The 72089-nt window shown below is 37.8% G+C and overlaps 4 protein-coding genes across 7 annotated transcripts; 1 reads left to right on the top strand and 3 right to left on the bottom strand.

Annotated features, from left to right (window-relative positions):
- Positions 1–26720: 26720 nt before the first annotated feature.
- On the bottom strand, positions 26721–32231 carry LOC148407077 (breast cancer metastasis-suppressor 1-like protein-A). The gene is made up of 10 exons (XM_088404138.1): positions 31968–32231; positions 31721–31811; positions 31457–31584; positions 30590–30669; positions 30368–30464; positions 29984–30073; positions 29842–29906; positions 29724–29763; positions 29513–29633; positions 26721–28934 (listed from the first exon to the last, which is right to left on the bottom strand). The coding sequence occupies exons 1-10, from the start codon at positions 32101–32103 to the stop codon at positions 28817–28819; spliced, it is 966 nt and encodes a 321-aa protein (XP_088260264.1). The 5' UTR covers positions 32104–32231; the 3' UTR covers positions 26721–28816.
- A 4808-nt stretch (positions 32232–37039) lies between these two features.
- Positions 37040–39160, top strand: LOC148407076 (NF-kappa-B inhibitor alpha-like). The gene is made up of 6 exons (XM_088403154.1): positions 37040–37347; positions 37743–37848; positions 37928–38135; positions 38225–38313; positions 38387–38647; positions 38731–39160. Exons 1-6 carry the CDS (start codon positions 37115–37117, stop codon positions 38758–38760), a joined length of 927 nt encoding a protein of 308 aa, XP_088259280.1. The 5' UTR covers positions 37040–37114; the 3' UTR covers positions 38761–39160.
- A 1751-nt stretch (positions 39161–40911) lies between these two features.
- LOC148407075 (proteasome subunit alpha type-6) lies at positions 40912–46421 on the bottom strand. Its single transcript, XM_088403155.1, has 7 exons — positions 46256–46421; positions 45513–45607; positions 45250–45331; positions 44164–44319; positions 43023–43201; positions 42840–42934; positions 40912–42254 (listed from the first exon to the last, which is right to left on the bottom strand). Exons 1-7 carry the CDS (start codon positions 46329–46331, stop codon positions 42197–42199), a joined length of 741 nt encoding a protein of 246 aa, XP_088259281.1. The 5' UTR covers positions 46332–46421; the 3' UTR covers positions 40912–42196.
- Positions 46422–59198: 12777 nt separating this feature from the next.
- LOC148407074 (protein FAM177A1-like) lies at positions 59199–61727 on the bottom strand. Of its 4 annotated transcripts, none has more exons than XM_088403492.1 (6): positions 61494–61727; positions 61178–61372; positions 60740–60806; positions 60097–60194; positions 59887–60019; positions 59199–59815 (listed from the first exon to the last, which is right to left on the bottom strand). In XM_088403492.1, exons 1-6 carry the CDS (start codon positions 61542–61544, stop codon positions 59604–59606), a joined length of 756 nt encoding a protein of 251 aa, XP_088259618.1. In that variant the 5' UTR covers positions 61545–61727; the 3' UTR covers positions 59199–59603. The 4 variants fall into 4 exon arrangements, with proteins under 4 accessions (XP_088259618.1, XP_088259620.1, XP_088259619.1 ...); XM_088403494.1 differs by having other exon boundaries at positions 61178–61366; XM_088403493.1 differs by having other exon boundaries at positions 61184–61372; positions 61494–61723.
- Between the last annotated feature and the right edge of the window lie 10362 nt (positions 61728–72089).

Here is a 72089-nt window from a genome sequence, read left to right as displayed (position 1 = left end):
TTTATAGCGCAACTTTGTACCCCTGCCAATATGGTGAAGTTTCATTTTCAGCCTTTTCTGAGGCTGTGGGGCTAACAGGAAGTAAAAGATCAAAAGAAATACCTGAAGCTGTTCCTAAAGTTAGAAGCGTCAAATGTAATTCCACATAAGGGTGTGTCTCGACCCTACAGCCTGAATTTCAATGCGCTCGTTATCTTGGCGGATACGTTTTAATCAAGTTGCAGGGAATGCCAAAGGTCAACAAGGAAACTCAAGTCCCACTTCATCACTGTTACGTTTCGCTGTCAAACGCCAGGAAAGCAGCGAAACAATCCCACTAGAGGAGGGGGTGTGGCTGAAAGCATGGCGGAAGGGAAGAGACACCTGAGCACCCTGACGGTTAAATTAAGAACATAAATATTTTAAGTGTAAATGAAGCAACGCACTGCGGAGGCCGTAATGTGAGAACTGCTCGAGTCCAGATATCGTGTGTCACGCTCGACCACGCCCACCTTGAAAACGAACCACGCTGACAAACATGGCGAAAAAGCAGGTTTATTTGATATATATATATATATATATATATATATATATATATATATATATATGTGCTGTGTATAAATATAATTCACACACACAGGTGTGTGTACTTTTATATATTACGTGTTAATGTACTGTACGATAAGTACCGTATACATATTGTGTGTGTATATATATATATATATATATATATATATATATATATATGTATATATATATATATGTGTGTGTGCATACTATATGTCCTGCACTTATGTGTCACTGTGTATGTAGTGTACATATGTATGTACAAGTACATTTTATGTATGTATACATACACATTATATGTACCTTTTATATGCTATACATATATATATATATATATATATATATATATATATATATATATATATATATATATATATATATATATATATATATATATATATGTGTGTGTGTGTGTGTGTGTGTGTGTATATACTATATGTACTTATGTACTGCACTTATGTGTCACTGTGTATGTAGTGTACATATGTATGTATAAGTACATTATATGTATGTATACATACACATATGTACCTTTTATATGCTATATATATATATATATATATATATATATATATATATATATATATATATATGTAAGCATACAGAATGTGTGCACATATATACTGTATGTGTGTATATATGTATTGCATACATGAGAGTATGATTCAGCATTTCCATGCATCTTCTGAGGTAATGTATATTTTTAGCAAGGCTACACATATGCTTTGAAAAGTTGTCATTTCCTTCTGCGTTCCCATGTGCTGAGATACCTCTGGGTAATTAGCTTGCGCCGATTCAGACATAATGTTCTTGCGGCATCGCTGCCTGTCGCGGTCCTCGGAGGGTGGCTTTCCCGGTCTTTTAATGCAAGGCCTTCAATCATAACACACAGCAGCCACCCTCATCCAAACAAAAGGAGCAGAGCTCTAAATCCGCCTTCTTGTCGTTTTTGACGTCAATCCTCCAACTTTTGGGGCCGCTTTTGTTTTTGTATTTGCTCTCCGTGGACTGCGTCGGCGCAGGTTTGATTTCGACGGACAACAATCACTCCGAGCATCTACGTCAGGCTTCCTTCTATTTACCGCGAAGAATAGACTCATCCATGTTTGATTGTAAAATATTACCAAGGTGTAACGACAACTGAGCCTCCCCTAACCTCATGCAATATTCAGCGGCAATGATATAAGATTACAGCTAATGAAAAAAGAAAACAGCGTGCTATACAAGCCGCTCTTTAATAACGAGCGGCGCCCCGGTCGGCTTCGGAAGAGCAGCCAGCTGGCGGTAACTAGAGGCCATGCGGAGAGCATGCACGTCAACGCCGCGCCCGTACCCTTAGCGGGTGCGAAAGCCGCGGCAGGCGGTCGGTCGCCAAGCTAAATGGATTGGCAATCAACTTCCAATACAGGAGCTAAAGAACACTATAATGAAATACATGGAATAATGCTAGCTAGCATTAGCTTGATTTATGTTTTATCTTCCTTCGTAACTATTTATTTCCTTCCATCCTTTCTTCATTTGTTTTTTTTTCATTCATTTCCTACTGACCTTCCATCTTTCTTTCTTACACAATCCTCTTTTTTCTATCCTTTTTGTCTTCCTTCCGGCCTCCCTCTTGTCATCCATTTTTTATTTTATTTTTATTCATTTTTATTTTTGTTTATTTTTTATCTATCTATCTATCTATCTATCTATCTATCTATCTATCTATCTATCTATCTATCTATCTATCTATCTATCTATCTATCTATCTATCTATCTATCTATCTATCTATCTATCTATCTTTTTTTCTTTCTTTCTTTCTTTGAATGGATAAAAGTTGTCAAATTATTTGAGCTTCTGTGCATTGCACCACTGCAATTTCCAGTATTTGTCATATATGTGCTTGTTTGTATTGCTAGCATTTTTTCCACCGGCTAACTTTCTAAACGCATGTCAGCAAGACTGCCGCATTTTCCAACTGTGATCACACGTGCACAAACGAGCGGGGACAGGGCCAAAAGGCGCATGTGAGGGTTGAGTGTGTGACAATGACTTGCATCAGCATCTTCTCTAACGGGGTAATCCCCTCCACTCCCACCCCACCCCTTAGTAGAAAAAAAGTGAGCGAGAGGGGGATCAATGCAGATGGGGTGATGCAAAGAGACAGGAAAGCGCTAGAGTGGGCAAAAAAAAAGAAGTGGGGGGGGGGGTGAAGGCAGCACAAAACTGGGGTTCTCCTGCAAGGAATTTCCTCTCTGTGATGCGTTTTTTTTTTTCAAACAATCCTTCCAAGTTCTAATGCACGTCCATTATCAATGATTACACACCCGTACTTTGGACTGAAGGTGACACTTGAGAGTCGAAAAAAGGAAATGTATGAGAGGAAATATAGGTGTGGGGTGGGTAGTCTTGCAGATGCAAATGCAACATAATGCAGTGGTAGCCGACTGAGGCATTGCAGATGTGACAAGGCAAAAGCTCCATACCCCCCTTACACACACACACACACACACACACACACACACCTCCCTCCCCGAGCATGACGGATGAGGTTTGCAATGCGTCGCTAACCTTGATGGACATACTGTAAACTAGGAATTGCACATCAGCCAGATTATGCTCCATGTGATTGAAATGCACAGCAATAACTAAGGGCGGGAATACCAAAAGGCCAAAAAAAAAAAGGTTTGAATCAAATCTACCATTATTACATGCATCTGTCATAATCTAGCCTCCTTCAATTCTTTGCTTGTATTTCTATTTTAATCATATTTTTGTCATTTGCAGAAAATTATTTGAAGGGAATATAAACACATTTCATCAATTTTCTCTTGACCCATGAGCAATATTTGGTCCAGTTCTTTCATCTTTACATCAAATGCATTTTACAAAAAACACACAAGGGAGCTGAAATTTCACCCAGATGCTGACATTATATTAAAGTTTGGTATGATAATACTTCCAGCAAAATACCATCTCCTGGATAAAATACTGAGAGTTGAATGTGGAGGAATCTGTCCAAAAAATTGAGACAAACCTCTCACAGGCAAAAGTCCATTTAAATCCAGTCCAGGATTTCTTTGTGACCAAAGAGTTATGGCAACAGAACATGGCTGTGACTTCATTCTCTTTCACTACCGCTATTAATAGTATATCCGTGTTTTACTTGAAACTTTAATCAGGAAATCTTTTCCCTACCACTATGCATGTATGAGCAAGACTTGTATTATTTGAAACTTGATTGAGGAAATGAATTACTCAGAAAGTACAAACAAATTAGCCTGGTAAGACAACCACTTTAATATTGTATCAAAATTTGGCTAAAATAACACTCCAACAATGAGGTCTTTAAGCCCCTCCCACCCCCTCCATATAACCTAATGATGCCCCTGCGAGACCATGTAGCTCACACAAGTCATCTTGTTTCATCCTTTAATGTTAATGCCCCCTTTTCCACATTTAATAATTCAATAAAGCCAAACTTAAAGTAGGTTTTGTACTCTAAGGGCCTGCCAGGAACAATGCAATTAAACAAAGATTGTCTTGGCGCGTCGTTATCTCTTATTTATGACCCCTTACAAGTGCAACGGAGCACAAGTTAAACATTTAAATTTGGCGCCGATTCTAAAAATATCAGGCGCAAATTTGTGCTGCCAACACGCGGACAAAAAAATATGAATCACTTGGTAATTGTCTTGATTTTGATTAATTGGATTTTTCTTTTTTTTTCATACTAAAATATACGGCTCCTGATAATGAATTTTTAATTAATTAATTTTCAGTTGATTTTTTTTTCACTATAGATTTTTTTCCTTTATTTAAAACTAAAACATTTTGAGTGACAGTACAGGAAATAATAATAAATAATTTATTTTTATTAAACACAATCAATCAAAGACTAAATATTTTGAGATTTACTGTCAAAAGGCTGAAATTCTGAACATTTTTTTTTTGCAATTTCAGGACTAAACAATTAAGAAAAATGATAAATGTGATTATTGGTTAATGGACAAAATGCCACTTGAAGTCCACTAAAAATGACATCACAGTAACTAGCTAAGCCAACAATGTTTTGGTTTGGTCATGTGACATTCTCATACTGAGCCGTGATTGGTTGTTACCTGAGAACCTGTGATGTCAATTTTCTTTCTTTCTCGCTTTATTCCTTTCTTTCTGTCTTTCTTTTTTCTTTCTTTCCTCACTTTTTTTTCCCACTTTTTCCCGCTAGCTAGCTAGTCCACAACTAGCCGACTCAGACTGTTTGCGTCTCGCTGCGGCAAGCCACATTTAGTGCTGCAGGGGGTAGAAAAAAAATAATAAAGAGACAATGAGGCGGTGGGGTGGTTAGACTGCAGAATTATATAATATTCAATGTGAAAGGTAGTGACAGGAAGGACAAGCCGTTTGTTCCCGGCGTCAGCGTATGCTAATCCACACGTGGTGACTGACGGGAGGTCCAACTGTCAGCAGAAGTGTTGAAAAACAAAAAAACAAACAATGCATGTGCTGCATGTCGCAATCCCGAAACTTAAAGGAGGATTTGTAAAAAAATAAAATAGAAAGCGTAGAATTCAATATTAACTTTCATGGATTGTTCAAAATTGTTCCAATGCTCATGATGTTGCGCGACTCATCCGGCTTATATTTCGACACATTGGTATTCAAGATATGGTGGAATATTTCATATCCCGGAGGTCAGTAAAATGCTCTCCCGTTTTTGCTCAAATTGCTTTCGGATAAGACGTGCTTGTCCGAGACTTGTGTCATTTAAGAAAACAGAGGGTCAGTATGCTCAGGGGAGCAATTTTTTGCAGCCTTGCCGCAGTGTCTTGACCTCAAAACTCTTTTTTTTTTTTTACTGTGAGAAAGAAAATGGATGAATGACCTTATTTAGGCCGATATGCGCTCGGTCAACTGAACACAAGGGGACATCAATCAACTAGTACAAACAGCTATAAAAATGATCAAAAGAAGTCGAAATTAGAGATGTTCTTCTGTTTGTTTGTCCGTGCGTTCTTCTATTAACGTTAAAATAATGTTTTGCCTTTGTCAATTTGAGGTGTAGTGTCAATAAGGATTCCCTGAAGGTCCTAAAACAATCCCCGCCATCGAAATTATTTAACCGAAGTTTTACGAGGTTAAGAATCTGAATGTCTTTTATTGTCTTTGTAATAGGTACAATAAGCATGAGACAAGGCTATAAAAGCGCCCCGGCCTCTCCGACGAATGCGCCCACACATCGGGCTCGTCACCGGGTGGGCGCTCGGCAGCAACGCGCCCATTGGCCGGTCCGGGCTGCCGTCGACCGGAAACAGCAAGAGGGATGCGCCTCTCCCGATCCAAAGAGTTTGATGACTTGCGTGTCGTCATCCTCTGCCCTCAAAGCAAACCTTGCTTCCGTTATGAGCGCAGGCTGAATCACAGCAGAGAATCACTTCAGCTGAAATAGTCGGCGTCCGCGTTCCAATCCACTTTGCTGTGGTCTGAAATTGACAGGTGGGGTTTTGGACAAAAGGAGGCCTGACCACGGGTACCTCAAAAGCATGGAAGCACCTCAGGTTATCATAAAGTGAAGACTTTTTATTTGCAAAGAAGAGAGTCTTACTACGAAAAAAAAAAAAAAGCCTTATTATACCTGGTTGTTATTTTCAGCAAAAAAAGCCTTATTATGGGCAATTACAGTCTTACTATACAAAACTATACAATACATGGTCTTTTTTTGCAAACAAATCCTTACTGTACATGGTCATTTTTGCGGAAAAAAGCCTCACTATTCATGTTTGTTTAAAAAAAAAAAAAAAAGATCATTATGGTCGTTTTTTGCAGAAAAAAAGCCTATGCAAGGTAGGTTTTTTTTCGGAAAAAAGTGTGGATGGATATGTATGGTCTTTTTTCTTTTTTTGGGGACTAAAGACTGTCATTTAAAAAATAAAAATAAAAAAAAAATAAAAAAGCTTTACTATAGACTATTTTTTTTTAGAGAAAAAAAGCCTTACTATAGACTGTCGTTTTTTGCGAAAAAAGTCTTACTATAGACTGTTGTTTTTTTGCGAAATAAAGCCTTACTATAGACTGTCATTTTTTGCGAAAAAAAGTCTGTCATTTTTTTGTGAAAAAAAGCCTTATTATAGACTGTCATTTTTTGCGAAAAAAAAGTGTAATTTTTTTGTGAAAAAAAGCCTTACTATAGACTGTCTTTTTTTTGCTAAAAAAAGCCTTACTATAGACTGTCATTTTTTGCGAAAAAAAGCCTTGGTATACACTGTCGTTTTTTTGCTAAAAAAAAAAAAAGCCTCACTATAGACTGTCTTCTTTTTTGTGCGGAAAAAAAAGCCTTACTATGGATGACGGATGGTCTATAGTATAGACTGTCGTTTTTTTGCGAAAAAAAAAGCCTTACTATAGACTGTCGTTTTTTGCGAAAAAAGTCTTACTATAGACTGTTGTTTTTTTGCGAAAAAAAGCCTTATTATAGACTGTCATTTTTTGCGAAAAAAAGCCTTGGTATACACTGTCGTTTTTTTGCTAAAAAAAAAAAAGCCTCACTATAGACTGTCTTCTTTTTTGTGCGGAAAAAAAAAGCCTTACTATGGATGACGGATGGTCTATAGTATAGACTGTCGTTTTTTTGCGAAAAAAAAGCCTTACTATAGACTGTCGTTTTTTGCGAAAAAAGTCTTACTATAGACTGTTGTTTTTTTGAGAAATAAAGCCTTACTATAGACTGTCATTTTTTGCGAAAAAAAAAGTCTGACTGTCAATTTTTTTGTGAAAAAAAGCCTTACTATAGACTGTCATTTTTTGCCAAAAAAAAAGTCTGACTGTCAATTTTTTTGGGAAAAAAAGCCTTACCATAGATTGTCATTTTTTGCGAAAAAAAAGTCTGACTGTCATTTTTTTTTAAAAAAAAAGCCTTACTATAGACTGTCTTTTTTGCGAAAAAAAGCCTTAGTATACACTGTTGTTTTTTTTGCTAAAAAAAAAAAAGCCTCACTATAGACTGTCTTCTTTTTTGTGCGAAAAAAAAAGCCTTACTATGGATGACGGATAGACTGTCGTTTTTTTGCGAAAAAAAAGCCTTACTATAGAGTGTGTTTTTTTGAGGAAAAAAAAGCCTTACTATAGACTGTCGTTTTTTGCCAAAAAAAAGTCTGACTGTCATTTTTTTTGTGAAAAAAAGCCTTACTATAGACTGTCATTTTTTGCGAAAAAAAAAGTCTGACTGTCATTTTTTTTGTGAAAAAAAGCCTTACTATAGACTGTCATTTTTTGCCAAAAAAAAGTCTGACTGTCATTTTTTTTTTGAAAAAAAGCCTTACTATAGACTGTCTTTTTTTTGCGAAAAAAAGCCTTGGTATACACTGTCGTTTTTTTGCTAAAAAAAAAAAAAGCCTTACTACGGATGACGGATGGTCTATAGTATAGACTGTCGTTTTTTTGCGAAAAAAAAGCCTTACTATAGAGTGTGTTTTTTTCTTGAAAAAAAACACTTTACTATAGACTGTTGTTTTTTTGTGAAAAAAAAAGCCTTACTATAGAGTGTGTTTTTTTCTTGAAAAAAAACGCTTTACTATAGACTGTTGTTTTTTTGTGAAAAAAAAAAGCGTTAATATGCATGGTCTTTTTTTCATTTTTTTGGGACTAAAGACTGTCATTTTAAAAAAAGAGAAAAAAGCTTTACTATAGACTAAGTTTTTTTTGGAAAAAAAAGCCTTATTTTAGACTCTCGTTTTTTGCGAAAAAAAGCCTGTCATTTTTTTTGTGAAAAAAAGCCTTACTATAGACTGTCGTTTTTTTGCTAAAAAAAAAAGCCTCACTATAGACTGTCTTCTTTTTTGCGCGGAAAAAAAAGCCTTACTATAGACTGTCGTTTTTTTGCGAAAAAAAAGCCTTACTATAGAGTGTGTTTTTTTTCTTGAAAAAAAACGCTTTACTGTAGACTGTTGTTTCTTGTGAAAAAAAAAAGCGTTAATATGCATGGTCTTTTTTCATTTTTTGGGACTAAAGACTGTCATTTTAAAAAAAGAGAAAAAAGCTTTACTATAGACTAGTTTTTTTGGGGAAAAAAAGCCTTACTATAGACTGATGTTTTTTTGCGAAAAAAAAGCCTGACTGTCATTTTTTTGGGGAAAAAAAGCCTTACTATAGACTGTCTTTTTTTGCGAAAAAAAGCCTTAGTATACACTGTCGTTTTTTTGCTAAAAAAAAAAAAGCCTCACTATAGACTGTCTTCTTTTTTGTGCGGAAAAAAAGCCTTGCTATAGTTTTTTTCTTGAAAAAAAAAACGCTTTACTATAGACTGTTGTTTTTTGTGAAAAAAAAGTCTTACTATAGAGTGTAATTTTTTTGCGAAAAAAAAAGCCTTACTATAGTTGGTGAAAAAAAAGCCCTATTATAGCTGTTTTTTATGAGATGATCATTTAACACAAAAAATCTCTGGCACAATTAACAGAATGTAATCTTTATTTTGTTGTAAAAAAAAAAAAAAGAAAACTTTTTGTAAACAACAAAGCCATCCATTCATTTCGGATTGAGTTTATCGCCTCATTTATTGGTATGTTGGACATCTTACGCAAGCGCCAACTACATTTGACATCGAGTCTTGGTCTATTCTTCAAAGGCACAGATCGCAAGAAAGGTCTTCAAACATGCTGAAACGCTTCGGGCGTACCAAGGCGCTAATGGGACAAATGGGCACAGATTGTTCAGCTCAAAATAACCTTTTGTGTTCCGTTACTTTGGGATATGGACAGTTAGCTCATTCATTCCCAAAGACGTATTTTTTTTGTTTAATTAAGACTTCAGTACCTTAATTATTTTAGTATATAAGTATATATTACTTTAGAAACTAACTGTAGAACTTAGTACCTACTGAAATGTCTGTGAAAAAAAAACAAAACGTAAAAACACGTCTTTGGGATTGAATGAGTTAAAGTGGAAGTAGCTTGTGTACATCCCAGGACCGTTGGTTTGACGGCGCCTCGTCGAGCACCTCGGTTTTGTTTCGGCACTTCCTCTGTGGTCGCCACGGCGACCTGAGGAACTTGAAAGATCAACAACCCGAGACAACGCCGGCAGGCCCGCTGAAATCCGCCACCGCCGCGGCGTCTTCGGTTTCCGTCGGCACACCTGAACTTAGTCTAAAAAAAAAACAAACTGAACGGGCCAATCACAATCGCGGCCGGTGATTGACGGGCAGCGGATGACGGATGGGCTGTAGGACGGCGGCAGGTGGCGACCCGCTCAAGCCGCAAAATGAGGATGCTGAATGGGCTTCTAATGAGACATTGGATCCTAAATGATAACGCCGTGTTTATGGGAGGTCACCTGAGATGCCTGGTGAATAATAGACAGGTTGGGGCCTGGGGCCTTACTGTACATGGGCTTTTTTTTCAAGAAAAAAAACCCTTACATGGTTGTCGTTTATTTTTAAATACGTGGTCGTTTTTTTCCGCAAAAAACAAGATGGTTGTTTTTTGCAAAAAATAAAAACACACCCACAAAAAATTCTAGCTCCGCCCCCGTCAACAGGTATTAATGTTGACAAATTTGGTCATCACTTGAACAGTAAAGTGTTCCATTATTTAAACGAGGGTGACATTCTGAAAAATATGAATAGCAGGTAACCATTTTTTGTTTACAATGAAGGTCCTTGAAAAATGTGCTTTCTAAAAGGGGTCCCTGAAAAGGTTGAGAGCCCCTGCTCTAAGCAGCAAGCTCACCAGGCCACAACCTGTCTATTATTCAGCAGCCATCTCAGGTGAATAATTTAACCCCTGGGTGCCCGGGGAATTTTCACTAGCCTGGCCTTATTATTACGCAAGTTGGACTGACGTTGAAAAGGTCAAAACATCGTCAAATCTATATATTTTACTTTCAGGGGGTTTGGCCTAATGTATGAACAAAATTTGAAATAGTATTGAAATAGTAGTATTTATTGTGTCAAAATTAGAGTATTTTAACATTTGAAGACTTTCGCATTAGGGAGTCTAGGCTAAGCCAATCATTCAAGTCATTGCAAATGTCATAAGGTGGCCGATAGCGCCACCCGGTGGTTTTGGGGTGTCAATACAAAAATTTCCACTGCGCCCCGTTAGCGAGTTGCAATTGAAAGGATTGTTGCAAAAATCGGGGAGAATGCATGATAAAATATGTTTAATATGTCCAAAATGTATATTTCGAATTTTGAATGGCAGTAAATGAGCCCGACATGGGCTAAATTTGACCACCTATAGTGTGCACCTCTCGACTTCCCGTTTGCATGCATTTAGAAGGGACGGCAACAAGGCATATTGAAAGTCGCCATGTTTTGAAAATCTACGCAATATTTGAGCCTTCCTGTGTTTTTTGTATGCTTTTCCTTTGATATCACACATCAAAAAGTTGGGTCAAAATTCTTCCCAAGGGTTAAATACAGTACCTGGAACCGAATGTCTGGACCCTTGGTAAAACGTAAATATACGTCTTTGGTATTGAATGAGTCAGACAGCCTGTGAAAAATAAGTAATTTTGTTAGACCGGGACGCAACGTGAGCTTTTTGACCCTCCGGAATTTGCTCCGAATCCTCCATACTGTCATCTCATCATTTTGTGGCGATTATAATAATCTGCGGTTGTCACCTCACTGCACATTCCCGCTCACACCTATTAGCCAACCCCGGCGCGCAGAAAGCGGACACCGAAAGGAAACATGCAAATTCTATGAAAGCAAGCGGCGGCGAGCCGGCGCCGATTGCAGGTATTTACCAGCTCCGCCGTTCTAGTGGCACTTATCTATAAAACATTAATGAGGGCCGATGTACTCTTAATAACCCCGTCGGAAAATCCAGCACTCAACCTTTGACGGAAGTGCGCGCTCCTATTATTATCAAGGCGGCGTTACATCAGACCGTACGCTCGTAATCGGCTGAATTGGTTGCCGCCAAAAGCCTCTTGGAACGATTTGGACTCGAAAATGATTGGATGACGTTACGTTCCATTAGCGCCACCTTTTCCTCACTCTCCGGGAGCCGTTAAAAGGATGCGCGCGTTTGACGATAAAAGAAAGGCCTTTTTGGTCGGCCGCGTTAGTTCACCGACAGATAAAGGGAAGGGGTGGAGCCTATTCATTTAAACATGCATGGGGACGGATGGGTCAGGTGCTGCGGTTTTTGCTCTGAGGGTTCACTCTTGTCTTTATGTATGTTCCGCCGCGCGGTTCGCAGGCTTCAACGCGCACCCCTGGGCATGAGTGAGGCTCAATGAAGCCGGCGTATAAAGACAGCCTGCTCCTCCGCTCGCCCTGCTTCTTACCGTTACGTAAGCGCGAAGAGATGCAGGCGTGCAGAAGCCCGAGGTGCGAGTCGGCCTGTTAAAGCCGAGGGGGTAATAGGTGTCGGGTTTGAAGACCGGGACGGTAGCGGAAATGGAAGCGATGGGCTCGGGTGGCGGCTTTTCCTCCATTTGATGGTTTGTTTGAATTTACGTGTCGGAAATTGGAGGAAAAAACGTTGTGTGGGTCAACGAAGCTTCGTGAAGCTCCTTTTCTCCTCTAGATTGTGCTTTTTATTGGATCTGGATTTGGTACACTCAGCATTCACTTCAACCTGTGTAGACTGGAAGGGGGCTCCTCCCACCTGTGGTCCCTTCTGAAGGTTTCTGATTTTCCCCAAATTGGGGTTTTTGATTTTTTTCCTTACCCTTCTGAGAGCTTTGAGCAGGGGATGCTGTTGTGTGTCATAACGAAAAGAACATGACCTCTTTTTACCTGTGAAGCCCTTTGAGACTTGGGTGATTCAGGACTATACAAATAAAATTGGATTCGAATTTGAGGAGACATTAGCCTTAGCATGTCAAGCTAATCACCAAACTAATTGCTAATATTGTACAACCTTTATTTGGACATTTGGAAAGGTCATCATGGTTTAGCATGTTAGCAGCAGCATGTAGCAGGATGGCTATGCTAATAGCTAGGTTACCATAGCGCTTTGCACTTTTGAACATGCTATAAAAATAAAATCTGATTTGATTTTGATTTGAGGACCCTTAGCCTTAGCATGTCAAGCTAATCACCAAGCTAATCGCTAATATTGTACAACCTTTCACTTGGACATTTGGAAAGGTCATCAGGGTTTAGCATGTTAGCAGCAGCATGTAGCATGATGGCTATGCTAATAGCTAGGTTACCATAGCGCTAACATCTGCCAAAAAAAAGCCTTGCACATCTGTATATTAGCACAACCATATTAAGCTAAGAGCAAGTTTAGCTAACATAAGAAAAATCAACTTTTGAAATAAAGTTTTGCACTTTTGAACATGCTACAAACATAAAGCGTCGAAACTGGATCCCACCTGTGATATTCCTGCAGTTTTGTTCATTGAACTAGTGGAACTTCTGTCTCATTTCATTCCCTGATTTGTCACTTCCTTCCTCCCTGAGTGTTCTATTTCCTGTCATTTCAAAATAAGAGCTTCCGCATGCACAACAGGTCACATCAAAATGTACGATAAAGTGTGAATATGCGGAAACATAAATACATGTGTTTTTGTTATCGGAGGAGAGAAAGCAAAAAAAAAAAATAAATAGCCCTATGTGGAAGGCAGGACTGAAGCAAACGGCGCGTCTTCTGGACAGGAAATTCTAATGACTTATTCATAACCAGAAAGCGCTCCAGGCCTTATTTTGCATGTGCGAGCACATTTTCAATGTAAAGCAGCGATAATGACACACCAACGCCAGAGAAATCACATCAACGCGTTCGGGTACATAAACAACAATGGGGACACGCATTAAAGCGCTGTCGCTGTGACACTGATGACGAAAGGTGCAATGAAACATTGATTTGCCCCCCCCCCCCCCCCCCCCCCCCCCCTTGGAACAACACGAGGCTTTTACCAAAGACAAGAGGACCTCGTGAATATTCATGTCACCACCTCTGCAAGAGACGGGGTGCAGAATTCGCTGAGATCAGCGGCGAGAAATCCCCTTTGTGCCAAAACACACAAGTACACTCGCGCTCCACTTTTTCATGCGCGCCGGTGCGCTCTCTCACTTTTCGTCTCCTTCCTCTGACATCCCATTCGCCCACGCACACCCAAATGTTGAACGCGCGCAGATCTCCAAACCTCCTACACACTTTCTCACGTTTTCACGTGGTCTGCTCGACGAACGCTTGTGATCTTCCTCTTCCCTTCGATAATCTGGATCCCCAGAACAAGTTTGCATCCACAATTGCGGCAAAAATGGATTAAAAATGAAAAATAAATGCGTTAAAACAAATCCAGTTGGTTAAGTTGATATTTGTTACAAATATTTTCATTTAAGGGTCGTATATATGCAAATGGGGAATACAAGATACAAGAGTTTTATTGTCATATGCAGTCACACTACACCAGTGATTCTCAATTATATTTTGCAAAGCCCCCCCCCAAAAAAAAGAGAAAACTTATTGCACCACCCCCTCGACACACTGACTATAAATAAGACTATATCCATAAAAATTGTATAGCTATAGCTCAACATGTATTCTTTTTAACATTAACAAAAGAAAAAAAGGCAATATAAAGCGACAAATATTATCTATAAAAATTGTACCCCTAAAATCTGTATCCTTTTTAATATTAACAAAAGAAAAAAAACCAATCTAAATCAACTTTCAACAACTGTTACTTTTTTTTTTAATATACAGGTTGGGGATGAGTCTAAAACAGCAAAAAAACACAGCGTTTATACAGGTTGCAGCTTAGTCTAAAACAGAAAAAACTAACCAGGTGCATCAAAGTGCCTGAAGCTAAAAAATTGAAAATTTTTTTTTATTTTATTACAATCACACCATATGAAAAAAACACACCCAAACAAAACAAATTCTTATTCTCTTCAATTCCCCGAGCAGACTTACATTCCAATAATAAAGAATAATAAATTCTGAACATAGTACAGATTAGATGGAGTGGAAGAAACCAAATATATATATATATATATATATATATATATATATATTACGCAACCCTGTGAAAATGATGCGTCTAGGACGCAGGGATGCAGGCAAACAAGAGCACTGATCAATATAGAAAACTATTCTAGATTGGCTGTATCAACCAAAAGATGAGTTTGAAATAACTGCTAAATAGATCGGTCAAATGAAAGCAATTTTTCGGCGAATCCGCTTTCAGGGTAAACCCCTCGATGGCAACGACCTCCGAACAACCCCATATAAAAAATCCTGTGGAAAGGCCGGGCAGCGTTTTGACAAGTTCACGCAGTGTTCCCTCTCGTGTTGATGAGTCAGTGCTTCCCGGCACGTCCTCAGATGGCTCGGAAGCACGTGCTCAGCACCTGCGCTTTCGGCTCCCCGCGCCCGGGTTGCCACAGTAACTTTGAGTCCGCGGAGACGGGCGCTCCATGGTAAACGGCCGCGACAGTCCATCCCGTGCTAGCATGACAGAGTGGCGCCGGGGATAGGCCAGCCATTTTATTCCAAATATTTCCTCAGCGGTCTAAACAACCCATATTTATTTTTATTTTTGAAGAGTCAAGGCATATAAGGGGTGTCTAAAATTTGCTGATATTAAAACAAATACTAATTACTTTAGGCAATGGTAGCATGGTAAATAGCTAAAAAACCCAGGTAAAAACATCAAATTTGGATATACAATTTGTAACAAAATAGTAAGTGCTAATTATACGAAATACACATGTATACAATTAAATAACCTAAATAAAAAATATATAAAGGATTTGTTTACATTTGAATGACGTGACAAGCTAGTAATGATCATATTCCCTATTGAGTGAGTTTTAACCATTTTGCTGTATTTTTTCCAATCCTTTGGCATTTAACATCAAAGGAAAGCATTGAGAGAAGACATTAGGGAGCTGAAATTTCACCCAACATAGCAAGAATTCGTTATCAAACTACCAGGAGTGTTCTAACCCTACAGTAATCTAAGTAATTGATTGCTTTCGTAGTTATTTCATTCAAGCCTGAGGCATAAATGTCACATGACCAAAGTCAAAAAAACAAATGGGCCAACCGTGATTGGTCGCTACCTGAGGCCTGAGCTGCGACATTGGCGTCATTTTCAGTGGACGGTAAGTGACAAAGTGGCCGCCACTTAACGTGAAAAAAAACCCGGCTGCATATAGCTAATTATTTCATTTTCTACAAACACATATTGTATTTTTATGTGTTTATGTGTGTGTGTGTGTGTGTGTGTGGTGGTGCTGCATAGGACATAATATTCTCAATAAATTTCTTGTTTTAACATCCCCTTCAAGACCAGTAATTAAAAACTTGGAAAATTATTTTTATTGTTATTATTACTACTGGAGTGGGCGAGTATCGATATCAAGTATCGGTATCGAGCCGATCGTTGGCCTTTTTCAAGCTATCGGTACTCGCAATAATTTCCTTCCAATCATGGAGTAGAAAGTACAAACGATAGGAAATGAGAATTGCCAATAAAAGAATGCTGGCATTTTTCTTAACTGCGTGGGAGGTAAATAATTATTCATCAAACTGGTTATTGTCTTGTGAGTACATAAAAGATGTCTCATTTTCCTTTAAGGATATTTGCTGAATAGACAAAAAGAGTGTTGAAGACTCATGGGGAGCGCCTATATTTAGTGGAGCTTAAGTGCCTTTATATGACTTTAAATGTGTGTTGAGGAGGTGCGATCCCCGCGAGGCCAGTCTGGATGGTGGACGGGTATCCTTCCTTCAGACTTTACACAATTCACCTGGGCTCTCTGATCTTAATCTCCAAAACGTCTGCTCTGATTTTATATTTATCAGTTTAATCCTCTGATCATGCTCATCATTTCAAATATGGGTTTTTCCCTGTTGAAATATATTAAAATAAAGCCCTGCATTAAGCTTATGTAATGTTAGTTTTTCTTTGCAGATGATAAAGAATAAAGCATATGCGTATATTATTATATTGTCGATCTACATGTGTTTCTCCAGCTTTTGTGTTCCATTATCAAGTGATTAAATCAGGGGTGTCCAAACTTGGTATTCTGCATGTTTTCCACCTGATTAATTTTTTCAGCATCGTTATCAAGTGTCTGCTGAGCTTTCTGATGAGTTGATCATTTGAATCAGGTGCGTTGAAGGACAGAAATACCAAAAAAACATGCAGGATACCGGCCCTCAAGGATGGAGTTTGGAGACCCCTTCCGTGTGAGAACAACTGCTGGAGGCCAGTGCATGTTTTCCAGGTTTCTTTCTCCAACACGTCTGATTCAAATTTTTAGCATCATTGTCAGGCTTCTTCTAAGCTTGCTGATGAGCTGATCATTTGAATCAGGTGTGTTGGAGGACAGAAATATAAAAAACATGTGGGATACCGGCCCTCAAGGACCAAGTTTGGACATGCCTGGATTAAATTGAATGATTCATTTGATTGTTTTTTTGTTTTTTAGCATTACGCTAGCAGACAATGTTAAAGCAAATTTGTGTGTTTGTTTCAAACACACAAGATAAAATTCTCCATTTGGATGTGTAAATAAAAGAGAAAAAACGTCTGAAAGAACCCGTTATTTCTATCTGGACACTTCTGTCTCGAAAACCTGACTGCGGTATGGCACCTGTCCATTATAAACCGCACAAAATTGCAGCGTGTCACAGCATGTTTCTAAAAGCACAACGGCGGAATTGTCAATCCAAAGCAAAAGTCATTATCTTTGAAAAGGCACCGTTTTTGATACGGCTTTTTTTTTTCATGTTAGATTTCATTGGATTGTGTTGCTTTGTGTACATAATTCGACATCATGATGTTCCTGCCATTCTTCGGTTCCGGGAAAACATCCGAGCTTGACCACGCAATCGTCAACAAGTCATTTATCGTCTCAAAAAGCTTTTACCTCGATGGGCCGCACCGCAATCAATGACTTGTCTACAGCAGTGTTTCCCAATCGTCGTTTTTGAGTGAAGGCATCAATTTTATACGGGAAAAAAAGAATCATGGCGCGCCTCCAAATAAAAATACAAAAATAATGTCAAAATCGGTCATTGGGTTCGACTAAACATGATTCTCGTGTATTTGCAAACAGTAACTTTGTTGTATGAGCGGCGAAAGGTTCGTTGCTAATGAACTAACCTGCCGGGAAACTGCGCATCCAGATAAAATTTAACAAAATAAAAGCATGCATTTTGCAAAGGAATCATAATGACAAAAGATGTTGCGTGTTCCAATTAATTTGCTCTTAATTTGAGAAGAAAACTGCTGTTTCTGTCACTGCATTAAAAAATATCCAACTGGACCAAGAAAAAACCTTTTGAAATCTCACATTTCAATCCCAAAGTCATATTTTTTTTAGTTTTTTTAGCTCAGAAATTTAATACAAGGCACTTTTTTACATTTCTTCCAAGTTTTATTTTCATGTGTTTAGCTAAAAGAGGTGCCAAAAATAGTTGGTACTAAATTAATTGCGTATTAATCAATTACTACAGTTTATTAAGTACTCAAGTAATCCAAAAATTAAAAATTATTGAGGTTATTAAGTACTCATGTAGCACTTTTAGGTACTAATATTAATTTATAATCGTTTCTTTTTTAGAACATTTTGTTGATTTTTTTTTTTGGGGGGGGCAAATCTTTATTCATAATTATTCATAATTAAGTCAATGATTTATTTTTGTAAACAGATCTCTACAGTAATCCCAAAAGAGGGCGCTTTATTTTTTTCCATGAAAAAATATTATATTTATAATTATTTCTTTTTTAGAACAGGTCTGACAATTTATGTTGATTATTTTTGTGAACATTTATTAATAATTATTTATTTATTTTAGCGAACAGATTCCCTCTATAACCCCAAATAGGATGCTTTATGTTGAATATTTTTCTGTGGACAAATATATATTTATAATCATTTCTTTTTTAGAACAGGTCTGACACTTTATATTGATTATTCTTTATGGAAAAATATTTATTAATAACTACGTTATTTCTTTTTGATAACAGATTTCTTCTATGATCCAAAAGATATTTTAGGTTGATTATTTTTTTTTGCGGACCAATACAAAAGAAGTATAGCGGACCCTAAGCAAAATGTTTACATGATATGACATAACGTTGACATCGTGTCTCGAAAGTAAGCAAAAAAAAAAAAAAGTCACTTAAAGGCACGCACGGTTGTTTTCACGTGTTTGCGAACGAATCGGGGACGAGAGAGAGAGAAGTGCATCAAAGTCGTATTGCGGTGACCCATCAAAGCCAAGTGTCAAGTAAAAGCACCCTGGGGGAGGATTCTTCTCCATCTTTAGACATGCCTCATTTCCAATATTGCATGCATCCCTTCCCCCACCTCTGCCGCCCGCCCAGCAAAACGAAATGCGCGAGAATGTGACTCAAAAGGCATCGGAATTTCCACTCGCATTTAAACGCATTACGTAAGATTAGCGAAGAATTTAACGACAGGTTTACGATTTCATGGCAAGCACAGCAGCTTGGAGAAATTAAAGGCAACTTTTTGCTTTTGAACCCATTTTTTTTCGCTTTTTAGATCATATGATAGGAAAAAGAAATGGAAGGATAACAAAGGTTTCTGACTCATTATTTTTGGTAATAAGCTCCATTTGGTATGAAAATCCCCGGTGAAATATACCTTCAATAAAAATAATTGACTACATCTCAACACTGTAAAAAGTGTCATCTCTGCTCATTTACATTCTTGTTATGAGACATGAATTTTGTACATTGGTATTCATTTGTGTGGATATTGTACTGTACCCCCCTGTTATTTTGTGGGTCAAACTGACCCATTTGAAAGTTGGTGTAAATGTTGAATGTAGTTTTTTGGTACAAGACTTCCTCTGGTCTTAACGTTGCAATTTTAAAATATTTTTGTGAGAGCATTTTTGAAACAATGCTTTTTTTTTTGCAAGTTTTTTTTTTTTTTTTGTTAATTGAACAATTCACGGGTCAAAATGACCCGGGAATATTATAGTTATTATTGAATATTTTATAAAAGGTTTCTGGAAGTTTTGGATGATTACCCATGACCCGGGTCAAAATGACCCGGAGTCATTATTGCTGTTCCTGAGAAAGGAACATAAAAGACTGGTTAAAATAAAATCCCGGATTTGGATTAGAAGCATTTTGAACATGTTTAGGTAAATATTTTGCCCCTAGTCAAAGTGACCCAGGGACATTATTTACTGTTCCTCGCAAACAAACATTTCAGGAGGGTTAACGAGACATGCGCTAAAGATATAGGAAAAAAAAAGGCAAAATATCAAAAAATGAGCTATATGTACAAGCCTGGATTCAATCACGGATCCGTGAGCCGACATCCTCACCGCTGTGCCGCTGTGACCATATAAAAGCCAATGCATCTCAAGCAGAAATAATGTGTTCTATTTATGTTGAATGCCAGTGGTGAGCTGTATCATTCAAAGAAGATACATTTGAATTTTTTTCGGACTACAAGACTGAACTTTTTTCTCATGATTTGAGCCCTGCATTTTATAGTCTGGTGCGGTTTATATACTGGTGTGGTTTATAGTCTGGCAAAAACTGGATTAATATTGGACTACATTGAGTCATTTTGTCAAAACACATTAGCACTTAAAGACAGTTCATGGATATATTAATGATGTACTTTTCTATATTCCATTACACTTGGGGCCCAACAAGACAATAAATAAATCTTGCGCTGTGCAGGGACGACGAATCTCATGGCATTCTAATTCCGCAAGATTTTGTCGGGGATCTCGTCGCCTCGCTAATAATTATCATTTGCCATAAACACAATACCTGCATGGGATGTATTTTCTCAGGAGGCCAGATTTTTTTATTCTGTCCCTATAGAAACACAAAAGACAAAACAAACACTATAGTGTCACTGATATATCTTTTTAAATGTATGCTGTGTGCACACAGGCACAAAAATCTCATTAAGAGCAGCTTATAAAGTCCAGCATCCCCGTTCGCTCTTTTGTATCACAACTTTAGAAAACAACAAGCTTTGTGACTTGTCAAAGGGCAAAAAAAAAAGATATGAGGGAATTCCTCTGAGGATAAATTATATTATAAAAAAAAAAAAGATAAAAACAAGAGCTTTGGAATACCTGTGTGTGCGTGTGTGATGTGCTCTGTCAGCATCTTGTCAACACCAGCCAGCTAATTAGGACTGTAACCAAATGGCTGGGTGAGCTTTTCGTTCACACTCCACTGATTGTCTGCAGTAAACAAGGCAGACAAAAAAAAATTGGAAGTGTACAGTACATACATTCGAGTGAAATAAAATGTATTTCACAATGTGGAACAACAACTAACCAGTGGAGTCAAATTTGGTTATTTGACTAAGTTGTAGATTTGTACTTTTTTTTTAATGAATAAGCAACCCGGGTCAAAATGACCCAGGAATAATATTGCTTTTTCTGAGGGGGGGGAGGGACATAATTACAAGATTTGTTAGTATGATTACTCACAAAAACATTTCTGAAACCTTTGGATAATTACACATGTTCCCGGGTCACATTGACCCAGGATGTTATAAAATATTCCAGATAAACAAACAGATGTACACAGGTATAAATTAAGTGAATTGCCTATGTCAGTTTGTGAATGGATTTGCCAAATTTCTTAAACTTTTGGATAAATACACACATATCCGGGTCATATTGACCCGAGATATTGTTTCCGTTTTTGAGAAATGAACATGAATCACTGGTTAAAACAAAATATTGTATTTTGTTTTTACACATTTCTAACAAATTTAGGTGAGTAAATACGCCCAGGGTCAAAACGACCCAGGAACATTAATGCTGTTCCTTGAAAATATACGTAAAAGAAAGTAAAGAAACTAAAAAATTATTTAGAACTGAAGACCACTCTCCCCAAAAAATATGCGAGTATGGAACAGAATTATATGAAGCCCCTGAAAGGACATGGAGGATTTTTATTTTTTTTTTTTTGCAAGAGCTTGCAATACTTTTGCAATATCTCACAATATTTTTTTCAAAATCTCGCAAAAAGTATTTTTGTCATGTGAAGCGTAATTGCAATAAAATAAAAATATCCTTTTTTTTCCATTTCAGGCACTTTGATGCACGAGTTATTTTTTTCAGTTTTAGACTGAGCTGTAACTTGTACAAAGGATACAGGTTTAGGTAGGGTTATACAATTTTAACAGATAATAATCTTATTTACAGTCAACATTTTGAGCGGGGGGTCTTTTTCCTAGGGGGTGCTTGGCAACTTTACTTTCTTCTCGGAATCCTCATTTAAAATTTTACTACTTTAGTACCTGAAGTAATTAACATTCTTTAGGTCCTAATACATGGAATGAGTTAACGGAGTGTGTCCATCTTATTGCTGAGGATCTCACTGAATGTTGAATTCTGTGAGAAAAAAAAAAAAAAAAAATCCAAGACCCAAATATTTAGAGAGCACATTCCACGGAATTGGTGCCGTTGTATTACAAAAACACGGAGAAAACAAGGAGAAACTCTTTGCACGGGTGACTCGGGAGACTTGCCAGGAATAAATTGCGATGTAAAAAGAACAAGCATAAACGCGCTGATCTTTCGAATTATGCAAAATGGGCGCATGAGTCATCACTCACGATGCTTTCGAGAAGTGGGTGAGTGCATGAGTAACATCAAGAGAAGATTGACTAGCGCTACTTTGAAGTAGGCTCTTGGTTCACACTCTGGACCAAAGAAGAGAAAGATTTGCGCTCACGCTTGTATCGTTGAGATTAATCATAAGGATTTGCTGTTTTGCATAGTCGCAACCTGATTGGACAGCCTTTGTTAATGGCGCATACGAAACCTGTCGGGGAGTGTGGGACATGAAACTACTGATGTTTGATATCATTTTTTTCAGACCGATACCAGTACCAGGATTCAATTCTCGCTGATACGATAGCTAGAACCGATACCACATTTCATTATTGTAAAAAGACAGATTGTCCCCTATCCTAGAATAGTTGGACCCAAATTGTCATGTGCCTCCTCTCGTTACCTGTCGACAACTCGACAACTTTTTGTTTTGTGTTTTTAACCCAAAAATGCTTTGTACTGGTTAAGGGGTACTTGGACACGAATAAATAGAGTACACAAATGAATACTGGGTCTCATTAGGATATCGGTATCGGTTGCCATGGTGATTATCAATACCTTCTAATAAGGCAGGGTATCGCGTTCTTGCCCATCCCTAATTAAAAGAGTCTTCTACTTATGTTATTGTCTGATCTTTATTTTTATTTTAGAATGCTTTTTTTAATCTTCTCTGGAAAAACAATCATGTGGACATACCTGTGTGTATATCACAAAAAAAAGTAATGCGCAGCCAATGATGAAACATAAAATTAACATCATCATAAAGCATATTTACAGAACAAAGTCAAGAGTGGCCTTTTAGTACAGTATTAAAAGCTTTATATAATCTATCCGCAAGCGTCTTTGTTTTGACTAATGAACTAAAATCTTCAGACAGGATAAATGTCATTCGTCTGAGTGGACTATTATTGCTCCACTGTGGTGTATATAAAAAAAAAAAATGCTTTAACGGGTATGAGTCATTTTATTGGACTCAGGTTCACCCAACTGGGCTTGCGTTCCACACAGTATGATTCACCTAAGTTTTGGTAGAAGTAAAATGTGCTGTTTTGGGAGAACGGCAACCTTTTCTCAATTGTTTTCTCCCTCTGCAAAATTGTCACTCAAATGCCACCAAAGCAGCACAAAGCATGAAGTAAAGTCATTTATTATAATCCGTATTATTTATTCTAGCAATAACTTGTTACATGTTCTGATTAACTCATTTAATCCCTATGAGATTTTTACGCATTTTTAGGAGTCCAGATAATCAATCCTGAACGCTTATTTGTAAAGTGCGGTGAAAAAGTATCAAAGTGTCACAAAAAGAACATGGTCCTCAAAACATTTTGGGGAAACATTTTGTGGACTGATGAGTGAAAAATGGAACTTTTAGGAAGATAAAGATAAAAAGAAGATAATGCAAACAGTAAAGCATGGTGGAGGGTGTATAATGGTCTGGGGCTGTTTTGCTTCCTCAGGACCAGGACAACTTTTGTGATGGAAAAATTAATCTTGCTGTTTAACAGAAGATCCTGAAGGTCATGCGGCAGGACAACAATAAAAACATACCAGCATGTCCACCCCACAATGGCTCGAAAAGAATAAAAATAAAGTTTTGGAGTGGCCAAAGTCCAGATTTAAATTCAATTGAAATGCTTTGGTGTGACCATAACTCTTTCATTGAGCACTGTTGTGATAACTGTGACCATTGGATGGCAGTGTTTCCACACGTACAACACAGATATTACCTACATGCGATTCAAACTAAGGAATGGAAGTCAAGCTTTCATGTGATACCACCCATATTTACAAAGACATCGCACACAATATTCTGTTGACCTTGAAAGATGAGTGAAAAAAGTTAATGTGAGATTTCACTTATTGTTTGGTCCAAGAAACAATTATTTTGTTCACATAGCATCAGATAGGTTTGTATTTTTCACCCTTTGTAAATGAGATAGTGATTTAGGATCTTTATATATAACCTTGTGCTGTAGACAAGCGATATTGATTGGCTGAAAAGAAACACAAAATCATAAAGAGGACAAATTCACAGTTCTGTATAGTATATACGTTTTGACAAAAAATGTCTAAAATCGTCTGGAACAAAATGAATCGAATCAGTGAAATTTGATCATTTCCCGCGAACCCAGTGATGATCATTCACTGGGATTTTCTACGCTCTCGTTTCGTCTTTCTTTTCTCGCGACCTCGTCGTTTGCCACATCCTTTTGATCTTAACTTATGGACGCGTTCTCTTACACAATCAGCATCAAAGGTGCACGCCCACGCATGCAGGCCTTGCAGCATGGCACATTTCATGCATGCACAAAGATACCCACGTACGGAAACTCCCTTGAAAACACACGACGACACACATGTCCATCTATAGATGTACGTGGCGGGCACAAGGGGAAGGGATATAAGTAATTCAGCAGAGTGTGACACTTTCACGGTCTAATTAGCTCCACCGTTGAAGTAAACACGTCCCGATGACCCTCCGGTTGAGGGTACTCATTAAGAATGGATGGCGCCCGTGGACGGGCTTGCCGCAGCCGTCAGGAAATGATTCGTCACAGGAACCATCAAGAACGTTCCAAACCGAAAGGACCCAACAAGGAAAGCCTTTCTGCGAGGTGGGGGGTGGGGGTGGGGGGGGGGGCTTTTTTTTAAGGACCGGTGCCTGCGCATCGCATCGACAACAAGCAGACTGGAAGAATGCTCTGGAGAGATGCTGCATAGTGCGTTGGAGACAGCTCAGTTGTATGCTGTCTTTGATGGCTTGATGGGGATTTTCCTTTCTCTCGCTCGCTCGTTTTCTTGCAGCAGCAGATGCAGACAAGGCCGGCAAGCTTGTGATCAAGCTGCGCCTCCGTCCCTCCCCTCTCTCGCTCATCAGCTGGAAGGCTTCAACAGCAGGGTGCCCCAGATTCAAAAACACACCTCCCTCCTCCCATCTTTCGCAACCACCTGCACACTATTTTGCGGTGTTTCACTGACATCTGGTGGACATAAAAGCCACTGCAACTAAGTGGGAGACGAGAAAATTATACCAAAAAAAAACATCGATGAGCCTCATATACTCTGAAAGGTCAACATTTAGAGCATTACCCCGCTTTATCGCGACCCATCGTTTGTAAACACAATTTATTGAGTGTTTTTTTCCGCTTCAAAATGTTGAACTATACTTATTCGAGTAGGAACTATACTTATTCGAGTAGGTAGTGGGAAATTACACTGAAGAAAAATGCAGCCGGTCTACTTAGAAAAAGTATTGCAATTATTTGCATCAGATGATCAAATAGCTAGAACAAACATGCCTTTTAGAACAATGCAAAAACACAGTAAATTTGTTATGAATGACCAAATAAAATACTTGCAATACATTTTCTAAGTACAGTAGATTGGGGTTCATTTTTTTCAGCGTAGGGGGATAGTCACAGATTCCCATGATGGTAGAGCTACAAACAACAACTGACCAAACGATTGACCAATGACCCCCCCCCCCAAAAAAAAATATTTATTTGAAATCCCTTTATTCAAAATCTGGCCATTATTTCAAATTAATATTGCAATAACATAAATAAACTAAGATTGAGTAATTGGTTTGGTCCATAATGGCAGAAAAAAGCGCAAAAATATTCATTAATTTTGTTGTTTAATTGTTGAAATTAGTTGTTGACAGCTTGAAATCGTAAAAGCTCAATGATCAATCAACAAATAACCAATTCTCACAATTATTTTTGATCATTAATTCAGACCTAATATTGTCCAAATCATTTAAATTTCAGCCTCTCAACAGTACAAATTTTCAGATTTCTCTAATCCTCCATTAAAGCAAACTCGTTATCATTGTGTTAAAGGTGTAGTCAACCTCCCATTTTTTAAAATGGTGTGTTTAAAATTAAGGAGCAAAATCTATTGTTTTTTCATCCATCTCAGGGCTAGGACGGCAACCAATCACGAACAATCAGGTTTGCGAAACTCATATGACCTAACTTGGAAAACAAGAGTGTTTACGAACATCTGCTTTTACTTTGGAAAACATTTTTGGGGGGATGTTATGTATCAAACTAGCAACCGAATCTGAACCAAATTATGTTGCGCATTTCCTGCACTTTGAATGCTTTACAGGCATACTCATCAACATCTCACAAAAACTCCCCAGGCACATTTTCTTAAAGGTATACGCATGTACACAAAACATCCACGCTGAACAGTATTTTCTATTTTTTTGCATTCGGCTTGTTTTTGGAGGACGATTTCTTATACTTCTCATAGCCGCCGCTTGGGGGCGTATGTACGCAATCTGAAGTTTGCCACCCATAAGCAATTTGTATTCTCAAATATTCTTTTACCGCAACATAACGGAAATCGAGCCGTTTATAACAATGTAACCAAGACAAGCGAGCTGTTTTATTGCTTGCAGTTAATATTATACAACTCAAGTAATTTTTCATCTTTGCAATTTTGGTTTAGTGACGTTAGTATTTCTAATCTCTCGTGAGTGGATTTTAAAAGGAATTCAATTTGTTGCTTAGTGACCTGACCTTAAAAATGTGTAACTTGATTTTATGATTGGAAAATTTTCTTTTCCTCTAAAAGCTTTTTTTTATATTTACAGACACAAGCAGAAAATTGCTTACAAGGAGGCCATCTTTAGATTACAACAACAAAATATTTAATCAGCTGTACATGCATTGTAAGGCGGCACATTTTTCTTTTTGAAGCAGAACATAAAAATTTAATGTACAAAAACATCCACAATGAGTAAAATGTTGAAATAAAAAAAATACAATACTGAGACTATACATCAGTTAGACTGTTTCTTTGTTTGCTTGTTATGTTGCACTATTTGAGCCATGTTTGCATAAACCGTCTTGTACACCTGTCCTCAAAATTATTCATACCCTTGTAAATTTTAAGTTTTTTGTGTGTCTGTGACCAACTGATTTTTTTTCTTAGTTTCTTTGTGAGTCATGAAAATTATACATTCAAGAGATTTTTAATTTCAATATATTATTGACAGAGTTCCATAAAGTGTTATGTTCAAAATGATTCATACCCCTGTCAATACCTCAACAAAAATGTCCCAAATGTGTACATTTTTATGCCGAATTCAACTTCAAGCTGTCGCCAGGTGAATAAACGCATGTTTTAATACAAATGTTAAAAAAAAAGAACCCCCAAATTTTTTTTTTAGAAGAGTATAAATGAAAAAAAGTCTTCCAGTCATTCTGGACATCATGATCAATAAGAAAGACCTGCACTTGAGCAGGCAGGGACGACTGTTGCAAGTTCTAGCATTGAGTGGCGCGGGAAGACAACCCCGCTCAAAAAAAAAGCACAGCGAGGCAAAGTTTGAGTTATTTTGGCCTATGAAAGCTTCATAAGTCTGTTGAAAAAAGGAGAAGCTTATGATCCAAAGAACACCATCACTACTATCAGTCATGGTAGTGACAACGCTTCTCCTCCAGCGGCACAGGGAACCTTGTCAAGGTTGAGGAAATTATAATGGCAGGGGGATTGCGTCGGAATCCTTCAGGAAAACCTGAAGGAGTCTGCTGAGAAATTCCAGCCCATCCACAACTGGATGGATGATTTATCCGAAACAGGTTGGGAAGAAATGGACAATGATGGTCAAGTCAGAGTCCAAAATTGAGGTGAAACTTGAAGATGAGACTTGACCCATCTTGAGGCCTTTGCCTGAGAACAACGGGCCAATATTCTACAGGAGGAATGCAGAACGCTACTTGACAAAAAGAGGAATGGTCTGCAGGTAGTTTTAAAAAACAAAAGCTATGCTATTTGATTACTAAGATATTGGACAAGGGTATGAATAATTTTCAACACAGCATTTTTGGGGGTTTTCCATCAGTAAAACACCTGTTAGATTTTGCGTTTCTTTAACTGTTTCTTGTTTTGATTCTTTTACTTGTTTGTCAAATATAACTCAAGAAAAAAACTTGCATCAGTGAAAAGGTTTTGTTACAAAAATGAAAAAACTAAAGACATTTCTAGGGTATGAATAATTTTGAGGACAGGTCTAAGTACCACAAAAATGAACTTGGTGAATGGACAAAAAAAAAAAAAAAAAAAAAATCAGTCTTGTTTAACACAGAAATTTTAAAATAACGTTTTCAAATTCAAATAAATGGCACAGTCTATTTAATACTGCCTGACCAGTTTTAGCCCGGACGCGGCCTTAAATTTTCAACCCTGGTCACCATCAGGCACGTGAAGTGAGCATCACAGTGATGTCAAATCAAAACGCAAACTGAACTGATTTTTTGTTTTAACCACTTTTTATCCTCAGTGCCATAATTCAGTGCTGGAAAATAAACAAAAAAAATCCAACATCCGGTTGCGTGTTGAAATTTACCGCATTGCTTCCAACTTGGACAATTTCTGTCAATGTAGGCAAGCATGCGCTCAAAGCAAGCATGTTCAAACCTTCTATCCACAAACAGACCCGTTTTGACCCACTTCCTGTCCTTTAAGAGTGTTGCCAGAACCCACGGTAAGGCTTTATTTCGTCTCGCCAAGGCACGCGACTCAGCTCCACGCCTCAACAACCATTGCCTACGCTTTGTTTCTCGCAGTGCTTTGCATTCGTCCCCTTTTTGGGACAAGGTTTAGACTTTGTCCCTTTTATCGACGTAGGCACACAATTTACACAGAGTTGTCTCTTTCGGGACGAATAAACGGCGTGAGGTGTGAGCGTATCGCGGGATGGTTTTCTGTTGATGTGTTTTCACGAGTGTTTGATGGTGTATTTGCCTTTCTGGAGCTGGGAGATGTACAGCTTGGACTTGGTGCCGTCCAGTCGCTTGAACCACACCTCGTCGTTGTTAATGGTGGTGATGATGGCGCTGTGTGGGAAAAGAAAATGGCGTGAGGGAAAATTATACAATAAAAACAGGAGCCGAGGAGAACATTTAAAGCTTGAATCAGAAGATCCAAATAGAAGCCGATTGTGACGGGCATTACACGATGTGTGGCTCTGGATCCTTCTGAGGACAATGCCATCCATGTGTGATTTATTAGACTTTGGAATATTATTTGTAATGGTATGTGTGTATGTATTTTATTCAGCAACTCCAGAAGGCAGATGGGAGTTACATCATCTACAAAGGAGTCCCCGCAACACGGTTTTGCATTGAGTTGCTTTTTGTTCTAATTAATTTGCTCGTAATTTGAAAAGAAAGCTGTATTGATCCCGCTTTAAGAATATTTGAGGTTCCTTGCAAAAAAAAAAAAAAAACCTGTTCAAATCTCACTCTCTATTAGTTTGGCCATGTCGTTAAAACACTAGTATGTGGTTGCACATTTCATCCCTTCCAGTCTACAGCACTCCGAAGAACCCAAGCAAGCAAACCCCTTTGTATATTGCATAACCCAAAATGCGATGAAATACACAGAAGACTTGCTTGCCCTCCTGCACACAAACCTGGTGGGAAACTCGTCTTTCCTGTTGATACAGATGGCCTGCCCCCTGCAGTACCACTGGCTGTCATAGAAAAGTCGGCCATCTTCCGACCGTGCGACATGGTGGTGTCGCTCCGTTTTGACTGTGGGGGGTAAAGAGATGAGGGAAAACGTGAACAACCAGAGGACTCGACAAAAAACATACACGACAAATATTCTTGCGCAATCCTAACCATCGGCCTTCCCCCTATGCGGCCCCAGAGACGCCATCGCCTGAGAGGAGAAAAAAAAACAAGAGCAATGCATCATCTTTCTCAACATTTCCAACTCAGTCACTTTTCAATCTGTTACCTTTCTGATTGCAGTCCAGTCCTCCAGAATATCCAGATCTTGCAGCATGTAAACGATATAAGGTCGTGGAAGAGCAGTTAAAGAAATGTGAGGCCACGTGGCAACAAAGGCGGCGGCGCAGCAACATGATACAAAAGGATATCAGAAACGACAACAGGCTTCTTCTTCTTGATGGGGCAGAATGGGTCTTTCTTCTTATTTTTGCGAGAATGCAAGCCGTCGTTCCACAACTCTGGAAAGCCCAAAATGGAGGCATTCAAAATGAGACCCTGCATTACACCAAGTTGCCCGTGTCTGCTTGTTTTTACAAAATTCTACAATGATATGCCATCGTTTATTTAATCATTCTTTCTTTTAGGGCTGCAACACGGTTGTTTTGATGATCGATTAATCTGTTCAATGTTTTGTTGATTAATCGATTGATCAGATTTTTTTTTAATTCATAGCTTTATCCAAGCTCACTTATTTTCATTGACTGCATGTTGTAAGTATGGTTAGTTGTCCTGACTTAGTCACTCCTTCATACCTGAGGTGATGTCGATACTGTGTCTATCTTCTTCTAGTCGTCTTATCTTCTCTTCTAGCTCACTCTGTACGGTGTCAAACAGCAGCAGCTTTTCACTCTGGGCAAAATACAAATGAAGACTGTAAAGTGTTTGCCAATTATCGCCGAAACGAAAAATGTAAATACTCTGGACTACAAAATTTGATCAATTGCCTAATATTTTCAGATTTTTCTTTTTCTTACCTCCCAATGTTGGCAGGCTGCCTGGATCTCACAGTCATACTTGTTCTTCACTGATTCCAAACAGAGTTCTTTATAGATTCCTGAAAGGAATTCAATCAAGTGTTACGAATTTAAAATACGGTAAAGAAATGACACAGAACAATTCCTCACATTTAAACAACAAATCACAAACGAGGTTACTGTATTGCTGTATTTTTCTACCTTCTTGACATGCATAGGAGATATTTGTTTCAACCCCTTTTTATGCAGCTTGCTAGAGCACATGACACATTAGCGTGCCTAAAAACCAGAGCACATTTTTAACTGACACATATTTATGCTCATACTATTCAAACAAAACTCCTTTCTGTATAATTTCAAGGCTTAACATTTAAAGTTGTTTTGAAAATACTGTATATAAAATCATTGTTTCAGAAGATTTTTTTTTCAAAGTCTAATGTGCCTCAGAAGTGTGGTGCAGTTTCGTGATAACGGTATCACTAGTGCTTGCAGATTTGACTCAACAAGCCACCTCTTTAAAAATAATTAGATGGAAAGATGGCAATTGCAGTTTGTTTTTTAACCTTGTTGACATGCATAGAGGATAAAGGAGGAGGTTTTGTCTTTAAAAGAGCTTAGCAAACTTGCAAAGAACAATTCAAAAAACAAGAATGTAAATGTTTGTACTGAACCTGGTACATGTTTCTTAATGTACTACACATTCAATATTTTTGCTCATTATGATATCACATTGTGATCAATGAAAGATAAACACTGTAGAGATTTAAATTCATGAATTTGATACCAACATATTTGTGCTTATGGTTATCACACCGTGAGAATCTATTGCCCACTCCTGCTTCAAAGATGACAGTGCATGCCAACAACCTGCCACTTTGGTCCTGATCTGCATGTTCTCCTGCAGGTTGGCTAACGGTTCCAAATATTCCTGGGCACATCCCGCCATCACTTCCTGCAACTTGACGTCCACTTGGCTCAGGCGTTCCTTATACAATCTATTCAACATTTGAAAGACGATGCAGCAAGAGTTATCAAGTGCAAATGGCAGCAAACAAGAAGCGCAGTGCAAGTAAACGTGGCATTCGGAAATGCATTCTTCTCGTTCTAGAAACGTTGTGAAGGGAAACTTACTGTTCTTTCAAGTCTGTAAACTGTTTCTCCAGTGTGGTCATCTCGTCCAGGCACTCCATCCTCCTCCTCTCACAGTCTTCATCATCCATCTCTGTTCACATACAGTACGATGATACGGCAGGTCGTGTCATTCTAACAATAGCAACTTCCAAGCGTGTAAACACATTTAGCACATACTACACAACACAGTGAGTCTTAGAAGTTATGTGAATTGAACAGCGGGGTGCTTTTCGGTCTGTTTTCTTACCCGAGCTGTCTCCATCTTCAGAAACAGACGTGCTAACAGTGTCCTCATCATCTGTGCTGCTACCGTCTTGCTCCGGGAAATCCACCTCCATTTCCTCGTGGTTACTTTCTTTCTTTTCCCGGGAGTGAACCGGCATCGCGACTTCCAAGGGGTGCGCCGTAACGCAGTAGTAAATTTGTTTTGAAGTTCTAAAACCGGTGAGAGACGATGTTGTAGCTCAGTCGGCTAACCGGTTAGCGACGCCGCATCAGGACAGCTGGGAAGGCAAATATGGCTCCTATTGACCAATGAGAAGAGGTTTTATTAAGACTGTCCAATCAAATGTTGGGATGCGAATCTGTGGCAACGGCGCGTGTATTGGGGTTTGTAGTTTTGTTTGCGGATACAAGTAAGCGAAAAACTGAGGTCACCTTGGTTCACAAATTTAAACCCATAACAAATATTTATATATATATATATAAATAAAAACAAATAAAGTAAGAGAAAAGTAAAGTAAGCTTCAGGAAGAAAATACTGGGCGTGAAGCCAATTTTTGCATGGCGTAGTCTTGCGGAATACACAAATAACTTGCAACTGAAACCAAAAGCCGATTTTGATGAATTGATGAATGATTCAAACTTCACAGGGACAAAAACTTGCCGATTCAATTCTCAGTACATTACAATTGTTGACAAGACGATGGTGTTGAAAATAATATAAAAATAAAAACGTTAGATGCAACTAATGTCAGACCTTCCAAAATACTTATATAATGAGCATCTACAATCAAGGAAAGGCAGAAAAAATTGACAAGATACTACACAACTGTACACAATAAAAAAGGTAGTATGATTTAATGAAGATAAAAGTAACAATATACTGAAGCAAAATACAAGTAAAACTGCGGCAACAATGATGAATTCAGACACCTGTGATGGCATAATTAGAAACCACAGTAATGTCATCATCTACGCTAACAGACATCGCCTTTGAGCTTGATGACATAAATAAATATAGTAAATGCGTACTTCTGATACAGCACAATAATTTAGTTATTTGGTTGCGGTTTGACATGCAACCCCCTCATTTCCGTGTTGTGTCTGCCAATGCGATCCCTTTTCAGTGCATGTGGGTCAGGAAACTTTGCAGTCTAATATGTGATGCATTTCAGAATCTTTTTATGGGGTGGCCAGGATGCCGCAACGGTACCAGCGGTGGGATGCACCGGCAAAATTTCATGAAAATCAATTTTACTTTACCATAATAATGTAAATGTGAAAATAAAGTTATTATACAAACCGGCAAATATCATGGGTCTTGCATGCATGTAAAAAACACAGATAACGTGTTCCTATTGTATAGGAGTGGGTCAAAAGATCACATTGCTGATAATAAATGAGAATGACAGTGTGTGTACAGACAACACAGTGTAAATGCCTGAGGATGGAAAGAAAAAAAAAGTGTTACTTCTTCCGTGAAAGCAATCTAATAGTTCCTGCACCTTCGTCTCAAAAGTGGGTCAACAGCGTAATTGTTCACAGATCTTATAATCTTGTCTGGCACTCAGCCATTAACCTTATATCGATTGGATATTTAAAGTAAATATTTAATAGTTTCATTTGAATAATACAAATAGCGAATATTCAAACAACTGGAAATGAATGCCGTTTTCAGTAAGATACACAGGGTGTTGCAATGACCTTTTAACTTGAAAAAACAAATGGCATTGGGGAATTTTCTCATTTGCAATAAGCCATCGTTGAGAGCTCTAACTTACTGCACTTATTTTTAGGACAAAAAGAAAAAGCATGACAAAAAAATAATCATCAAAATCATATATATTATATCATATTATATATGATCATTTATATGCCTGGAAAAAAAAATAGCACATACTGATTCTTTTACAAGAAAATGAAAAAGTAGGGCATGACGATATTTGGAAGAAACCGTCTCCTGTAAAACGCATTAATGATAGTCTTTACTTACATCATAAACCTATTCTTAGCCGCTCAATTAAAATAGCATCAGTAACTGTAACTGGCTTGGTAACAGGTCAAGCATTCATAAATGTGAACACTGACAATGAAAGTGTAGTAGAGAGGGGAGTGAGAGAATAATGGATACTTGACTGCAGGGTTTGGTTTGCCTCCCCCATCAATGACAGCCCTGAAAGGCAAACAATCAAACAATTAGCAACATATCCGGGGGGCGGTAGAAAAACTATGAACAACGAGAATGGAATCGTGCGGAAAAGAAAAACCAGAAAGGGTTAGGTTTAGAGAAGAAAAAAGAACTTTACCACCTTGATTTTACAGCACATGGTCTCTGTTGTTGTGCAAAAACAAAAGTCTCATTTTGTATTATTATTATTAATATTGTATGTTTGTACCTTGAAAAAAGCAGTGGTTGTTGTGACAAAAATTGCATTTAAACAACAACAAAAAAACACATGTAAAATCTAACAACTATTCTAAAAAACAAAAACATCCATATATATATATATATATATATATATATATATATATATATATATATATATATATATATATATTACTTTTTTTTGGTCACTCAGGGTTATGGTGTGCATTTTTTAAAAACATTGTCATTGTTCAAAAAAAAAGTGTGATGTCATGAATTATTGAACCACCAAAGACCTTTAATACGATCAACTCAATACTTATTCAAGATGGCAACTTTTTGGGGAAAATAATACATATTTTGTGATTATGCCTTAAAAAATGCTTTGCTTTTTTCACAAAAACAAAATTAAAAGATATAAAAAAAACACAAAACAAACACATAAATGATAAAAATGATCTAATACGTTGAAAGTAAAATTATATATATATTATTTGCTTCACATTTGTTATTTGTTTTAATAAGAGGAACCATTTATTTAATGAAGGTTAACCAAATGTTAAGTTGCCTCAAGCCTTAAAACAACAAAACTAAAACATAAGCCCAGTGTTTTACATTTATTATAAAATGCATCAAATTACTGTTTTTCTACATGGTAAATTCCCTATAAATTACCAGCAGCATTTTTTTTCTAAATATGAATGACACTGAATTCAAAAAAATTTCCTTAGTTTGAAAATCATGCCAAAGGTTAAAATGACTTTGCAGGCAAAAGTTTCATGATGTCACCATTAGGAAGTGTCATGGGTGAATAAAATTGACATGCCCACACATGCTGGGATTTGCTTACGCAGAGGGCAATATCCTCTCGGTTACCATAGCAACCGTTTGCAAACACCGCAAAAGCACTCGCTTGCATTGTCGTTGCAACGACTCGCCAAATCTCCGAAGTTCTACATGGAAGTCCCAGCATTTCACCTGTGGCGAGAACATGAGCACACACACACACACACACACACACACTTCTGGTATTCCCATTGTAGTCGGGTTAGAAAATCAATTTAGGGCATCGAACAGCATGTACTTGGCAGAGATGAAAGATTGCTTGGAATTAAATGCCAGAAGAGGAGATTGAGTGCGTGTTTGAATGGGTGGCATTTCCCTGATGTGACTCACTCTCAACAACACCCCGCTGGGCGTGTTTGGCGTGTGTGTGTTTGTTGTGCAGAACTCCCTCTGTGTACTGTAGGTGTTACTGCTTGGATACCGCTGCTATGTTAGCGTAGGTAAATCCCAGGAATGACAACGCATAAGCCGCAGACAGGTAGAGCAACTCCAACACGTTTCGCTTCCATGCTGCGCGCGACGTTGTAGCCGTCATATTTCCATTTTCCAACCGTGTGACAGTCATCCAAAGAAAAATCCCGGCGCGAGTCAAATGCGTGAACTACACAAAATTCAATGCAAAAAAAAAAAAAAGCTTCGATGTGTGTTAACGTTTACAAAGAAAGGCAAGTCCCAAACATCCTCTTGTGGTACATGAAATGAAGTGTTGGTTTCACAAGAGTTGCACTGTACAAACTTGAGAATTTTCCCCCTCCTCTGCATTCAATGTGCAGACACGGGGGAGTTTTGAAAGGCTATTTTCCTAATGGCTAAGTACAGCATTCTTCAGATTGAAATGCAAATGTCAAATAAAAAGCTCATTTAATAGGAATAGTTCACTAATTATAATAGTGCAGGCTACTGTACACACTGTGTATTTCCTCTCATGATTCAGCAAGTTTTAATACCGTGACAAGAACAGTACATTTTCTTTTCAAATTAAGAATAAATCAATTGGAAGATGAAGGAACTTATTGCAAAATGATGGTATCTTCTTGAGACCCAGCCTATTCATTTGTGCCCACTATTATCTCACCAAAGGCAAAATAATGCAAAGAAGACAGTAGGAAGCTGAAATTTCAACCAATTGGTGCCATGTCAATCTCCAACGTGGCACACTATCACTAAAGTGTGCTAAAACGCTGCGAGAAAGATGTGGAAGAAAATGACGCCATAATGGTCAAAATACTGCTCAAATATTAAACATGACAAATCTTGCCTTTGTCGTCTATTCAGTTAATAACCAAATCTTAGTACTCCATTTTTATTTGCATTTTACACAATTTCATTTGAATTGGGGTTGTAAAACTGAAAAAAGAGATGCAGTGCAGTAGTAGCAAAAAAAAAAATTATATATATATATATATATATATATATATATATATATATATATATATATACACACACAGTGGAAAAAGTTGAGAATCATTGGATTATATGGATTTACAACACACTTTAAAGCATCTTATTGAAGGCGGGGTTCTTTTTTTCAACTAAAATAAAATGAATGCAAAAGTCAGAGGAAATATAGAGCGCAGTTAAAAAAGCCCCAATTTCCCCGGGCGAAAGGGAATTCTTGAAGAGCCCGAACGAGGTTATCCCCCATCTCATTCATGGCCGCCATTCACAATCAAAGCTCCCCTTCAATAGAACCAAGCAGGCTGTAGGTGTCTAATAGGAAACTACAAGTTTTCATTTTGACTTTGGGGTTGGACGACGACGAGGGGAGGAGGGGGGGGGATTTTTTCTCACAAAAGCACAGCCCTGCCTGTGTGATTTCCCTGTCTTAGATAAGTCAATTGGAAATCCCCGCAGAGGCTCCACCCAGCCAGGCACACAAAACCCAGTGCGCCAGCCCTCCCGGAGCCACTCTTCTTCTGACCTTTGGACCCTACTCTCTCACTTGTCTCGCGACAACCATCATGGACATCCACGGAGTATCTCGCAGCGATCGCATGGATTATAATCACGATCTCGATCACGTGGACGGCAAGCAGGGGAAAATGCAGCCGTGCCAAGAAGACCGCTTCGACAGCGGCTTGGAGTCGTTGAAAGAGGACGAGCTGGTGAACGACTTGGAGCACATGCGCGTGAGCGAGGAGCTCGTTCACGAGTACGAACCTTGGAGGGGTGTCGTGACCGACGACGGGGACACGTAAGTGGACGTTTTCCTTTGCGATCGCCACTTAGAACCACTACCTGTGCAAAAAGTCAACTGCGTGACGAGTTTGGATAAGAACGCGGCGGGAAATGAAATGCATGCAAAGTTAAAAGATCACGCGAAATATTTGGAGAGTTAACGCGTAACGGCGTGTGTGCGCGCAGTTGTGGGCGGTGCTTAAACTGAGCCCTGTGGGCTCAGGAAAGTCCCTGGCTTCGTGCCAGTAACTGATAAAGCATCAGATGTGTCAAGCCACAACTGGTGGAAACAACCCGACAAAACTCCACTCTTGCGAAACGTTCCTATTGCACAGGCGTTGTTCCTTATAATTTCACTGGAGCTACTTCCCCTGAGCGGTAATTTGACCATTTTTTTTTTTTTGGGGACAGACTTCTCCACTTGGCCATCATTCACGAAGCTGCTGATCAAGCCCAACAGATGATCAAACTGTCCCACAATCACCCGTTTCTAAACGCGCAGAACCACCAGAGACAGGTACCGATCAATCCGAAGACCGCGTCGTCGTGACGACGGTGTAAAAAAAAAACAGTAATAACAATAAACGCTCCCGCAGACGCCGCTGCACCTGGCCGTGATCACCGAGCAGCCCCAGTTGGTGGAACAGCTCCTCAAGGCGGGCTGCGACCCGCGGCCGGCCGACGATTGCGGCAACACGGCGCTGCACATAGCCTGCAAAAGAGGCTCGCTGGCCTGCTTCGCCGTCATCACCCAGACCAGCCAACGCCACCTCGCATCCGTCATCTCCTTCCCCAATTACAGCGGTAAGTTGCAAAATCGCACCCCTAAAATGTGCAAAACCCATTTTGTCAGATTGGGGACTGATTTTTTTTTTTTTTTTTGTGCCTTCCAGGACAAAACTGTCTCCACCTAGCGTCAATTCACGGTTATATTTCATTAGTGGAGAATCTAGTCAAACTGGGCGCGGATATCAATGCACAGGTGGGTGTCATTAAGTTGCAGCGAGGAATCCGGTTTGAAGCAACTTGACGAAGGTTTGATTTTGTTCTTTCAGGAACAATGCGGCGGTAGGACGTCGCTCCACCTAGCTGTGGATGTTCAAAACCCAGCGCTGGTCCGTTGCCTCCTTGACCTCGGCGCCGACGTGAATTGCCTCAATTATGGCGGTTTCACGCCGTACCACCTCACCTACGGAAGGTCGAGCGAGGACATACGCCAACAGCTGTACGAGAAGACGGCGCAGGAGCTGAGGTCCTTGCCCGAAAGCGAATCGGACGAGAGCGATATGGAAGATCTGGACTTGACCGAAGAAGAGGTCCGTTTTTAAAAATGAGATCCCGCTTAGAAGCGTTTTAACGTCAGGTCTAGATTGTAAATCTTTCCCAATTTCTTTTGCAGTTGTACGACGACATCAAGTTCGGAAAGTAAAAGTCCAACCAGATCCTGCCACTGGTGGTGTCAAAAAGAGCTGCTACCGGGTCGGAATCGCGACCCGAAGAAAGGACAAACACCCGCCCAGGACGTCCACAAAGTGCTGGCCCAGAGATCGCTCCAAGGAAGACGGCATCTGCTCTGGTCTAGTTAGATCCAGAAAACAGGACTCAGCGCCCAGAACACCCAGCGAGACCAAAAACCTCCATGTGTTCTCCCCCTGCAATACTGTATACGGATATGATGATGTGAATATGTACCAGACTGGTCATTTGTAGAAAAGTGTAAATACAGAGAACGTTATTTTTATACCTTGTAAATAGCTTTGTGAAATGAAACACTATCATGGAAAATTAAAAAAAAAAAAAAAAAACATGAATGAATTATAGATCCCGTCTGTGTGAGGCATTTTTACTGGAACACAACCACAGTTAGTCACGACACATAAACTGACAGCGCTGTGACTTATGAGCAACGTTTTGAAAGACGCAGCGACCCAAAATGATCCGATTCAACCCCACGAAACGGCCTGGGATTTCCTCGTACGGGGCGAGGCCATAATGCGTGAGTCACGCTGTAAAAAGTCCCACGGCGGCACACTCATAACACTGTGCTGAATATTCCACCCTACCTCGAAATTAATAGCTCAACACAAGGAACTGGAGACGTAATTTATTTTTTTTTTGGTTCAAAGATAAATTGTTGCTTTGCAGGAAGCTTTCATGGAAAGTCCAGCCTTAAATATTTATATATATGTTAGATTAGTCACAATCAATTGATTGGAAATTTTAACATTTGTTGTTAAAGTAACCAGCTTTGGTCAAGTTAGGCTCATGTGTGGTTAAAAAAAAAGTGATAAATCTAAGAGTAAATACATATTTTTTTGATTAATGGGTTGACAACACACACGTGTTTTCACATAAAGCTTGTCTAAGAAAAATGAAAATTGAGTTAGGTAAGTTGCAACAATTTGGATGTTGGAACTCGCTAATTTGGAGAAAATCACATTTAAAGTTTGTACTAATCCCTCATTTTCATACTTATACTAAAATTTCAATCTTTTAACTGCTGGGAAATGGAAGTTGAGACCATTAGGATGTTGTTTTAGTAGATTTCCCAAAATGAACACTTCCTATTTTTTTCATAATCTTATTTTCCCCATAATATGCATTAAAAAAAATAAAGTATGCATAAAATAAAGTAGAAGTTTAATTTTGTTCATTTACTTATTTTTTACTATATTTTTTCCATTTAATTATACTGTATCAATTGCACCGTATTTTTCATTTATTATACATTTTTTTCATCTATTAGACTAAGTCTGTTTTTTCACCTGTTCTTTTGATATTTTAACGCTGTAAAAAAAAAATCCCCTCACCACACAACTTAATACATTTTTCTCAAGCAGGCGGTAACATTTTCGCACATTTCTTTCAGTTCAAACCTTTGTAGGAAGCAGGCAAAAAAAAAATGGCATATATTTTTCAAAGAACGACCTCGATAAACCAGTAGAACTGGCGGCTTTCCCAAGATACCACAAGGATGAGGTTAATAGCGGTGTTCACATTACCTAGCCTGTAATTGTCTGCAGGGCTGTAAACATTAATATGCCATATAGACACGCATGGGACTTCACGGGTTTTTCCAGCCACTCATCTGCTTCCTTTTAAAATCACATCTAATTCCGCATGACAGGGGGAGCTCCGAAAAATGATTCCTTGATTTAAGGGAAAACATGACATCTGAGAGGGGGTTTATAGTTGTGATTTGGAATCCAGATAGGTGGGGCGGATGAATTGATGACCCCGGGAAACTGGACTGACTGTGATGATGTCATTTGTGATCAAGAGTGGATGATGACAGATTTGGTCACTGGAAAAAAATGCGAAGCTGACATGTGGCAGAAATTCCTACTAGCAAAGCAAAAAAATAAAAAAAAAGACTGGATTTTAAACATATATTTCAATATTTTTAAATAAACATGTTCATCGTCATTGAGGGCCAACTGGTATGGATTTGTTTAAAACCCGTGGCAAGTTTTAGCAGAAAAAAATAGAAAAACAAAAGCCAAGCAGCATATTTTATCAAAAATTTTTAGAAAAATCTAAAATGTTGCCTATTAACAGGGTTTTTGCAAGTATCATCAAATGTGTTTGAATGCTTTTTAATACCATGACAGGAGCAATACGTTTTCAAATTGCGAGCAAATAAATTGGAACATACTGCTAAATTCTGAGTACATCATTGAAAAAAAGAACCACAAAAATACTGATAAAAGTATAATTTGCATGATTAATCAAGGCATTTTATTTTTAAAAATTAGAACAAAAAAAAAAAACATGTTTTTTTAGCCCCAGTGGATTATTATATTTTTGACTAGCAAATTCGCACTTCATTTGGATTAATTGTTAAAAACAAAGCATGCAATCGATACCCCATAGCATTATTGGGAAAAAATGACAAAATAACAATTATACAACCATAAAAATGACTAATGTTTATATTATTTTTGAATGTATTGATAGAATGCCAGCTAAATTCCGAAAAAGTTTTTTTATTTTTACTTTTTTTTTTACTTGCGCATGCACAAGTCAATACGTGAAAGGCATTATGAGGAAAAAATATTCAATGTTTTTCGCATTTAGCCAGCAAGTTTGCTCGAACATAATTGCAATGAAAGAATGAGCAATTTCAGTTCTCAGAATGATGCAAATAATGAAGCGCTGTTAAATTGCTTGGATTTCTTTGGCTTGTGCACATGTACAGTGCGATGAAAACAAAATAAGGTCAAATGTGCTCCTGTGGTGAAAAAAAAAAAACAAAGCACATGAGCGAGAATTTGATTTCTGATGCTTTTCAAGTTACAGGAAGTAAAGTTGTGAGCCGCTCGTGTTCCCACAGCCGGCGAGCGTTTTGCCGCTTCTAAATTTGACACATGAAAGAAGTTCTGATGAAACAGGATGCAGCCGCAAGAGTAGCACAAAAAAAAAAAAACAACAAAAAACTTTGTTTTCAGACCATTAATGTGACAATATGTAAGATTTAGACCGTACAAATGAATAAATTAAATTATAAATGTGTTTTTAACGACCAACAGTATATTTTAAATATAATCGTATGTCTAGTTTATCCTTAAATGATATTACATGGGGGGGTGGCACTCCTCCGGACAGCCGGAGGAGGAGTAACGGCTGCATTTACCGTAATGTCCCTAAACCTCCCACGGGCGCATGCGAAAAATTACACACACTCCCTTTAAGATACAAACACATCGAAAGCTATTTTACTTCAAAACATGTTTTTTTTTTTAATTATTGAATGTATCAGTGGGGGAAATGTACAGAAAAGCAAAATAACACGACTTTTCATGTGAAAACTGCGTATCCCATCATGCCTTGACTAACTTGAAACGGGGCTCATGTTTTTGTCTTGCTCAGTCCCGCTCAGCCAGGGACATCAGGTGAGTATCCACTTCGGCCTCGGTCAGAATCCTGAAAAAAAAAAGCCACTTTCGTTGCTGGATCTTTTGCAAAAATTAACTTTTTTTTCTTCGATTAAAATAGACTTCCAATCAGTCAGGCGTGGAATTAATATTCAGTGCGATTGATGAATATATTTGTTGATTAAGTATTTAAACAGGGAGAGGCAGGGGAGTGTTTGAGGCTAAATTCACTGTAAATTGAAAACAACTTTATTGATGTACAATCACCAGTAGATGGCAATGATGTCCTGTTTTAGATGTAAGATTGAACACGGTATCATGTGGGTCTTGAAAATGTCAAAATGCTCAAACAGTTGGCAGTGAACGAGTTTTACTAACTTAGAAGATTGTTTATTTTCGGGGATATATAACCACTTAAGTGTCAGTTTCGCCTTAAAGTTATTCTCTTTGAGGTTGCTTTCCCTGCATTGTGACATAAAAAAAAAAAAAAAGCAATGTAAATACCTCACATGCCAAAGAGTTGAATCATGACAACAGTCATTCGCTATTAGGCAATCTCACTACCTGTTGCAAATCCGGGTCTTATTCTTTTTCTTTTTTTTTTTAAATTTGAGAGACATTGGGCCATCTTTACCTGAATTTGGGGTCTTGCGTTGTAACCACGCCCACCTCAAGCTCAGACGGCTTGAAGTCAATGGAGAGGACAGTTGACAGACAAGAGATAGCGGTCTAAAACAAGACAGGCCAAACTGAGGGTTAAAGCAGGTAAATCCAAGCAGTAAGATTAGAAGAAACTTTTTTCCCCCCCATCACATACCTCAATAGTTTGCTCAAAGGTCCAGTCCAGTTTTTTTTTCACCTTCTTCTCCAGGAAACTGGTCGCTTCCGTCTGCTTGACCCCGGCGGCGGTGGCTTTGAAGCCGCAGTAATAGCCGGCCGGGTCACATTTGTAGACCTGCGGGCCGTATTCGTCGTCGATGCCGATCACAATCATGCCTGCGGGTACAATATGACAACGGCGCTGATGCCCCAGATTTGGAGTCAGGCGTTCTCCGTCGCGATCTCCAGGAAGGAGCAAAATGGCTTCTTTGTTACTGCTACAAGGGACCCGATCAATTGCGTGTTCGCTCTTTGTTGTACTGCGGCTGGGCTTCGCTGACATCTTTCTTGTACGCCGCTCAAGAATCCCTACGCTGAATTCCATCTGTTCATAAATTTAAGGATTTTAATTCATGTCCTTTTAAAAGGTCATGGAGTTAAGATTGGAATGTTTTTTGGAGAACTCTAGAACCATTTCCTAAAGCATTACAAATGATTACATATTAGGTATGCAGCAGATAATCACTCCATACAATATTGTCATCTGCGGTTTGAGTCACCCACTCCCAATTCAAAATTGCAGTTACTTCAAAACTAATATAATTCGAGACAAATCCAGGATGATAAAATGCTAAAAATGTTTCGAGGTCATTTTTGACCCTTATGGCGTTAAAATACGCAAAACTGAACTCAGCACCATGAAAACTCCGACCCCTGGTTTTAACATGCCAGAACACCACCACAATCAAAACTTACTTAACTCATTACATAATTATATTAATTATAATTACCAAAACCAATATCATTTCTTTCAAAGCCAGTTCCCCTGTTTTGTTCTGCCCGATGAATAACGCCCTGTTACATTTTTTTCCCCCCCAAACAAAACATCTAGCTTACGCTAACCCCTGCTTGAGGAAGTTCCACCGTGAGAGCGCGCCCTTAGAAAAGACTTGCCGGTGACGATAACACAATTATGTCTGTTGTTTACGGACAATGTCGGTTTTGCTACTTTGTTGGATTTACCGGCATAATATCGCTAGCAAGCGGTAATGACGTAACATGACTTCAGGGTGTAGCGTACCAGGACAACGCTAACACTTGATGCTTGAGGGAAGGGAGTGATTCTAATTAATACTTACAGCAGCCCAGCGGTCGCATCTCGGCATTCTGCGTGTAGACTTGAGAGATATCTGCAATTCTCTTACACAGCATGTCCACTGGGATTTCATAACCGTACTTGTACTGCCAGTTAGCTGCTTCATAGCGAGCGCGCTGAACTTGGGAGCGGCTGTCAGCTGTCCATGTTTTTCAGGGGTGAGAGGGAAAAGAGATATTTAATTATTTAGTTCTTGTTTATTTGAATCATTAAATGTCATTAGTGCTTCAACAAGTGATTATTTTAATAATCTATCAGCCCGTGATTTGGTTGCTTGTTTGGTTCATAACATGTCACAAAATTGGCAAGAATGTTGAGCAATGTTTTCCAAAGTAAAAGCAGATTTTTTTTTCAAAGATTTCCTTGATTCAATACAATGATAATCAGTCAATTTTCAGACAGGGCTCAAAACTGAGAATATATTTCCAGACAGGAGACAGAAATTCTGAGAATTTACACAATTTTAGGTCTCTAAACAATTAATCAATTACCAAAATAATCAATTATTTTGTTGATTATCAATGAATTGGATTTAATAGAAACATGATGTTGATTTTGACTTTTTTAAAAATCGGGAGTTATTTTCAAATGAAAAAAATGCAAAAAGCAATCTTATGATTTGGTTGCTGCTTGGGTCAGTAACTTGTCAGAAAATGGGCACAAATTTGTTGATCATTGTTTTCCAGGGTAAAAAGCAGATTTCTGCAAAGCTTTCCTTTTGTTTCAGTACAATCATAAACAGTCTACTTTCAGCCAGGACTAAAAATCTGAGAACATTTCCATACCGGTAGACTAAAACATTGAGCATTTAGACAATTTTAGGTCTGTAAATGATTAATCGATTACCAAAAACAATTATTGGTTAATTTGGTTATCCATTAATTGTTGATTAATCATTACACCTCTAATCATTATAACGCATCATGGCCACTGCCTAATGGTTATGTGATTTTGGGGGTGCAGCTGCATCAAGATCACAAAGTATGGAATTCAAAATGTGTTCCTGAAAAGAGCATATGTTAAGCAATCCCAACATCTGACAGCTGATTGTGTCATTGACTTCTCTTACCTGTCATTCCGGACATTACGCATCCGATGTTGTCTGTTATTCTGAAAAGGTGAGTCACTGTGGCTGAATCCAGAAGCTTGTCCTGTTGTAATAAGAATTAAAACAAAAAAAAGTTGTCATTGATACCAATTGAACGCAGGTAATATGCAACTAATAACTGACAAATTCTGACAATGGCCAAAATGAATTTAAAATCAATTTTGAAATGTTAGGATGACAACTAGAAAGGCATGGGACTGTATAACGCACTAATATCCACTCACCGGCACTTTTTTCTGTGTAACAACTACTGCACAGTCCTTTCCACGAACTGCAACAGATGTGAGTCCACCCTGATTGATGGCCTTGAAAGCATATTCTACAAGCGGAAGACAAATATGATCGTCAAAAAAATGATGTTGAAGAAAAAAAACAGTTTTGAATGGGTAAGAGTGCTTGCTTAGGAGGACAATCAAGTTTGACAAAATGTACTTTAAATAAAGACACGCTATGCAACACGGGTAGACCTTTATAAAAATGTTTATTTTGTAAACTTATCACTATATAATGAATCCATTTTAAAAGATCAGCTCTATTACATGCGCGCACAACGGTGACACTTTCACTTTCAAACTTCTACAGACAAGTCTCTCTTTAACCATTAACCTCAAAATTAAACGGATCAATATAACTATGGTTAATATGAACATCATCAATGTTTTATTGTCGCAAACCGTTGTGGACAAAGGTACGATAACAATAGGTAAATCAGCGATGACTTGACGCGCTTAATGTTAGCTCGTTGCTAAAGTGCTGGTTCACGCAGTTCGACTTCCAGATTGAATATCAAAGTTGTCGAAACATATTTTCAACACGAATGAACCCCATCAGGATAAATATGACAATAATATTTCGTTGTTGTTATGAGTTATCTGCTAGCATTTAGGGGAGCTAACCGAAGCATGACAGCGCATTTAGCTTGCTAGTTAGCAAGCCGGCTTTCGTCTAAAATAATTCACATACTGACCGACTTGATAAAGTCTTCCTTCAGGAGAGAAGATGGTAATGTGGCGATCAAACCCTGCACTTGAACCTCGGGACATTTTTCCCAGGTAAACTTAGCAGAGGGACTCGTTCGAAAGAAGTTGCAAGTGGCTAATACGCTGTTTCAACCCGGAAGTAATGCAGCAGAGGCTAAAACTACTTCCGCTGTAAAAAAAAGTTCCTGTCGTCCCCATGGCAACGTCAAGCGCGTTGAAGAAAAGTAGCTTACAGATACATGGAAATAGTAGAATTACTTATTCAAATAAATAAAGTAACAAAAAGTACAGACCGGAAGCAAAAAAAAATGTGTAAAACACATCCGGTGTGAAAAATACAGATTTTAAAAACAGCTAACTTTCTGATTATTTCTATTAATATCAATTATTTAGCAACTTCACTGACAGATAAAAACGCTGAATGATTGATGAACATCCTTGAAATCATAATGGTTAAAAAAATATGCTGGCATGTTAGATTTTTTTTTCTAAGAGAAAAAAATGCTTGTTAATTTACAGAAATGTTTGAATGCCAGAAGTTGCTGTCCTTGGATCACCCCAAAACGTGAAAGATCTCAGAAGTTGACTTGACCTATTTCCATTTCGTCTTGTGTGTGTGTGTGTGTGTGTGTGAGTGTGTACAACATGTTTTTTTCAGTCTCGCATAATCATTCTTTTTGATTCTGTTAACTAAAAAAAAAAAATCTGAGATAAAAACGGAAAAAAAGAAAAGATATTTGGATTATTCAATCAGGTAGATTCAACTTTTCAAACTGTATTTTAATTTTACTCATGAATGGAATTTCATGACCTAAACGGTGAACCCCCTCCACCCATGCTTACTGCCACCATGTTGACTCTTTCCTTTCCACACAATTTTTGGTATCTCTTTGAGTCCGCTCTACTTTTGACCTTACTCTACGAAAGCATCTCTCATTCATCTTCATACAGCGTTTCCACTTTGTGTGTGAAAGACCCCCCACCCCCGTGTCGGCTTCAACGTGTGTGGGACGCCGTCACTATTGCAATCCAGGCACAAAACCTTAAATGTTGCAACATTGCTTGTTCCATTTACTGTTTTTCTATACAATAAGAGCTCCCACTTAAATGTTAAATGCTTCAAATAACTTGCAATGCTCATGCAAATAAATACCAGATTTTTTTTTTTTTGCTGTCTTTTTTCTTTTTTTTTTTGTTTTCAGCTTTGTTGAGCCAAGCAAACCACAAAAAATGAGAAAGAGAAATAGCAGACATGCTGGAAACAATGCGGTACTTGCTTCCTTTAACTTTGACACAAATACCGAAAACAACATGCATTTTATTTATTTATTTTTTTAACTGAGCTTGTGGTCTGGTATGTTGCAAACACCCGGGTAATTTGGGGAAAGCCAAGGAAAAAAAAAAGAATTAACTTGCCCTAAGCATCTAAAAATTGGATGGTCTATTCTTTGTAACACTGGATTTAATAAATTTATGGATGCCAGAGATCCATTTGATCAAACTAGCAGTCAATAATTGGACGAATCATTATGCATCACTCACAAATGTGACCCAATGACAGGTACATTTTTGTGTAGATGACAAATATATGTATTATATTCCCACAAAAATATCAATTTTAAGATTTCTCCGATAATATCTGTATCTTAAAGGTCGACAATGTAGACAATGCACATTCTTGCTGATGTTATTATTTTTTTTTTTTTATCCGACTATCTAGCAAGCGCATCCTGGTACAGCTGTCCCTAAATAAACAGGAGAACAATTGTCATATCAAAAACGCTTTTGTATAAATGTGCATGGCAATTTAAAAAAAAAGAAAAGTATAATTCGAAGTGCTTATCCTCAAGAAATAAGTAATCAATAGTTCTAGGATCTCTTTTTGTAACAAATCTATTTCTACCTTTAATTCAATGTTTATGTCACAAACATGAGGACAATGTTGCAATGCAATGTTTTGTAATACAACCATTCTGTTGCAATCCGTTTGAAAATATAAAAATAAACGCATTCTAAAACCAATCACCAGAATACAGAAATTGTTTCTTTGAAAAAAAACAAAAAACAAAACAACGATTCTGTTGTATTCTGTGGATTCTGTTGAAAGTAAAATGAATATAAGTAACTGATTATGGCAATACAATTCAGATGAATTCATGGCCTTTGGGAACAGTTGTGTCAGAAACCACGTGACTAGGCCTGGCCTGATTTCGTTTCAGATGTGTGGACTTCAAAAGATTGTCCTTGGTAAAATGGAGCATTTTGACATCGGCAATGTGACTGAAACCAGAGGCACATTCATGCGCTCGAGCAGCCAGACACTGGGAACATGTCGCAAGCGGCAGTCATGATGACTATGAAGTTTCACCGAATGCCACACGTGCCTTAAGAATTTTTTCAGGGGTTACTTTGTAAACATTCCAAGTTGTCTGGTTGTTTTGTTTCGCAACAGTACAAAACGTCTTAAGACTAGCAAGGACTGAAATTCAAAGTCGACCCTTTCTGTTAAAAATATACGGTACACTTTTAGAAACATTTTCAGGAGTAAAAAAATATTTTGTCTCATTCACTATCAGCCCAGTTAAAATGGATTTTTGGATTGATACAGTGCTTCATCTCCTTGAACCTTTTCCCCTGTTGCCACATTTCAGGCTAAAAAAAAAAATATAGAAAATTGAAAAAGATAATCTAGATTTGTAACAATACTGTTTTTTCCATCTCTTGCAGTCTTTTCAGACATCAAGTGTATTTAACTCAGACTTAACTACAGGGCCCAGCTAGTGAGCTGAGTAAGCATGACCTCATTTCTTTAATACCTCTCCCCCACTTATGCTATCTCATTGTGGTGCATGAGATGACCTAAACATGTGGTACACTAATTCATGGCTTTTAATAGCCGTCTGCAAATCACACAAGTCAGCACTGACATAGTGCAATTTCATTTTTTCACTGAAAACCTGCAAAGCTGTGATCTTTAAGCCTTTATTTTTAAACTCAATTGAATTCAAGTGAGAATCATTGACTGTGTAGCAACGGATCTCCCTATACAGCTGATGATGTCACTGATTATATTTAAAAAAAAAATGCATTAAAGAAGAAAAACACTGTCTGAATCCTGGTTAGCCACTCTTATTTATGGGTCTAAAGTAGATTATTTTGTTACATTTTCACAAATTGAGGGAGTATCACTTGAACGACTGTTAGCGCAGCAAAACACGGTTGCTCAACCGGTAGCAAAATATGGTTGCTCAACAAGTAGCAAACCATAGTTGCTCAACACTCTTCCCCGCAATGGTAAAGAGATGTTTTCAAGGAGCCTCGATTCTTCACTTAAAACTTCACCTGCAGCTTTTAAACAGACTCGGATAGGGTTTGAGATTGACCCATATGTGAACCGTATGTGAATTATTATGTTTTAATTTTGGTATAAGCAAATCTAATTTAGTGCATTTTAATGCAGTGAAAGAAACATGACATTTTTCTTTTCAAAATAAGAGTAAATTAACTGGAAGATGAAACCATGCTAAATTGTAGGACTGGGGGGAAAAAGTCAACAAAACAGATCATCTAAAAATAAGCACATTGAAGCTCCATCATTTTCTACACGGATGTGTGTAGTGTTGCGATGATTTGCCACAGAGATAAACCACCAAAGAACTGGATATCAAAACATTGGGATCATTTCCAATTAAAAAGCATGAGATAAATGAAGTAATATTCAATTAGTGTAAAGTGGACGTGGGATAACGTGAGAAACATCCATATGCAAAGACCATCTTGACAGATGGCTCTATTTCTAGTGATGGTGCAGCACTTCATGGCCGAGTGCTTGATTCTAATTGTGTTCTTGAAAAACATTGATTTAGCAGTAAGCAGCCTTCCATCAAAGACAATACCAAGAAGATAATCTGCCATTACAATCTACAGCGGCTCAGTTTTAGGTGTTGACATTAACCAGTAGAGGGCAGTCAAGCACGAAACGAGACCGGTCGCTCATCAAGAAGCAGCCCCAGAAGAAGACGTTAAATCACAGAAAGAAGTTGTTGACCTTAAAAGTAAATGCGCTAATGCTAATTGCTAACAGTTTCGCAAATTTAGCTGGTTGTTATTTGATAATTTCACGGAATAACCGATAAGTGATTACTCTTTCACCCCCAAAAACGTTTTTTTTTTTTTATGTACATTTTTTCATTTTTGTGTTTGGCTTGATAAGGGTCTAAAATAGGCTAAGACTAATGCAAAACGTACGCCTTTATTTTGTTAAGTTTAACTCGAGGCCATTCTTCATCAGATGAGCCATAAACAAAGCAGATATTTTATTACATAATCCAATGATTCTCTGCCGTTTCAACAAACGTATGGCATTTAACTCCTTCACTGCCAGCCCAGTTATATGTCTATGACCTGCAGTGAATGAATCCTGGAAGGGGGATCCCTTCATCTGTTCACAAAGGGTTCTTTCTTTTATTCCAAAATCGGTTTACTGGGAGATTTTCCTCACATGGACAAGACGGTTCGAACAGGGAATGTCATTGATCTCTGTGAACCGTGAAGTCCCTTGAGACATTTTTGTCATAAAGAGCCATAAATAAACTTGACTTGATTTTAGGAGCCACTACAGTTCCCCGAAAGGGATCTAGAGGTTTGAAAAACTTCATCCAAGAGCATAATTATGGGAGTCTATATTTCCTGGTGAAACCAATTAGAAATCTGACGGCTTTGGAAGAGAGGAAACATTGTAGTGACTGTACCGCATGTGCGTGGAATAAATAATAAAAGTAATGCATGCAACCAGCATGATAAATCCGAAAAGGAACAATGATACCACTGTATGACTAAATACAAGGCAAGCATGGATGGCGACTACAGTTAGACATGCTTGTGGTCCGTAATGGCGACTGAATGATCCACTAAACAGCATGAGTCATGTTCTACACACTACTGTACGCCTATAAAAAAAAAATCCCCTTTCAAACACTTTCGCATTCATTAATCGCATGTTCGCACTGTCCTCGGGTGGAAAAAATGCTCTCATGGAATGTGTTTGTTATGTCAATGTCAAAAAGGATCATAAATAAAGAGACAGTGAGTGGTGATGTCATTGCAGGGAATGCAGGGGGAATTTGGAGCGAAAAAAAAATACCGAGATTTCAACAGCTGATACGCTTTATTTTGTGTTTTCTGGCAGCTTGATTTCGGGATTTAAAACCTGTTAATGGGTGGGATTTTTTTCGATGTTAACACCTAAATTCCCTCTTGTTATTCCTGCCTGTCCCTTCATGCTGACCATATTTCCAAAGTGCTGTCAGGAAACTTAATCTTACTTCCAATATCCCCGGGCGGAGGAGATTTATTGCTAGCTTGAGGGTACTAAGGACTTTGAAAAAGACTCCATAGCAGTAGTTGTGACTTTCATTTCAGCAACAAGACGTTCTGAAAAACACAGGAATGTCCTCACGCAGCTCTGGCGGAATTTTCGTTGGGAATTTCCCGCTATTGTGTGTGCGCTCCAGGCCTGTGCGCAGCGCCTGAACGACTGCAAATGAGCCAGACCGACCCGTATGTGAGTGTCTGAATTTAGAAAGGTGAGCAATAAGCAACACAGGTGACAACAGCCTCGCTCATGCTATCTTCGTTTTCCCCGAATGACAACATCTGGCTCGGTACATTTTACAATAGGTAGAAACACCCAAAAAGTGGAAATTATGACTTTAGGCAATGCAATGAACAAAACACATGCTATTCTAGACAAGATACAATGTGATATAAAGTAGCAAGCTCAAATATATATATATATATATATATATATATATATATATATATATATATATATATAATGTATTCATCACACCTTTGAATTTGAAAAAAAAAAACATGATTAATCAGTTAAAAAAAAGTCTTTTCATAAACATTTTTGCTCAAGTTCAAAGAGCACCTGTTATTTGTAAATTAGTTCTACATTTGTTGTCGATTCACCGTTAGAATTCTTGCTAACGGCTACCTCAAAAACATGTTTAGTATGGGATGGTGGTATGTTTATCTTGTTGTGCTTTGATAAAAAGATAGTTGCAGCAAACGTCTCCTGCCATGTTATTATTTTGCCATGTTAGTTTTATTATAGTTTCTGTAGGATGGATGTATCGTATCTGTGTATATGTGTGCATGTTTTTTTTATATTTATCTTATGTAGAGTGAGTTTTTTTCACATTTTAATTCAGTGAAGCATTTTGTGCAATATATATATATATATATATATATATATATATATATATATATATATATATATATATATATATATATATATATATATATATATGAAATCAACGTCGCTAATTTCTCTGGATTTGCTATCGCAATTTCCTTTTCATCTCGTCAGCCGCCTTATGAGCCCACAAACGTTTATCGTCTACTAAGGTTAAAATATTAGGTACGGGATAGGAAATGCAAGTGCCTCGCGACATTTCTACACCTCAGTGCTCAGCCTAGCTAATAGACGTCATTGCTAACAAAATGGTTTTGGTGATGCATCAAATTTGTTTACTTCTTTGAAACAGCAGCACCCTAACGGGAATATAAGACATAAAAAAGTATAAGGGCAAACGCTTTCTTGAAAGCAATAACATGCCATTAAGTGTTTTATAGCATAAACCAACCACACCCCTGCAAAACAGTCACTCAACCTCCCTCATTTCCCGGGCTGCCCAAGATCCCCAGAGGGAAGGCTAAGTCATAAGCTAACCTGGACCTAGCTAAACTTTTTACATGCACAGTGTGGATGCATCCTTCATAACATTAAATCAAATACATCACTACCAGCTAACAAAATTTGAGACATAAATGACAAAAAGACATAGCTCGCCATACTAACCACAGAAAATAATGAAAAAAAAACGTACACATTAATAGTCTCACTGCAGATTGTGTAAATAGCAAAGTTTTTGAAGTAGCAAGTTTTTGAATTAGCAAGTATATATTGAATAAATATGATCATATTTACATGATTGAATATAAATGCATTACTTGAGGTAAATAACTAACAAACTGCCATTTTGCGGAGCGTTTGCTGACTCAATTTTTAAAGTACGTTTGTGAGGTAATTCAATGTGTAGATAAAAGATCATGTTAGATGGCTTTTATTTTGGTCTCATCCACTAAAAAATATGTAACTAACCACAATGCAAATCTGTATCACCCAACAAAGTAAAGGCTTACAAAATTTTGCAAAGGAGTCACTATGACAAAATTGAGCAAAAAGCTGATCCATGTTCAAATTAGTTTGCTCTCAATTCGAAAAGCAAATGATACTTTTGCTATCACTGCATTAAATTAGATTTGCTGATACCTGCAGAAACCATGCTAAAATCTCATATAGGAAGAATCGCGGCCTTAGAAAACATACAAATAGCGTGATTTGCGCATGTCAATTTTCCAAGAGTAGTGGACTATTGCTGACCTCCAGTAGCACAGCTACTTGGAAGCTGAGAGTGAAAATCCCCCAAACTTTCCCTCAGCACAAATTTTTCCTCCTGCTGCCAGGATAACGGTCTTTTCGGGCTTCCTATGATTCGCACTTTGCCGCCGATCCATTGCAGCTGACTGACTGGCCGGCCGGCCGTCTGGCCCGCGCGCGGAGGCCGCCATGTGTGCTCCTAAATTGCTTTTCCAAGGTAGAACAGAGGGCAGTGTTACATAGACAAGGCATGGCGGCGGGAATGGAAAATGGAGGAAAAAGCGGCGGGGTTCCTCGGGATGCTTTCGCCAGATGTGTACAGTAGCGGTTGGCCATGCGCACATCTGCAAACGTTTGAAGCTACTTAGGGGAATTCCTCGCTCACTCTTTCTCTTTGTTCCACTGGATTCTCGGAGCGACACGGCGGGCCGCTTGACTGCCTCCCTCTGTTCGTCTTTTCAAATTTCCCCCTTTGTGTCACGAGCTGTTTCCCCACAGACAAACGGGACGGTCTAGTTAGCAGCTTGATTTTTTTTTTTTAAATATATAAATGAGTGTACTACGCAATGATGAATTATTCCACCAGACAACTTGTCTCTCCTGTTTGTGAATGTTTTTTTTTTTTTAACCACAAGAGTGGCGGCGCTTTAAAAACAGCAATGCGGTTTAAAAGGCGCTAAGTGGGTTAAATTTAGTTTAATGGCTAAAAATATTGATTTGTTTTGCTTCTCTGTGGGGTGGGCAAAGAAGAACAAAAGCAAGGGGGTTTCCTCTTCTGCAGGATGTCGGGAGATTTCCTCATGGTAGAATTCCGAGATTTTGGACAATGGGCCTCATTCACCATTATGTTTGGGTATGTTTGCCTAAATTTATTCTCAGGTAAATCCTTTTCGTCAATATGTCTTTCTAAATCTCTCCTCGTTTATTGTCAACATCTGCAAGAACGAGATTAAAAGAACATTCAGTAGCTCTTTGTTTCAACCATGATGACCATACAGGTAATTGTAATTTAGAATAAAAATATTGTTTGCTTTGAGGTGGCACCATTATCGAGGAATAGTACTTAAAATAAAAATAACCTAACCCACCGTACAAGAAGAAAATCTAATCTAAATACAGTCGCATTCAAGTTTGCTAACACATTCTAATTACAGTAACTGGTTTTTTATTAGTTTTTCATTTATGTACTATATATATATATATATATATATATATATATATATATATATATATATATATATATATATATATATATATATATATATATATATATATAGCACTTAAAATGAAAAAAAAAAACAACTCAAGAGTCAACTTTCTAGATCAGTGTTTAAAAAAAAACCTGAATAGGAGTTTGATACTTACATTAGGCACGAAGGTTAAAATCGGAATGGTTTTCTTATACATAACTACTTGGGCTTTAACTAAATTACATACGAATAACCTGTCGATTCATTCAAAACTGGACATTTTTTCGATCGAGATGGAGGAAAATGCAAAATTTCTATATAATTTGTTCATTGGTTTGATCTCCAATTAAAAAAAAAGATGAAAATGTTGATCAACTGTATGATTCAGAATCATTTGATTTTGTGATTTTTTAAATCAAAATAATGATTAAATTAGTGACTGTTGATTAATCACTGCAATTCTTATAAATACATTTTCAGATAGAACATTTCTTGTGACCAATGAACAACAATAAAAAAAACTGTTTTGACCCTAGGGTGGGATATGACAGATTTCCTGTTTCCTTCCTTGTTCACACCTCTTGTCAAAGCTTGGCAGCTATTTATGGAGGAAAGTACCCAAAGTATCTGGACCTCAATGTGCATTTCCATACCTATCCCGCACCCAGGCACACAATTGTGAAGGGGATGTTTCACCACAGTGCTCCTGTGACCGGCAATTACATAAGTATGTCTGAAAAAGGAAACAGCGAGACCTCCACCCTGCGAGTCACAACATGGGCTCACCAGACACGCCTGCTCAAATTAAGTTGACCTTTTATTAAAAAAAAAAAAAAAAAGTTTTCATGGTTTACCTGCAGAATCAGATATCATTATTGTCACAGGAAGCACAATAGACCTTCTCAGGAAGGAAGCTACTTTTCATCTAGCGTGATCCCTAAAAGCGATCCAGACACGCTAATTATAATATTTAATTCATGTAATTTCACATGGTCTACATCCACTGCTATTGTTGCAGCCACCTGCAACATGCAAACTGGCAGCTGAAAGCCATAACTGCTTGGGAAATTCCACAACACAATGCACAGTTATTTTTCAATGTGTCGAGTAGAAGTTTGCGTGTGTGTCTTTCACCTTCCGCAAGTGGCTTTTGTGAACTATTTTTACTTCTCAAATGAGTAGTAGAAGTACCAGTCATATTTGAGGTTAAGATAGCTGTTAGCTTACATGATAATTCTTTAGAATTCTTGCTAGCTGTTTCCCTTATTACAACTGTGAGCGAGTTGAGTTTGATTTACCAAAACGGTACGCGCTAATTAAATTGCATGTTTGTTCTAACCAGTACCTTGCTAGAGCACTGAGAGTGCACAATATAATAGTAGAAGTACTGCTAGTAGTCATAGAAGAAGCTAAGCTAGTTGTTAGCCGATACTGACATTTTTTAAGAAGGTAATTTTTGTTAAACGTTAGCTAGCATGGTAATTCTTTAAGTAGGCAATTTCTTGCTACTATTAGCTAGTATGGTAATTCTTTAAGTAGGCAATTAATTGCTAGCTGTTGCCTTTATTATCACAGATGTGATAAAGAACTTGGGGCCTGACTCATTTACATTCTATGTGCTAGCTAAATTGCATGTTTACTCCAACAGATAGCTTGCTAGAGCACTGAAAGTGTGAACTGTAGTAGTAGATGTAGTAGTAGTAGTCATAGTAGAAGCTAAGCTCGCTGTTAACATGCATTGTAATTCTTTTAAGTAGGCACATTCTTGCTAGCTGTTAGCTAATATGATAATTCTTTAAGTAGGCACATTCTTGCTAGCTGATAGCTAATATGGTAATTCTTTAAGTAAGTCAATTGCATGTTTACTCTAAAAGATAGCTTGCTAGAACACTGAATGTGCAAACGATAGTAGTAGACGTAGTAATAGTCATAGTAGAAGCTAAGCTAGGCGCTAGCAATTTATTGCTAACTGTTGCACTTATTACAGGTTTGGCGAACGACTTGGTCCAAATGTTTTCCTTCGAGGGCGGCAAATAGAATATTAAAAAGATGTGACACTGGTTTATTATTATTTTACTTCGACGTATTAAACACGTTAAAAATCAAGAATGCAAGCAACTTCACGTGGTTTATACAAAAAAAAATCCTAATTTTCCTAATCACCTTTAATGCAATGACTTCATTTAGAATTTACTTTTCTTAGATAAATATATTAAATAGACAACGTGCAATTAATTGGACACTTTTGGTATAGACGCCGCATTTTTAAGATGGTGTGCAAAGACCGAGGGGCTGATAGAGGAGAGCAGGCAGTGTTGGAAATCCCCTTTCCCCAGCAGGTCTGCCTCATGTCGGGCCCCACGGAGGCCCACATCAGAAGAACCGCTGCCGTCCGTATATATATATTCCATCCCTAAAGTCTTTTTTTTTACGGCTCACTTTCCTTTTGTCTGGCATCCCCCTGTAGCCCGTAGCTTTTAATTCCGGTTACGTGGCTCCTATAGCACATTGTAGGTGCAATGATTTCTTTGACATAAATGGTGGTGCTTCGTGAATTCTGCCTAGCAACACAAAAGTTTGAGTTTATGAAAAAGTGCTATTTTGCCTATATATTTCTCATGTCTAGACTGTGTCTGTGCAATGAAAGATGTTCGGCAAATAGTGGGAGTTGTAATACCTGTAGTCGGCTATGCAAATTCATACGTTGGGTGTCGGCATGTAGTGTGTGACATTCCTCTCCTTTGCTCCCGGAAACCCACAAAAATGCCAAGGTATGGTCAAAGCAACCGACAATTGGAGGTTGCAACATGCAAATACAAGCTTGGTGGTTGTTGCAAATAGTAATGAAAGCAATACTTAACTTAATAATAATAATTTCAGTTTGAAAAACACTTAATTTAATCTGACGTCTGCACGTGAATTATTGGCAGCATATATCGTTTCAGATGATTGTGTAAGAAAAAAAAAACATGACATAGAATGTTTTGATGTCAAATTGTCTTAAGTTAACCAAATGAAGTTTCATGAATTGCAGCACGGTTTCTCAAAATGCTTATTACATTTTTTTTGGACAGAGAGGATTTCCCGCCCTTAGTTTACTTTGCCTTTCACATCAATACTTAATATGTTTGCATCTTATGACTTAATTTTATTAAAATCCTGCATACAAATTAATCACAGGCAGCATTCTTAAAATTCTGCATAACTTTCCTGTTGCTGAAACCGTATTTCGCAAACCCTATCAAATCCGCAAATTAGTATACATGCCCCTGCTTTTAAAGAACTTCATATTTCACTGTGTTGAGGGCAATTGTGTCCTCTAGCGGACACTTGAAGAACTGCATGTGATTTTAGTACAGTGTACACACAAAATATAAGTGATTAATTTAACCAACAATATCTGTATATTAATCTTTAATTTAAGTGTGTAGATAGTGTGTATAAAATGTGTGTGAATATATGTAAAAACACAATACTGTGTATATGTAAATATATACACGTGGGTGTACTGTATGCACAGTATACACATATTTATCATCTATCTGTTTATCTATCTATCAATCGTAAATTCCTGACTATAAGCCAACTTTTTTCTTGTTATTTGAGCCCAATGGCTTATGGTGCGTTGAAAGCCACTAGGGGGCACTCCACCAGTAAAGCAAAGTGTGGTTATGTATGAATGCAATATATGAAATAAAGAATATATATGTATATGAAGTAAAATATATATAAATAAATTTAAAAAAAGTATGTTTGAGAGCCTTGACAGTTGTTCAAGCAAACGCATGCTGTTATGCACAGTAAAAGTTCCGGCGGTGGTAGCGCGATGACTAATCAACATCGTTGCATGACTTTGTGTGCGCAGACTGTCAGTGGGTGGTACTGCCCGCCTGTCTGCCGACGACGGCAGCGGCGAGACTTTTCTTCGCAGCATTACGTCTCGATTTAACACTCGAGACAACTGTGCAGATGAGCTTTGGCGTCAAAAACCGCCACCGACACAAACAAGCACAGGCAAGCGATCGCATCATCGCTAATCGGAATCTGAATCTATGCTAGCTGTATTGAAGTCAATGGAGTTACTGAATTGGAGTTGAAATGAATGATGCTCATTGGGCGCCCTGAAAACGACTCTGGGTGACCTCAGAATGGTGACACTGTGCACGGAGTACGGTGAGGGACTATGAAAAGCGTCACAGACGCTTTTGTTCCCGGTCACACTCACATTACTCAAACCGCGGCAGTATTGGCACACCCACACACACGCCACACAAACCGCCAAACATGAGATGGCTTTTTATTATAAACATTTTAATCCTGTGTTTTGAAAACAATATAAAATGGCATATCAGTAAAACGCAGCTCTGGAAAACAGTCCAATAAATACCGGTGTTTTTCTAATCATGTTCCTCGAAAATAGCAAATCCAGAGAAATGGATTATTTTGATGCCTGCATTGCTTCTTTTCCATAGAACAATTTTTCCTCATAATTATGGAAAACATGGCTAAAAATAAGCGCTGCAGACAAACTCATAAAACCGTATGAGGACAAATAAATAATTTCTGAACGTATTGATATAATGTGGGCCAAATGCAGAAACGGCCTCTTTTTTTTTAGGTGTTTCCAACGTGTCACTAAAAACACATAAAAAAGTCCATTAGAAGTAAACGGTGAGATGTAATCGTAAAACCATTTTAGTCAATCATAGCCTGGAGACGGACGTCACCAGAAAAGGCACAAGAAGTTGTGAAAAGTGAAAAATATGAGTTCTTTGTGAATACATCATTAAAGTCTGAAAAAAAAAAAAAGAGTGTTAACAGACCTGTGTTCTTGTGACTCACTTGTATGTTACACACACCTTCTTGTTTAGCAGTGCGAGCGGTCCCTTTGAAGTCGACTTTCATAACTGCACATGTAGCCACGGTTAGGTTGCCGTGACGATAGCGGGGACTACCATGGTGCCGGAAGGTGACTGACTTTCATTTTGGATCTGGAACGTCGCATCTGGCGGCGGAAGCTCGTTCCCGCTGTCTGCTTCCGCGGAACGTGATTGGTCCAAAGTACGTTCGGCCTCTTCTGACAGTCGGATTTCTTCCCTCTCCTCCTCCCTCTGAGCAACGGGGACGGCGCAAGACAGCATGAATGGTATGAAGCCTTTGGACCAATGAATGCCCTTGCAGAACTGACCTCTCTTTTCATTTTGTAGTACTCATCAATGGCGTACTGATATTTGGCCGATGTTATGCCAAAGAGGGAGGCCATTCTCTCTCCAAGGTAATCACATGCTGGAAGACGCAGTGAGAAAATCAGGAGTCAGGATCCAGTTAAACTGACAGATGCGCAAAATGGACGAGTAACATTGCCAATGTCTACATTTTAAATCCTACTAGTGCTACTAGTTTAGTCAAAGTTTTATCAAAGTAATGATTGAGTTTGAACCGTTCTTTTATTCACCACTTGATGGCACTCCCCACTAGTGAATACTGTTACTGTTGTGTTGGTGCAGTATTCTAACAATCATATGTCTTCGACAGTGATTGAGTTCATTAAAATTCGTCATAAATTGTCAACACAAAAGCTCACAATCGTAAAAACAACAACCACTTTTGATAGAAACAAAACAAAACAAAACAAAAACACACATTGATTCTGATCATGGAACACCAAAGGTAGACAGTAGTAGTTTGTACGTTTGCTCTGTTTTTACGATGCAGAAAACACAGATGGTATTATAAACATTTTTTTGGAAGTTGCCAAATTGTGGACGCAGTTAGCATATATTAGCTGGCAATATTCCTCTATGACACAAAAGGGATTGCGGGAAACTGACCTGATATGGTTGACGTTGCAGCTCTCCACACGTGAAACCAGAAATACGGACCCCAAGTCATCTTTGACTGCAAATATATACGAGAAATAAATTCAATAAAATCAGTGATTCCAAAAACTGTTAGCGTAACACAGGGAAATTATTTCTTTTTGAGAATAGGTCTGACGCTTTGTTGATTATTTTTGTGGGCAAATATTTATTCATAATTAAGTTATTTATTTTTGTGAGCGGACTGTAATCCCAAAAGAGGATGCTTTATGTTAAATATCTTTCCGTGGATAAATATTTATAATTATTTCGTTTGAGAACAGCTCTGACACTTTATGTTGAATATTTTGGTGGTTAAGGGGTACTTGGCCGCAAAAATATTTCACAGGGGGTACATCACTGAAAAAAGGTCGAGAAGCACTGATCTAGTACTTGGGCGTGCTGGCTCACCCTCACCGCATCAACCGAGGAGGAGAGCAGGTCCTTCCTTTCTGGCTCCTTATCTTCATCCTCCTCCTCCTCTTCATCCGTACTGTACTCCTCCATCGTCTCCCCGCTGGAGAAATGAATGATCCTGCGAGGGGTCTTCTCCTTGCGATGCTTTCTCTGCTCCACCAAATCCTTACCAGGCTTCGGCCTCTGAAACTGACAAGACTCCGTGAACATAAATATATTGACTGCAATTTGTAGCGCATTAAAAAAAAAAAGTCACGTGATTGCAAGCGAATCTGAACGAGTAAGGAAAGGACAAATTATGCAACTAGACCTGTTCCACGTCCACTTTGACGTTGGATAAATATAACGGTATGTCGCCCATTGTGACGGATGCTTCCTGGGTGAGGATGCGAAATTAGCCTCTCCGCCAACAACCGGACCGGAAGTGCCGTAAACGCCGCACAGTACGCAACATCCAGCTGCGATCGTCTAGGAATATTCGGATAGAAAACGGAGTGGTAATTTTATTCCAGAACGTAGTGTGTAGTGGCAAACAGGAACAAGAAACATCCTAAATTAATTGTAGGAGGCAACAATAACGACAACGTCAGTACTAATGAAAGCCGTTTATGTCAACTTCATGAGTTGTCGCGTGCGTGACGTCACATAATAAACAAAAATCGAAATGACTAAAATGTCACACCCGTTGCTCCAAATTTAGAGGAAGAAAACGATGTTTTCATATGTCCTGTAAAGAGATTAAGCAATACACTTTCAATTATTTGGACAAATAAATTAAACGTATTTGTATACATTTTTGTACCCCGAGTAATTCGTCCTAAATTTATTTTGTAACAATATTAAAACTTCTAAACCAAATAAAATAACAAAAAGTGAGTCAAGATACGTATATCCACTTTATTATACAAAATTACCAATAAACAGCATGTACATTTAAATGTCATGAACACTCATGCTTACAAAATATTTATATTCTTTCATTTCAAATAATCATATACTCACCGAACGTTATATATTATTTTTTTCACCAGAATAACGAATGAGTAAAATACAATGACGTTCCTTGTAATGTTGTTGCGTACTTTTGCTACCACAAGGTGTCAGTACAGTTCCATCTAAAGTGTGAACGCAATCCTTTTCAACGTCAGCATGGACAGTGAGCGATCATGTGACGTAAACGATCCCAAAATCAAGAGCAAATAACCCGATCCACCCTGGAGGTGAAAAGCTTTCAGACTTACCTTATATGGAATTTATGCATTAATGTACAATTCAGCCCGAAGCTTTGCCCGAGGTGTACTTTTGATTTTAGTTGGAAGTACATCCAATGGCTGTTATGCAAGCTTTGCATCTGCTCTCCATCGGAGTAGATGCTAATTGCACTCTTGCAGGATTTATGGCCTCATTTATTTCCCTCGTTTGCCCAAATTTAGTTGAATCAGAAAATGGCTTCTCCTTTGTCAGTTGTCCCAATGTTGTTTTCCATTACCGACTGACAACAGCATTTTAGGAGGCCATTAGCAAATCGCTCATAATTGCTTGTGTCAGCAGGTTATGAGGTTTAATGCGCAAATCTTGGGAAAAAAAAACGTGAAAAATCGGAATCTTTCACGATCGGAATCATTCTGCAACAATAAGATGTTGAGTATCTGTTTTGTAGTTTGTATTAAATGCCCGTCCGTGGACGCTATTCGGAAACAGTGCACTTGTCCCTAAAGAGCACTTTGGAAGAGCCGGGAAATAGAAGTTGTTAGAATTTGGCAGTTATTGATCACTTGCCCGCCTTATAAAAATACGCTCCCAGAGGTATACGAAGAGCTTTAGGAGAATTACAGCTGCCAAAACAATAAGTAAGTCAAGTTTATCACCAGCTTTGTAGGTGATCGTATTTTTTGATTGGATTCTAACATTAAAATCTGCTCTCCAGGTTCCACTTGAATTACTCCCATCAGGTCGACTTGGGGGAGCTATTGGATCGTGCAGATCCACTGATAGAGTATTTTTTTGATTTATTGATGGAGGGCTAAAAGGAAGAGGATTGACCTTACAGTGACTGCGTAGGTAGGAAAAAAGGATTTCTGAAATGTATTTTGTAAAGTGGAGGGCAGGAAATTTTGGACACAAGGATTTTTTTTCTCTCATAATCATGTTTTTGTGGTATATGTCACTGCACATACCATTATGTGAGTTCAATTGCCTAATGTCCAATACAGAAAAAAAACTTAAAACCGAGTGCTGTGCCATCTGTGTCTAATACATTAAACAACGGAACTACATTTGTAGTTGTATCTTGAGATGTATTTATGATTGGCCAACATATTTTTTATTTCAGGCTCATCTGCTGGAAAATTGCCTTATGAATATGCACATCCAAATAAAACATAACAAAATAAAGCCATGCAAGATTTTGTAAAAGGGGCACGGCAACTATATGATAATAGATTGTTTGTGTTCCGATTAATTCGCTCTTAATTTGCATTGAAATGAAATTTACTGATAACCGCAGAAACCCTGTTAAAATCTCACATAACCCCAAAAGTGCCTTAGTGTAACCCCAGGGTCATTTAAGAACCGTTTGTCTCTCATATTTTCTGCACAATAAAGTGCACCTAAAAGCCTTCAATTTTCTCAAGAGCTGACGGTGCGCCTTATAATCCAATGAGCCTTATATAGTACATAAACTGCAGGTTTTCTTTTTTAGTGGGGGGGGGGCGAAAAAATAGGATAACTTAAGCGCCATTTAAATTCTTCATATTGTACCTCTGTGTTTCAGTTGTAAATGGATTTTTTAAAATTACAATTTTTACAACACTCAGTTTTAAATTTCGATATACTATATATGCTCCAATTTTGAAGCTATTTATATGGGGATGAGGCCCAAAAGTTGCGGGGTTTTGTTGTTTAGATCAATAAAACAATACATCTAAAAAGTTTTTGCTTGCAATTTAATAAAAAAAATAAAGTTTAATATTTAATAGAATCATAATTACTGTATATTCTTTTAAACTCTTGATTACATTAAAAAACTGTTTAGATTCTAAATACCCATTTAATATAATCAAGAGATATTATTTCCTCATTCTTTAGATACGACTCAAATAAAACAGCTGTTTATTCATTTTGGGAGGGAATGGAGTTGCGAGAATGCTTATATTCCATTAATCAAGTTTGACTGAGTTATGATTGTTTTGTTGACATTTCCTGTAGCGCAGCTTCATCTAGTGGATGCATAACGTAACCCCAGTCACTACTGTGGCTTCTATTCTATGAGTCTTATAATGCAATGCGCCTTATATATAAAAACAGTTTTAAAATAGGCCATTCATTGAAGGTAGGCCTTATAATCTGGTGCCCGTTATAGAGCGGAATGTTCTCAAGAGAATTATTTTTGATTAAATTGAATAGCAACCGTCAGAGTTGTTTAAAAAAAAAAAAAGCATGTTTCATCATAAAGCTAGCTAGCTAAGTCGCCGGAAAATATTTATGAAATCATTTTCTTCACAATGGCTTTCAAAAGGATGGTGGAATTCAAATGTTGAGTAGAGGAGCGGCAAATTGAAGAAACGATGTGCACATGGGAGATTACATGTGTTTCCATTATGCTTGCTTCATGCTTTTAAGAACATGTGCCTGGATTTTAATAATGCAGCCACTCTTTGGTATGTGTCCACCTTCTAGCAAAAGTCCCCTTTTCGCTCTTCAGTCACTGAAAATCCTTCCTTTTACTGGCCCATTGCTTCCAGATTGTTCTAGGTCTACGGCTCCACTCATAGCTTTCACTGAGGCTATACGAGAGTTGTTCACTGCTCCGCAAAACACAAGAACAGAAAAATGGGGTGAGTCCACAAATAAGCGTTTTAAATACTGGGGCTGAAGACATTTATTTACTCAACTTCAGTCTTCCAGGTGTATAGTAGGGTTAAGACATTTATTAACACAGGCTTTTGTTTGTACAAATATGTGAGTTATTTTTGTTGGCTCACAAAGCAGAGCCTGGGGGTGGGCAACAAATACTTTGCGCCACAGAAAGTTCCAAAAGGCAGGCCAAACACATGATGTGAAAATACAGGAACTGGAACACAAAACTCAAAGTGTATCAATGAAGGGATGAATAATCTAGCCTCATACCAGTCCTGCTGTATATAAAAAATGTTATATTCATGTATGTCTCGTTTTTTGGGCACACATTTGCTTTTTCTTTACAACAAACAACATTCAGTGTGAAAAAGTGTGGTTCTAACTTGCTGAATCTCCGCAGCAGCAAGCCCCACCCCCTGCCGCCATAGTGAAACACGACGCCCAATTGTCACAATGAAAAATCCTCTTAACTCTTTTAGTGCCAAGCGTTATCGTAAATGGAAAGCTCGAGTGTATTTAGCATTTTCAAAGCCGACAGAATATTGTGAGCTATGTCTATGTAAATGTGGGTGGTATCATATGAAAGATTGATTTTTATTCCTTACTTTGAATTGCATGTAGGTAATATCTGTGTTGTAAGTGTGGAAACACTGCCATCCAATGGTCAGAGTTATCACTACAGTGCTCAATTGCCTTATACTGGGTAAGCATTAATCAAGGGTGTCAGCCACCCACCATAAAAAAACATACTTGACCTGAATTTTATGATTTATTATTATTACTATTTTAAAAGACAATTCTCGTTCATGGCACTGAAAGAGTTCAAAGGCCATTCATGTCTATAACTGTGGTTGGAAAACACAAGGAAATTCTTTTTCCAGGGCTGAGGTTGCCTTTAGTGTAGCGGCCGTTGCACATCACCCAAACTGGAGCTCGTAATGAGGGAGGCAGAGTTCACAATGGAGCGGTGGTTTAATTCCTTTTATTTTGTTTTACACGCCGCTTCAACACACATGCGTACCACTTCTCTTGTACTCCGGCACGTACGCCGCTCACATTTCTCCCCTGAAAGTGCCTCAATTTGCCGCTGAACATGACCGAATATTAACAAGCTGTTAGCTTGGTTCAGATTCCGCATTAGACTTAGCGTGGGTGTTTTATTGCGCTACATCGGTTAGGCGCTGCTGTTATGCCGTGACCTTAAGGGTCATAAACACCGCATCTGGAGTATTATATTAAAAAAAAACAAAACACTTAAGTTACACAGTGGCAAGGGAACAATATGTATATACACGCCTTCACAGACACACACACAAACTAAAATAAAGAAACTTAATGCCATTTCACACTGGTAAATAATATATTAAGGTGAGAAAAGCAGAGGATTGAGCATGCAAACATGTGGGAAACATTGCCCCCTGTTGGTAGGATGACAAAGTGCTTGATTTGACACACATGCGATAGCCGGCTTTTTAAATGTTATTTTGCAGAGGATCAGCTGAATTAATCGTGGCGGCGAATATCGTGATTAAAATTCGATTAATTGTGCAGGCCTAATTTGAAATACGCATTTGAAAATCAAGTTACCATTGTGTGCATTTTGTATGTCCACGTTGTTTTTTATATACGGCACATTTGTCGTATATTAAAAAACGTCTCCGAAAATGTTCAACGGTTGTTGCTTTCGCTTGAGGTATGTCACAATTCCACAAAGCATTTTGGAGTGCTGATTTTCCTTGTCAGGCTTTAATTCATCTTCACCATGAGAACATTATTCTTGACAATTCAAACTCATCAGAAACAGAAATGAGGGTCGCCTTTGGACATGGAAAATGAATCCGGCAGTGCCTTTGCGGAGATTTGAAAAATTCTTATTAACCGTGGCAAGCTGGCACTTGAGATATTTATTTTTCAATCTTTTCGGACACTAAACGTGATCTCACTTCTATTGCTTTTGGTGTTCTGAATAAGGAGTTCTTATTACCATTGCCTATAAAACTCAGAGAGTGTACAAGTTAAAGGTTGTCCAGTTATGAAATTATTTTCAAGTTAGCTCAATGTTTTGCTCACAAAAACATCCCTAGGGTCATTTTTAAAGATTCCAGCGGATTAATTAGAAAAGTACAAAGTCATCAAAAGCTGCTGACGTTAACCATTAAAAGGGTGCAGATACAATTTGCATACTTCATTGAAAAGTAGCTTATGTGGTCTTTTTTTGCATCACACCTGAAAAAAAAATGCAAGATAGCTCCATGCTATTGTGGAATCATGGAATTTCGCGTCATTTCAAAATGTCACCAGACCAAAAAAAAATCCCTAATCAACCTAGTAGTGGAACGCTGAAGCAATTATGTATCATACAAAAATGCTAATTGCATCTCAAATGCATACTAGGGTTACAGAAACATGTGCCCTAGTGTCACGGACGAATATAATACACATTCATTTGAGAGAGAGAGAGAAAAAAACATTATTAAAACAAGCTCATTTAACATACAATTTAAAGATGGGGAAAATATTTCTTTTCATCATTTAATCATTTCAACTTGCAACAAATATGCGTGAATGAATTATGCATATTTTGTGTGTATATATGTACACAAAAATAATTTCCATACCTTTATATACCATTGTAACAAATAATCGTTTTATTTTGATGCAGCATAAAGATAACTAGTCGGATAGGCGAGTATTGATGCTAAGTATCGCGATTCAGATGATACCTTGCCTTATTTCAAGGTATCGGTACTCGCAATAGCAGGTAATACTTGTATTAGATGATCTATTGGAGCAGTTTTACAATCACAAAGTAGAAAATATAAATTAGCAAAAAAAAAAAAAAAAAAAGAAAATTGCTATTAATTTTATGAAGAAAAACGCTTTACAGTATTCAGCAATTCAGTTATTATAGCTAGCTAGAAAAAAAACAAACAGCAATTTTATTTTTTATTTGCTATTTTTCTCAATATTTTTCCTCCTAAGACATACCAAACCAAAATATATTGATTTTGTGAAGAGAAATAAACTAAAAAAAAAAAAAGGGAATAAAAAAAAACAAGTAAATACAAAAGTTCAATCAATACTTTGCAGATTTGCGTTACTGCGGGTAATTTTGAGAGTGTAACCCTGCGATAATAAAGGGAACACTCCATCGGAATGGTTTTTTTTCCTAATGATTTGTTTTGGTTTATTCTGGGAAATTTTGTGTTTTAAAATGTACCGGTGGTATCAGTAATCGGTATCGATATCAGTGACTACTCAAAAGTTGAGTAATCGTATTGGTTTTGGTCTGGAAAAAAAAATATTGAACATCTCTGATGAGTTGAGTTTGAAATGAAGAAATGTAAACAATTCATTGATCAAAAACGATTGATTTGATAATTAGACGTTGGATGTTCTTGTATGGAATTTTTCATGTGTAAAGATCTGACTAGAGTAAAAATAAGACAGCTTTAAAAAACAACCAAAAAAAAAAAAAACAACCTTTATCAAAAAGATTTGCTGTTGTTTCCCAAGCTACAAAAACAGTAGGATGCTTCGTGTCAAGTCCAGCAGGAATTAAGACGGATGAGAAAATTGGCTCGGAGCCACGGCTGTCACTTCTGCAGGTTGGTGACCTCAGTGCTGTTAAAGTATAGTCATGCACACTAATAGCATCGCTGACACGTCTCACGCAACAAGATGCAAACAACCTTCTTCACACCCTCGTGCCACATGTCCTATTTCTCACCCTGTCATGCAGCTGTCAAGTCTTGGATGTCGAACATGCTATTTTGGAGCTAGATAACTCAACTCTGGCAGTAATGCTCATCAACAACGGCTGCTACGTTTTTTTTGGAGGGGGGGCCGGCAGATTTCCTTCCAATACGCCAAAAATAAAGATATGAGAATATGTCCAGTTTCAGTTTGGCTGGAAATCATCCAGTAATAAAATGAAGGTTCATGACACAAACTTGCAATGATGGTGAGTGGTCTTTCATGAAAAACCAGCAGGTGTAGCTCAAATGTTGATTTCCAATCCAAATGTTATCCAGACGATACCAAGGATAAAGGAATCGTTTGAATAATTTTAGAACAAAGTGTATAATTAGGGCTGCAGGATTATTGCGATTATTAATCACAATTATTCATCATGTCTGGTTTATTGCCCTTTTTTGTTTTATAGACACATTATATAAACAAGGCTTGATACCTACTAATAACAATAAAAAACTAAAATAACAATGAAAACATATTCACCAAAGACATGCCAAAAATTTGGCACACAGGGCAACACAGCTAACTTACTTGCGAACCATTGAAAAAAAATAAGCCTACTTAGAACCAAGCACATTATTTACTTTTAAGCAAATTTTAACCAATTAGCAGTCAAAATGTCATTTTTGGTCATTTCAAACCGATATATTTCAACTTTGGGTGTCAATTGACAGATCGGATTGTAAATATTAGGAATCAGGTGAGAAACAAGGCCATTTCACACTGATAAATAATTTATTAGGGTGAGAAAAGCAGAAGGTTTTGTCATGCAAACATGTGGAAAACAGTGCCCCCTGGTGGTAGGGTGACAAAGTGCTTGATTTGACATGGGTTAGCTTGTGACGAAACCCACTCTAGTCACGCAATTAATTTCCCCTTAGCACTAGCTTTTGCTAGACCCGCACCAAAGGCCACTACATATTTTAGCAAGTTTCACGCCTGTCACACATCATTTTCTTCAGGCCATCAAACTGCGCTTTATTTAAAGATAAGCACATGTTTTTCAGCCCAGGATCTGGTGCTAATGTGCATTAACACAGCTTGCCATCTACCATGTAGGCAGAAAAAAAATACAACTGAGAATCAAGGGTGATATATGACGCCGGTGAGTTTTTTTTTTTTTTAAATTACATAAGGAATAATGTTTTAATAATGTAATGTAATGTAATAATAATGACAGTTTACCACCACAATGAATAATACTGGACTCGCTTTCAACGCCACACACACCTGTTAAATTAATGTAGAGAGAGAAATTAAATGAAGCCAACTAAGTTTATTTTTCAATACGTTGATGTGATCGATGACAGAATGTGTTTTTTGCATATCAGTGGAATCCAGTTAGTTTTTATAAAAAATATATTTTCGTTCATCACTAGATGGCGCCAAATCTACACGGTCCCTTTAAAATGTTAATTTTAGAGCTACATCGATGAATGGACAACTAATCGACTAACTAATTGTTTGATAAACATTTTTGATCATCAGTTTTTGATTTAAAATGGTTAAAATCTGTGGAATTCAGTAAATATTTTTTTTCTGTAGTTCTTCATGTACGCAGACTTATAACGTTTGACTTTGGTAAAAATTGTAAGAATTTTCTGGTATTATGCAGCAAACATCTAAATCAGCCTTCGATTAGTTATTTCAGTATTGATTTGAATTCATGTTGACCATGCGGAATGTAATAAAAAAAAAATATTGACAAAGGAATCAACAGATTGATCGATTTTTTTTCTTAATAGCATCCATTTTGTGTTGTAAAAAAGTCATCAAATCAACATCATTTCCATGTATTTTTTGGATGCACTCAGAAAAGACGAGGCCCACCGATTACGCAATGACAAAAGGAATAATGCAGTGTAATTAAAGCGAAATTAGACAATAGTAATCAAAGTGACGTGAAAAGCAAACATCCGTGGAATGCAGAGCTTCACAAACATCACTTGGAGAACTTTTTTTTATTGTGCGTTCTGATCTGACAAACAAAGTGCTGTCAGCGAATGTATTGAGGTGTCAAAGCTTTTCATGATGAGATTTCATAATGATAGTCGGACAAACTTTCAAGAGCTCACAGTACGCTTGACATTTACCAAATAAATGTCAGCGACAGGAAACAAACATCTGAAGCTGAATCAACCCCTTAATATGCTTCCCTCTGTTTTAAGAATTTTGCTGTTCCATTTCTACGAGCCATAAGATTTATCCAGCAAAACTCGAGCAAAGGAATACAATGCAGTCTAATGGGGACCGGAACCTCACCCGCGATAGGTTAAAAAGTAGCATTCCCCTTCGACGGAATTTTTATGCATGCGTATGTGGGTACTTGCGTTTTTTGAATGTGAAAAGTATTTATAGTTTACATATTTAAGACTAATATTACTGCAATACACGTTTACTTATATCTTAAATTATTAAACCTTATACAGTAACTGTACTGTTGTCCCTTCCCATTCTCTTTGGCTGTATTATCACGGAGAGCTGCTGTTATATTAACAACGAACGGAAGTCTAATTAGAGTGAAGCTTGTAGCTGACCAAACATGATAACAATTGGTCGATGGCAGGAGAGTCGTCCAATGGTCGTGCCGGGAGCTAATCATGTGTCTTGTAGGAGTCACAGGGTGTGACGAAGATGCGAATGGAACAGATGCAAAGCGAGATTTCTTTCGTAATAAAATGGAATTTCAAGTGTAAACTCTAATTGTTATCATATTTGGTCAGCTACAAGCAACGGCCTTTGTATACGTGCCTATTTTTATAGTCAACTTACCCGACTTGGTCGCCTTCTTTTCCTCCAGGTGTCTACATAGGAAAGGTGGACACAATAAAATCTAAAGAGACAAACACTGACAAAAAAGGACAAAAACAACACTCAAAATCCACAAAACACAGAGCATAAAAAAGTATATTTTTTAAGTATATTTTGGATTCAAGACAATAGCTTTTCATCTGTATGTTGCAATTGAAAAGTTTACGTATGTGGATCAAGCAGGGATTTATTCCAACGTTGACATTCAGTCAAAAATCAATTTGCTTCCACGCCAATCTGTTGTCCTTCGTCGCCGAAGGTGTGCTGTCTTTTTAGAGCCTATATTTTCTTCGTCATTATATTCAATTCAAAGGTTGAAAATTAAATTGCCATTTCTCTCTCTGTTGCCATGGTGAATTGACATTATCGAGGCTGCATCCGTGATGTCTTTTTTGTTGTGGTTGCATATGTGCCTAGCTCAAAGTTATTTCATTACCAATTCAGATCAGATTTTTTGAAAAAGAGTATTCAGTTTACAGTT

Source organism: Hippichthys cyanospilos, chromosome 20, assembly GCF_059441005.1.
Source record: "Hippichthys cyanospilos isolate Australia breed blue-spotted pipefish chromosome 20, RoL_Hcya_1.0, whole genome shotgun sequence".
Taxonomy (NCBI): Eukaryota; Metazoa; Chordata; class Actinopteri; order Syngnathiformes; family Syngnathidae; genus Hippichthys; species Hippichthys cyanospilos.
Note: the sequence above shows the minus strand (reverse complement) of the source record. Positions and strands in the feature narration are given on the sequence as shown.

What these genes read in the sequence shown, in the direction of transcription:
- LOC148407077 (XM_088404138.1), bottom strand. Translation starts at nt 32,103, where the DNA reads ATGCCGGTTCACTCCCGGGAAAAGAAAGAAAGTAACCACGAGGAAATG. An exon ending in GATCAGGACCAAAGTGGCAG is followed by an intron (nt 30,670 to 31,456) that starts GTTGTTGGCATG and finishes AATTCCTTTCAG; the next exon opens with GAATCTATAAAGAACTCTGT. An exon ending in ACTGGACTGCAATCAGAAAG is followed by an intron (nt 29,764 to 29,841) that starts GTAACAGATTGA and finishes TTCTCCTCTCAG; the next exon opens with GCGATGGCGTCTCTGGGGCC.
- LOC148407076 (XM_088403154.1), top strand. Translation starts at nt 37,115, where the DNA reads ATGGACATCCACGGAGTATCTCGCAGCGATCGCATGGATTATAATCAC. An exon ending in GTGACCGACGACGGGGACAC is followed by an intron (nt 37,348 to 37,742) that starts GTAAGTGGACGT and finishes TTTTGGGGACAG; the next exon opens with ACTTCTCCACTTGGCCATCA. An exon ending in TGGACTTGACCGAAGAAGAG is followed by an intron (nt 38,648 to 38,730) that starts GTCCGTTTTTAA and finishes TTTCTTTTGCAG; the next exon opens with TTGTACGACGACATCAAGTT.
- LOC148407075 (XM_088403155.1), bottom strand. Translation starts at nt 46,331, where the DNA reads ATGTCCCGAGGTTCAAGTGCAGGGTTTGATCGCCACATTACCATCTTC. An exon ending in AGGAAGACTTTATCAAGTCG is followed by an intron (nt 45,608 to 46,255) that starts GTCAGTATGTGA and finishes TTCCGCTTGTAG; the next exon opens with AATATGCTTTCAAGGCCATC. An exon ending in CCTTTGAGCAAACTATTGAG is followed by an intron (nt 42,935 to 43,022) that starts GTATGTGATGGG and finishes GTCTTGTTTTAG; the next exon opens with ACCGCTATCTCTTGTCTGTC.
- LOC148407074 (XM_088403492.1), bottom strand. Translation starts at nt 61,544, where the DNA reads ATGGGCGACATACCGTTATATTTATCCAACGTCAAAGTGGACGTGGAA. An exon ending in TCAAAGTGGACGTGGAACAG is followed by an intron (nt 61,373 to 61,493) that starts GTCTAGTTGCAT and finishes GAGTCTTGTCAG; the next exon opens with TTTCAGAGGCCGAAGCCTGG. An exon ending in CCTCGGTTGATGCGGTGAGG is followed by an intron (nt 60,807 to 61,177) that starts GTGAGCCAGCAC and finishes ATATATTTGCAG; the next exon opens with TCAAAGATGACTTGGGGTCC.